This window comes from Aquarana catesbeiana, linkage group LG01, assembly GCF_042186555.1.
Source record: "Aquarana catesbeiana isolate 2022-GZ linkage group LG01, ASM4218655v1, whole genome shotgun sequence".
NCBI classification, from domain to species: Eukaryota; Metazoa; Chordata; class Amphibia; order Anura; family Ranidae; genus Aquarana; species Aquarana catesbeiana.
Window position 1 is genome coordinate 94442354 of NC_133324.1, and position 70054 is coordinate 94512407.

At 44.5% G+C, this 70054-nt stretch overlaps 1 protein-coding gene across 2 annotated transcripts; it reads left to right on the top strand.

The window, feature by feature from the left end:
* Positions 1–24926: 24926 nt before the first annotated feature.
* Positions 24927–58265, top strand: ZNF131 (zinc finger protein 131). 2 transcript variants are annotated; one of them, XM_073621859.1, is made up of 8 exons: positions 24927–25059; positions 32758–32883; positions 39988–40089; positions 42418–42562; positions 44121–44475; positions 44578–44800; positions 55033–55163; positions 57386–58265. In XM_073621859.1, exons 2-8 carry the CDS (start codon positions 32760–32762, stop codon positions 58031–58033), a joined length of 1728 nt encoding a protein of 575 aa, XP_073477960.1. In that variant the 5' UTR covers positions 24927–25059; positions 32758–32759; the 3' UTR covers positions 58034–58265. The 2 variants fall into 2 exon arrangements, with proteins under 2 accessions (XP_073477960.1, XP_073477952.1); XM_073621851.1 differs by having other exon boundaries at positions 44121–44800.
* Positions 58266–70054: the final 11789 nt, after the last annotated feature.

Below are 70054 nucleotides of genomic sequence, written 5' to 3' on the forward strand. Positions count from 1 at the left end.
TGACAGACTGGGACAGAGGCTTTTGGAGGGGACTGAATGCTAGCCTCTTGCCTACCGACTATGGGCCCTGGCATTTGAGGTACAAGCATTTAGGAAGATATTCTGTTATGTAATGCAAAAGGACATTATTAAGGAGGCCATGATGGTCTCTGCCAGCTTTGGACTCAGTGGACAGATGTCAGTGAAAGGAATGCTGATTAATGAGATCTGGAAAGCCCGGGTCTTTCACCCAATAGTTTATTATGCTCATTAACACACCTTTGTCTCCTAACAAACTATTGGGGGATGTGTTTCTACTTATGTGTATTGTAAGTTGGGAGTGAAGAGACGGCAAGTCTACCCTGAAAGGTCATATCTCTGAGTCACCAAGTCTGGGTAAATGATTAGATAATTAGCTCATGTTAATTAGGTTTCTGGTTACAGGTATATTGTTAGAGTAATATGAGCAGGAGGGAGGAATCTCCTCTTCAACTGTATATAAGACTTATTCTCGTTCTAATAAACAGTCCATGTTCAGCAATCAAACGAGTATTGTCTTGTTTTGTGGTTGGAATATCTGATATCTATATTCAGACTGGGAGGAAGCGGTATATGATGAAAGCACTCAAGCGGAGTGTGGGACGTTTCGTTACATTACCAGAGTCAAGCTCAACAGGGTCTTCTTTCCCAGCTGATTCCGCCAAGCCCATTCCCTTGGCTGTGGTTTCGCTAGATAGTGGGTAGGGACAGTGGGAATCTCATTCATCCATTCATGCGTGTCACTAATTAGATGATGAGGCATTTGGCTACCTTATTAATGTCATTTTGCATTTCATAACAGAATATCTTCCTAAATGCTTGTAGCTCCCTCAAATGCCAGGGCCCATAGTCGGTAGCCAAGAGGCTAGCATTCAGTTCCCTCCAAAAGCCTCTGTCCCGGGTGAGTCTGTCACAACGTCTATGGAAGACAGTGGCAGATGATTGCAGGATCCTCTCTATGGTAAAGAAAAACCCATCCACAACATCCAGACAAGTGAAGGACACTCTCCAGGAGGTGGGCGTATCATTGTTAAAGTCTACAATCAAGAGAAGACCTCACAAGAGCAAATACAGAGGGTTCACCACAAGGTGCAAACTATTCATAAGCCGGAAGAATAGAAAAACTAGATAAGACTTTGCCAAAAAACATCTAAAAAAGTCAAGCCAGGCCAGTTTTGGGAAAGCATTCTTGGGACAGATGAAACTTATGCCCTGTACACACGGTTGGACATTGATTGGACATTGATCGGACATTCCGGCAACAAAATCCATGGATTTTTTCAGATGGATGTTGGCTCAAACCTGTCTTGCATACACATGGTCGCACAAAGTTGTCGGAAAATCCGATCGTTCTGAACGCGGTGACGTAAAACACGTATGTCGGGACTATAAACAGGGCAGTAGCCACTAGCTTTCGTCTCTTAATTTATTCTGAGCATGCGTGGCACTTTGTGCGTCAGATTTGTGTACACACGATCGGAATTCCCGATCAGATTTTGTTGTCGGAAAATTTTATAGCCTACTCTCAAACTTTGTGTGTCGGAAATTCCGACGGAAAAAGTCCGATGGAGCCCACACACGATCGGAATTTCCGACAACACGCTCCGATCGCACTTTTCCCGTCGGAAGATCCGACCGTGTGTACAGGGCATAAGATTAATCTGTACCAGAAGGACAAGAAGAAAATAGTGTGGAGAGGGCTTGGAACAGCTCATGATCCAAAGCACACAACGTCATCTGTAAAACATGGTGGAGGCAGTGTGATGGCATGGGCATGCATGGCTTCCAGTGGCACTGGGTCATTGGTGTTTATTGATGATGTGACAGAAGACAGAAGCAACCAGATGAATTCTGCAGAGTTTAGATATATACTGTCAGCCCAGATTCAGCCAAATGCAGTTGAAGTTGATTGGACGGCCCTTTACAGTACAGATGGACAATGATCCAAAACACACTGCAAAAGCAACCCTGGAACTTTTGAAGGAAAAGAAGTGGAATTTTCTGCAATAATTATCTGACCTTAACCCAATTGAGCATGCATTTCACTTGCTGAAGGCAAAACTAAAGGCAGAAAGACCCACAAAGAACAACTGAAGACAGCTGCAGTTAGAGCCTGGCAAAGCATCAGAAAGGAGGAAACCCAGTCTTTGGTAATGTCCATGGGTTACATCCAGACTTCAGGCAGTCATTGCCAGTAAAGGATTCTCAACAAAATATTAAAAATGAACATTTTATTTAGGTTTATATTCATTAGTCCAATTACATTTGAGCCCTGAAAATGGGGGGTGTATAAAAATGGTTGCTGTTCCTAAAATTTTTATGATATTTATGCTCAACCCCTTGAATTAAAGCGGAAAGTCTGCACTTCAAATTCATTTGGATTGTTTTGTTTAATTTATTCTGGTGGCATACAGAGCCAAAAGTATGAAAATTGTGCCTGTGTCCAAATATATTTGGACCTAACTGTATTTTATATAGATTCATTACACACAGAGTGATATATTTCAAGCATTTCTTTCTTTTAATTTTGATGATTATGGCTTGCAGCTAGTGAAAATCCAAAATTCAGAATCTCTGAAAATTAGATTATTACACAAGACCAATAAAAAAAGGATTTTTAATACAGAAATGTTGGCTTACTGAAAAGTATATCCATGTACTGTATAGTATGCACTCAAAACTTGGTCAGGGCTCCTTTTGAATGAATTACTGCATCAATGCTGCGTGGCATGGAGGCGATCAGCCTGTGGCAAGGTGATGTGTTATGGAAGCCCAGGTTGCTTTGATAGTGGCCTTCAGCTCATCTGCATTGTTGGGTCTGGTGTCTCTCATCTTCCTCTTGACAATACCCCACAGATTCTCTATGGAGTTTAGGTCAGGCGAGTCTGCTGGTCAATCAAGCACAGTGATACCATGGTCATTAAACGAGGTATTGGTACTTTTGGCCGTGTGGACAGGTGCCAAGTCCTGCTGGAAAATGAAACCAGCATCTCCATAAAGCTGGTCAGCAAAGGGAAGCGTGAAGTGCTCTAGAATTTCCTGGTAGAGGGCTGCGTTGACTTTGAACTTGATAAAACACAGTGGACCAACACCAGCAGATGACATGATTCCCCAAATAATTACTGACCGTGGAAACACTGGACCTCATGCCACTTGGATTCCGTGCCTCTCCACTCTTCCTCCAGACTCTGGGACCTTGATTTCCAAATTAAATGTAAAATATATTTTTATCCGAAAGGACGACTTTGGACCACTGAGCAACAGTCCAGTCCTTTTTTTCCTTAGCCAAGGTAAGAAACTTCTGACGTTGTCTCTGGTTCAGGAGTGGCTTGACACAAGGAATGCGACAGTTGTAGCCCATGTCCTGCATATTTCTGTGTGTGGTGGTTCTTGGAGCACTGACACCAGCCGTAGTCCATTCCTTGAGAATCTTCCCCAAATTCTTGAATGGCCTTTGCTTCACAATCCTCTCAAGGCTGCGGTTATCCCTGATGCTTGTGTACCTTTTTCTACCACACTTTTTCCTCCCACTTAACTTTCCATTTATATGCTTGGATACAGCACTCTGTGAACAGCCAGCCTTTTTAGCAAAGACCCTTTGTGACTTACCCTCCTTGTGGAGGCTGTCAATGACTGGACAACTGCTAAGTGAGCAGTCTTCCCTGTGATTGTGTAAATGACTGAACCAGACTGAGAGACCATTTAAAGCAGGGGTCTCAAACTGGTGGCCCTCCAGCTGTTGTGGAACTACAAGTCCCATCATGCCTCTGCCTGAGGGAGTCATGCTTGTAACTGTCAGCCTTGCAATGCCTCATGGGACTTGAGTTTTGCAACAGCTGAAGGGCCGCCAGTTTGAGACCCTTGATTTAAAGGCACAGGAAACCTTTACAGATGTTTTGAGTTAATGAACTGATTATAGTGTGACACCATGAATCTACATTATTGAACTTTTTCACAATATTCTAATTTTCCGAGATACTGAGTTTTAGGTTTTCACTAGCTGTAAGCCATAATCATCAAAATTAAAAGAAAGAAATGCTTGAAATATATCACTCTGTGTGTAATTAATCTATATAATATATGAGTTTTACTTTTTGAATCGAAATTACTTAAATATTTTACGTTTTTGATGGTATTCAAATTTTTTGAGATGCACCTGTATGTTATGCCTTTAAAATACGCAACAAATCATAATATTCTTTTTATGTATTATTTTTTTTTTTTTTTTAAAGAAATACATATGACATGTTTCTGTTTATGTGAACGTGGGCCGTTGTACACGACCCAGATCTGGCTCCTCTGTTCTCGATCAGCAATGACAGAATGGGCCCAGTATCTTCCTGTCCTCCTCCTCTTTCTCTCTTCTTCTTCCATTAGGAAATAGGACGTTGTAGCGGCTGCCGCCATGAAACACACCATTTCATCCGCCATTGTTTGGAGAGCAGAAAGCATCACAGAACATAGACAACTCCAGGAAGGAGATGAGAATAACCCAGGGAGCAGAAACGCACAGCGACAAATGATGTCATAGAGGATATTTTTCCTTTTGGTTAATACAAAAAACGCCAGAGCTCCAAAACGCTGTACAAAATTGCGCATACAAACTCGTGTAAAGTGTGTAAAAAGTGTGTGAATCTAGCCTGAAAGGGATGAGACAAACCATTTGCCACTGACAGGGATCCTTACAATGTTCAGCTTTTATTTACTGTAATTGCCTATAAAGTGTGAGCTGGAGTTTGGCTTCAATTTGTTTAATGTAGTTAAATCTGTTAGTCCATATAACACTCCCGTCCCCCCAGACTGACAATACTGCTGTCCAAATATGCCCCCCCGTGAGCCTTCATCCAGAGTGGAGGCACGCTAATACAGGAGGTGTGTTACTGGCCAGATCACCAGTTGAAAACAAAGGGGGAAAAGGCCTTAAAGAAAGAAAACTAATGCAGCCACCACAGCTAAGGATTGGTAAACTGCAATATATTATATTTTTGATTTTGGGTTTAATACGGCTTTAAACTGAGGACAAAGAAGCTGGAACTACAGCATGTTGTGGGGGAGGAGATATTTGACACACCCAGAAGTGTCAGATACAAGCAGCAGCCGGAGATCTGCAACACAGCTGAGATCAAAGACAAGGGCCAACTGGAAAGTGAGCCCACATCATTTTTTTACCAGCCCAGGGTTATGACTTGGTGCAGTTACTTGACAGGGCCTCTTTAATATTGGATTTTATGTTATTTCATGCTAGAGTATTCCCACAGCTAAATGGTACTGTCAAAAGTTCTTGCATCAGTTTACATTTTGCTCCAGAGCCCTGCCCTCCCTTGTTGTTACTAGCATGCCTTTAGCTAAGAAGATCATCTGCTGCCCCCTAGTGGAAATACATCATTATGCCGCATAGCTAAAATAAGTGGAAGGCATATGGCGAGAAAAACATATATAATTAACAAAGTGGGTGAACTGTTTAATAGTAATTAAAAAGCCAAAGACAACCAGCTGCATTAGCAATAAACGCACATTGAACAGGATGTGTTACACTATTCCTAATAGACTTATATTTTAGGTGGTTCTTATAGTTAGGAGAACATAGGGTGTGTTCTGTGGGTTTTAGTGAGTGTAGCATAATACTCCATGGCTAAAAGTAGAACCAAGAACAAGCAAACTCCATCTAGATATTGTCCTGGACAGAATTTGAAACAAGGACCCCAGCACTGAAAGGAACAAATGCTAAACACTAAGCCACTGTGCTGCCCAATTTACAGTACACTCCTTGAAGCCCAGATGACATCTTGTAATTATGTTGGGTTACATTGAGGGTGCAGTAACACATATAATCCAAAAAAGTCTCATTCTGTGTTCAATGGATTTCAGCCCCAGTGGCAGCATAACATCTACAGCCCTGGGCAATGGGCAGCAGAGAAGCAGAGGTCAGACATGCCCCTCACTGAGTCAGAGCTAGAGCCCTGTCCCATCAGGGGGTGTGTCTAATTGCTGCAGAAAGACCACTGCTTCCACCCAGAGAACAATGGTCATTCTCTGCAATTTTTTTTTCAAAATTGTCGCTCTTTTTTTTTGTTTATAGCGCAAAAAATAAAAAACGCACAGGTGATCAGATACCACCAAGAGAAAGCTCTATTTGTGGGGGAAAAAAAGGATGTCAATGTTGTTTGTTTGGGTACAGCATCGCACGCAATTGTCAGTTAAAGTGACGCAGTGCCGTATTGCAAAAAATGGCCTGGTCATTAAGGGGAAAAATCTTCCGGTCCTTAAGTGGTTAAGCTATTAGACCGTCACGAGAGCTGAATCCATCACACACAACAATTGGCCCCCATTCATGCTTCAGCATTGTTCAGCTTGTTCCCCAAGTCTGTTCAGGCTTGTATGCTCAGTCGCCCTATGCCCAAATATGTACATGAACTTTTTTAGAGTGTAGCACTACCCCCCGCAGGGGCTGCTGGTAACTGGCTCCCCTATTCCTGCACAGCCAGGCAACACGAATTTTCCACTTGCATCCGGACACAAGAAATCAGTCCCTGGGCTTGTTTTTTTAGGGATATCAACTTGGATGGGGTAGAGGGACTATGGGATGCCAAACTTGACTAAAACAACAGATGGGGACAACTTCTTTCCTTTGTACAAAGAAAAGATCCTGGACCGTTCTCCTTCCTGGACACAATCTTTAAGAATCGGTGGCAAAAGTTCCTTTCGGTCTAGGAGCTCTTAGTCCACTTTGGAAAATAGCATCTCTTTTCCTCAGTAAAACTGCTCCCAACTCCACTGCCTGCAGGTACTACCAGCCTCGTTGTCTACCAGTCCACCTGGCTGCTCCAAAGATCTCCCAGAACAAGGAATAAAAGGGTTAAGAACAGCGCTGTCCTTTGAAAGCTTGCTACATGTGGCAGTCTCTATCCTTGTGAATTCCTGGGTGTGCCAATGTGCTCACTCTGTCCTCCTTGCTCCCTGCTGCTCTTAGGCAAGATTCCTTCTCAAACCGGATGCTGAAAGGATTCTTCCCAGCCAGCCCGGAGACAAAGCCCCCCTAGACCTAGGGCGCCCCCCTCCTAGGCCACCAACGGCCTCCTCAGTAACTCAATATCCACCCGGCTCCCCTGCTTGCATGGCCTTCACCATATTTAAGGGCTGACCTAGCCACCCTGCTAGGACATTCTGCCTGGGAAATAGCCAAGTTCCCTCAAGTATACAGATCAGAACCTCCTGGCCTTCGCCCACTAACTTTCAGAAGCTACAAGCTTCTAGATCCAGGGGGAGGTACCAGAGACCTGCATCTGTAGAGCCATCCAGCCTGACCTGCAGTAACTCGACCCAATTACAGACTCACATATCTTACTATGAGTCATAAGCTTAACCACTTCCTGCTCGCCATATAGCAGAGAGATGGCTGGAAAGTGGTTGTATTATCCTGACTGGGCATATGATGTCCAGCAGGGTGAGTCGCTAGTGCGCGCGCGGGGGCATGCAGCGCGGCGATCGGTGGTGTGGTATGTCAGTCTGACAGACTAAATCTCTGATCCCGGTAAAGAGACTAAGACATAGGCTCTTTACCATGTGATCAGCTGTGTCCAATCACAGCTCATCTTAGTGTAGCACCCTCTAATGTGCTAGGAGAGTATAGTATTTTTTCTCTTAGGACAGGTAGCCAAGCCTGAGTGTGTTTTGTGATCTGGGTTGGGAGTGGCTCAGAGTAGTGCTGGGTGACTCACAGGTGGCATCACTAAGACCTCCCACTTCTTTCTAGAATCTTCTGATACTTTCTAGAAAGAGAGGCGTGGAGGGTAGGGGGAGCCACCTGGGGTATTCTAAGGAGCCCTGACCAATCCTGAACTTAAGGCCTCCTTAAATACCCAGGGTCAGCCCAGCTAGGGAGGAGCTGATCGGGTGGAATTATGGAGATGGAGTGTTAGGCTGTTGGGGCCATTGGGGGAGCTCCCCAGTCTGAGGGGGTTGACCTTGGGCCTGGGCTTGAAGAAAATGTGAAGGTGTCCTGGACAGGGGGCACAGGAAGAGTAAGAGAGGACAGCGGGAGAACACTGCCGGGCAAGTCTCCAAGACTTCCACAGAGGCAGCCAGGAGGGCTGGTGAGTGAGCACACCATTAGGAGGTTTGGGAGACATGCCTGAGAGGACTAAGGAGCAGTCTGGGATGGGTGCAGAGCCAGTCTGGTGGATGGTGGTGTCATGGGCAGTGGAGCAAGGCAGTTGCAGCTATAAGGGCTGGCGGTGCCTGGGGGTGTGCTGGGAGCAGTGGCCACAGGGATGGCTAGCACCTGGACTTTTCTATTTGCTGCACCATAGGGGCCCGTGGTCCCTGCCTGTAAGGTAAGGTGACCAGATTTTTAAAATGAAATCCGGGGACATATTTTTTTTTTTTACTAGTAATGGCAGCAATCGACAACTCTTTGCCTGTCTCCGCCGCTGCCCGCCTCACAGCCTTTTGGGGAGCAGAGGAAGATCACTCCACCAGGGAAGGCAAGGAGATAAGCAGGCAGGTGGCTGGCCGGGACTTGAGCCAAGGCAGAAGAACATGCGAGCGGAGCTGAATGGGCATGCGCCCGAAACTGAAGAAATAGTCCCTGACCAGCACATGATCATCAGAAAGGGGCACAGATAATCGCTAATCTGTAGTGACAAATCTCATATCTAACATCACCAGATATGGTTCAGTAGTGCCTTGTCCTGAATTATTTTAACCCCTTCAGATCCGCGCTATAGCCAAATGACAACTACAGCGTGGATCCGCTTTGCTGTGAGGGCGTCAATAGACGTCCTCCCCTTTGCAAGCTGGCCACGCCCCCCTGAAGGGTGCACGCTGTGATCACCCGAGTCAATGAGATCCCGACCCCATACCACCTGATCAACTGTCAGCCAATGACAGCTGATCATGTGATGTAAACAGAAGATCGGTAATCGTTTTTTCTTCTTCTCACGCCGACAGCGTGAGGAGAAAAAAAAGCCGATCACCGGCTTCTGTTGAAGGGACATCGGTCCAGAAGAGGAAGAGGAAGCCGCCTCATATGTGCCCACCAGTACCGCCTGCCAGTGCCACAAATCAGTGCCCACCAGTACATAAGTGAAAGCAATCAGTGCCACCTATCAATGCCCACGAGTGCCACCTATCAATGTCCACCAGTGGTGCCAATCAGTGCCACTTAGAAGTGCTACCTATCAGAGTCACCTACCAGTACCCATCACTGCCACCCATCAGTGCCAGCTATCAGTGCCACCTATTAGTGCCCTTCAGTGCCACCTATCAATGCCCATCATTGCCGCCCATCAGTGGCACCTCTCAATGCCCACCAATGCCACCTATCAGTGCCCACCAGTGCCGCCTATTAGTGGCCATCAGTGTCGCCTTATCGGTGCCCATCAGTGCAGCCTCAAACATGTACATCAACGAAGGAGAAAAATGACCTGTTTGCAAAATTTATTAACAAAATATAAAACGGTTTTGTATTTTTTTTTTTTTTTTTTTAGAAAACTCAGTCTTTTTTAATTTGTTTAACAAAAAATAAAAAACCCAGAGGTGATCAAATACCACCAAAAGAAAGCTCTATTTGTGGGGAAAAAATGATAAAAATTTTATTTGGGTACAGTGTTGTATGACCGCGCAATTGTCATTCAAAAAGTGACAGCGTTAAAAGCTGAAAATTGGTTCGGGCAGCAGGGGGGGTTTAGGTGCCCAGTAAGCAAGTGGTTAATGGAGGTCATGACTCGACCAATGTGGAAGGTCCGGATCATATGGTCGAGGAACGACGAGTAGCTATATGTTCATTTTTGGTCAAATCATGGGTCCATCCCAGCTTATAAGAAACAAATGTATTCATATTCATGTTTAGGAAGTCAAATTAGTTAAAGGATGGGGGTATTCCCAAACTTATAGGTGGCCAATCGCCCAGTATATATTTCAAGAAGCACCGGAAATCCGGGGCCTGACCAGCATGTGAGGTTAGTGTTCTCTCAGAGTTGGGGAGTTTCAGGTTCTGGTCTTCTCTGGGTTAAAGTAATCACATGTCATTCCAACTTTTGCCACAAGATGGTGCCCAAGGATAAAGAATCACTGTGTGGGAGAAAAGTTATTCTGTAGAAATAATGCCGTGTACACACGACCAGACTTTCCGGCAGAAAAGGTCAGACGTAATCATTCCGTCGGACGTTCCAATCGTTGGTGGGCTTCATCGGACTTTTTCTTTCTAAAATTCTGACGGACCTAGATATAGAACATGTTTCAAATCTTGCCGACGGAATCAATTCCTTTAGGGAAAAACGCTCGTCGGTAGCCAAGGGCAGCTATTGGCTACTAGCTATTGAACTTCCTTTTTCTAGTCCCGTCGTACGTCATCGTGCTCTAAACGATCAGACTTTGGTGTGATCATGTGTAGGCAAGTCCGTTTCAGCGGAAAAGACCATCGGGGTCTATTCTGACGGAAAGTCTGGTCGTGTGTACGCGGCATTAGAATCTGTGAAGGACATGGTATCTCAGGGAAATAGGAATGTCCATCTTATCAAAGAGGGCGGTGTGGAGGGGGGGGGTTGAGATCAGTTACCAAGCCTTTAAAGTTAATGGCTGTGTAACCTTAACAGCGTGGGTCATCTCTCAGGGTGACAAAAGGGCAGTTTAATCAATGTATTAATTGTGACATATAATCAAAAAATAGCCTGTCTTTGCAGTCCTAGAAAGAAAACACAAGTGTAGAAAGGTATTGGTCGAGACTCAGGTGTTATCTTGGGATCTAGATACTTTGGCAGAGTAAGGTGACTTGCCCAAGCCGGGACCCAAATATTTGTTGAGTTTGGCTCTCTTGGTGGAGGGAGGTTTGGAAGGAGATGTTTGCGGCGTGTGGGGGGGAGACTCTCCCTGCAGAGCAGTGGCGGCTGGTGATCAAAATTTTTTGGGGGGGGCGCAAACAAACTGAAAAATAGTGAACCCCCATCAATTGCAGCCTCACTGTGTCCATCAAATGCAGCCACTTGTGCCCATCATATGCAGCCACTTGTGCACATCATATGCAGCCACTTGTGCCCGTCATATGCAGCCATTGTGCCCATCATATGCAGCCTCCGTGCAAGTGCTTTCTTTTTGTCTGCCTACAAGGTGCAATCTGCCCATAATTAAAGAATCAACCGGCTGGTAAAGAAGAACATAGTAATTTCCAGTGGCAGCTAACAAACCCCCCCCCCCCCCTCTTGCACGGTCCGCGGTGCAGGACAGAGAAGACCCCCCCTCCCATCAGGCAGCCAGCAGTAAAGCATCTACCTGATCCAGGGCTGAGGCTGGGGCTGTGGTCTCCTCTCCTCCGGTGCAGGCAGCGGCTCCGGTGTCCACTCCTCCTCTCTAATCTCCAAAACGCTAGGCAGCCAATAGGATAGCCCAGTGCTTTGGCCAATTGGGAAACAGGTCTCACAGACCTGCCTTTGATTGGCGGGGAGGAACGTTAATATGAAAATAGCAAAAATTTATTTGCTGTCCTCACACAACATAGGTGGGATCAGGACGCAGTGCTCTACACCCCCGATCCCACCCTATTTTTAAGCCTATTAGAGCCTCTGACTCTAATCACGTGCTTCAAAATACACACACCCCGCCTATCCCCGCCATAGTAATTCATATGTCCGGCGTCCTGAAAGGGGTTGGGCAAATGGATAGGGAGGGCGGCAGAGGAATTGGGGGGGGGGGGGGGGCGGCGCCCATGTGCCCACAATGCACAGGCCACCACTGCTGCAGAGGAATACAAAATTCCCTGTACCATTCCGGCAGATCAATCAGGGGGAGTTGCAGTTGCTCGCAGAAGGCCTGAATGTCCTCTGGCATCCTCAGGTAATATTGTTTGCCAAAAACGTGGCATTTAAAGCAAAAGGGAAACACCAGTGATATGGTATTCCTTTTTCTCTCAGAGCAGCAATCATGGGGGGCATGGCTTGCCTGTTCTGCAGAGTAATGTGTGAGAGATCCTGGAACAGGGAGATGTTATGTTCATTAAAGAAGATTTGCTCATTCTGTCTGGCTTTATTTAAGATCTCCTTTTTCAGTGGGAAACTGTGTAGGCAGCATACAATAACCCTTGGAGGTGCTGTGTCTGTGGGACGCGGAGCCAGAGCCCTGTGTGCCCGTACAAAGTCAATGTCAGTGTCCTTAGGGTGCTCAAGTAGCTCATTAAACACTGCCTGGAGAGCTTGTTTAATTTGGGCAGGCTCTATCTTTTCGGGAATCCCTCTCACCCTGATATTCTGTCTTCGCCCTCTATTATCCAGATCCTCCAGGTGTCTATTGATGAGGATTAAGTGTGTGGCATGGGAAGAGACTGTGCTTGTCAGTCTTTCAACTGCTCTGTCTCGTTTGGCTCCTGCCTTCTCTGTGTGGGATAAACATTCAGATAGGGCCAGGAGGTCTTGCTTTGAGATCAGTAATGGCAGATAAAAAGGTGTTTTTTATGTCAGCAGCGATCTTAGTCATCTCTGATAACTGTAATGGGTGATCTGTGCACTCCGAATCCCTTACCGTGTCTTCTGAGGCCGACAGGGAGTCCTTGCTGTGCTCTGCCTCATGTCCCGTCAGCGCTATCTCCGGTATGCTGCAGGTTACGGGTGTGGAAAGCGATCAATGTTTTCGGGGACAAGGAGGTAATCTATCTCGCTTGCCCATTGCCGTTATTGTGAGGCTGGAAGGGGATGTTTAAGCCGCGGGTATGCAGAGCTTAGTTAGGCAGCGTCCATTCCTGTCAAGCTCCAAGCCACGCCCCAAAGTCCCAATTGTTGATGTTTTGATTACCTGGGCATCTCATAAGTCCCCATCCCTATCCAAAGTGCAAGGACTGCTTTCCTGTCTCTGGATGAATGACAAGTGTGTGCCTGCCTGGGGCAGGGCTATAGACGGACCACAATACTCAGCTCCTACGGGGGTATCGCTATATCATGGTAACCAGAAAGTGCTGTTTATCGGCTTTTGCTTTACTCATGCTGACAAGGTGGGAGTAGAGGAGAGCCGATCAGATGCTCTCCTGACGGGGGTCTGCACTGATAATCAGTGCATTGATTATCAGTACAGACCCATTGAGGGTGCCCACTAGAGCCCACCAGGGATGCCCACTAGGGATGCCCAGAAAAGCCCACCAAGGATGCCAATCAGTGCTCATTAGAAATGCCAATATGTGCCCATCAGTGATGCCTGTCAGTACCTCCTAATCATTGCTGCCTATCAGTGCCCATCAGAGCTGCCCAATAAGTGCCCACCAGTGCCATCTATCAGTGCCACCTATGACTGCTCATCAGTGCTGCCTATGAGTAAGCTAAGTGGGTAGAGATCAGTATTTCCAAAGATTTTTTTATGTATGTACCATCATCCCTAAAGTAGTAAACCAAAAAATATGTGAGAAATGGGATTTTAAAGGTACCCCTGATATAGGAAAAAACACTATCAACTAAAAATATACCAAATATTTATTAATGCAGTTTTACAAAAACATGCGGTAAAATGTGAGAACAGTTTTACATTCACAGTCAAAGGTATACATCCTCAACCTAATATTGACAATGAAAGAACTGTGGTCACAAAGGGTTCAGGACATAACCACGTCCACAAATTTTCAACATGTTTCACCCGGAAGGCTTCATCAGGAAAATGGGCGAGGCTTTTCAATTATTCAACAACAATATTCACGATAAAAACAACCTTGGATGTTCAAAAAAGAAAAAAAAAAGGAAGTAAATACACAGAGAAAATACATGAAACATTCACATTTATACAACTTGAAAGCTCTTTAGCTTGTGCAACCATAACTCCACCAAAGCCCCCCTCCAAAAACAAAAACAGAAACAAAACAACCCCACCCCCCATTCCACTCCCCCCCCCCCACACCACCAACCCCCATCACACAGGCTCGCACCCACCCCCCTCCCAATACTCCCACCCAACACAACCCCCGCGTCAACTCCATACCTCTGTATAGAGTTCTGGGGAAGTCGCAGGATACGAGGCGTCAACTGAGAGAAGAGGGGAGGAGGGGTGCCCCCTAGAAATGACTCCCCCCCTGTAGTCCAGATGGATGCCTGATCACCCGTAGGGAGGGATGTATATTCTTATGGATGAAGACTATCACAGGCAAAAAAGATGATTACAGTATCTGTAACATATATCATAGATAGTAAAATTTCACACATATTGCGGGTGAGGAGAGAGGTAGTCCACAAGAAAAACTAAACAGTGGACACTACTCACCAACCCCCCGAAGAGTAGAAGAGTATTTATATTGGGAGCTCATGAGGACTGAATGGCACAATATCAATTGTGAAAGAGCACCTGTGCAAGAGAAGACAGAGCTGCTCCACAGTTTCTGAAAAAGTATATAAAAATGCATGTAGCTATATTAAACTTGGATGCAACAAAGAACATATGTACACTGCGATTTTAAATCTTCAAGAGCACCTGCTCACCTTGAAAAAGTATCATGTCGTTATGTAAAAAGCTACATCACGTTTCTATTGGTGCTGCTGAAGCACTTCCTATATTTGGAAAAAAGGAGATAGAGCACCAAAAGTGGTGCTTGGTTTACAATTGAGCATATTGCAGAGTGCTGGACCGACTAACGGTCAATGTTTGGTTTTACCTGGTGCCGGCGTCCATGTTTAGCATGAGCTCCCAGACTGCTAACAAGCATCTGAATGTGTGGGGTTTAAATATCCCTCCCCATGGCGCCAAAATGCTGCGTGTGTCATCACACTGCACCGGCGCCAAGCGGACGCAAAGGGGAAGTTCCTGGTCCAAGGACTGATTACCCGGAACTGACAGACCGGAAGTAAAACTACTTCCGGTATACCCAAAACAGCACTAGGACTTCCATTGGAGACAGTGCTGAGCCAAGAGAGTGAACTTGGACAATTGGTATAATGGCTGTAGGATACGGTTGTAGCGGGGTGCCAAGGGCTATGAGGAGACCTCAAGGTGGGCATATGTCGGGTTGGCACCCCCCCAAGAAAGAAAAGCCCGAGGAGGATGTGTGTCCAACCTAGTACACACCCTTGGGCGTCCATACGGGGATCAAATGGCACTGGACTGGGGAGGTAAAAACGAGGGAAAATGGAGCCTGGGGAGGGGTAAAAAGATTTTTTAAAAAAAGGGGGTTTACAACATTGTACCACTAATCTGCATCCACATATGGAAAGCTGTATCGGTATGAACATCATTATAACTGACTCCATATATGTTAGTATCCCTTTTCTGAATGATGTATTGTTTCTAATAGAGGCAACCCTGGCCTAAACAACCAATCCGGAATTAGTTGCAAGAGAAATAATAAATGTCTGGTGATCCCATGGTATTCAAACGCAGTAAATTTGACCCCAGATCTCATATTTAAGAGGTCCTGTCATGCTTTTTTCTATTACAAGGGATGTTTACATTCCTTGTAATAGGAATAAAAGTGACACCATTTTTTATTTTTTTAAAAACAGTGTAAAAATAAATAAAATAATGTAAAATAAATAATAAAAATTAAAAAAATGTAAAAAAAAAAAAAAACCCCGTCCCGACGAGCTCGCGCGCAGAAGAGAACGCATAGTCGAGTAGCGCCCGCATATGAAAACGGTGGTCAAACCACACATGTGAGGTATCGCCGCGACTGGTAGAGCGAGAGTAGTAATTCTAGCCCTAGACCTCCTCTGTAAAAAATATGCAACCTGTAGAATTTTTTAAACGTCGCCTATGGAGATTTTTGAGGGTAAAAGTTTGACGCCATTCCATGAGCGGGTGCAATTTTGAAGCGTGACATGTTGAGTATCAATTTACTTGGCGTAACATTATATTTCACAATATAAAAAAAAATTGGGCTAACTTTACTGTTGTCTTATTTTTTTATTCAAAAAAGTGATTTTTTTTCCAAAAAAAGTGCGCTTTTAAGACCGCTGCGCAAATACAGTGCAAAAAAAAGTTTTGCAACAACCACCATTGTATTCTCTAGGGTGTTAGAAGAAAAACCATATATATAATGTTTGGGGGTTCTAAGTAATTTTCTAGCAAAAAAAACAGTTTTAAACATGTAAACACCTAAAATCCAAAACGAGGCTGGTCCTTAAGTGGTTAAAATGAGAAGAAAAGAGGTTTAACCTTAAACTACGTAGAGGGTTCTTTACTGTAAGAGCGGCAAGGATGTGGAATTCCCTTCCTTACAAGACCCTGCTAGGGGTCAAACATGCCTTGCACTCTGTGCAACACTCCCTTCAGGAAATCTTAACTGGTCCTTGGTAATCTCTCTCGGACTCTCAATAAACAAGTAACAATCTATATCTGATAGGGGCTCGTTCCACTGTGTTACTTCAGACTAGAATCCAGTGTAATCCACATTAGCTTCCGGTAATTTCAACAATACATGGTAAAAACAGAAAGTGCCTCCAATAGTGCAGTATCCGAGGGATTAAAAAATGAAACTCTCCACCCCAGCTAATATACCACTCACATTTATTAGGAAAATTAAAAGCATTGATAATACATCAGAAAGGTCTCACTCAGTTGTGACAAGATTCCACCGCTAGGCTCCACCTCTACTAGTTTTGCCACCTCACACGTGGCTTCATCTGGAGGAATGAGCCAAGCGGTTATGGTGGGGTCAATTTATAGTATGCAAAATAAAAGATTAGTTACCATGAATGTAATCAGCTGCGGCGTTCCTGAGACGCCCGCGCATTTGTAACACATCGTGTCAACATGACACAGTGTGCTTTGTTGGCATGCTAGGATGACAAACTTCCGGGATGAAACCGGAAGTCGGTGTTTTGTGACCACTTCTGGTCACGGCCTAAATAAACAAAGGACTTAAAAAATATGGCCAACAAATGGAGTCTTATTAGAATAAAGCAGAGGTAAACCATAGTGGAAACGATATCTTGCCAAATATCTAATCATACGGCATAAAAACATTAAGAGATCTCACTAGAAATTATCAATAATAGAATAATAATTTCTAGTGAGATCCCTTAATGTTTTTATGCTGTATGATTAGATATCTGGAGAGATATCTTTTCCACTATGGTTCTACCTCTGCTTTATGGTAATATGTCTCTGTTTTTTTGAAGTCCTTTGTTTATTTAGGCCGTGACCGGAAGTGTGCTACATGACATGTCTGCATTTTTATACAAAGCACTACAGCAGCAGTCCGTGGTCTATTTGCAGCCAGGCTGCGAAGACTGCACTGTAATGCCCCGTACACACGATCGGAAATGCCGCCAGCAAAACTCCGATGAGAGGTTTTGGTTGGAAAATGCGACCGTGTGTATGCTCCATCAGACTTTTGCTGGCAGAATTCCAGCCAGCAAAAGATTAAGAGCGGGTTCTCTATTTTTCGGTCAGAAAAAGTTCCTATCCAAAAATGCGATCGTCTGCTCAGAATCAAGTACGAGACGTATACCTGGCTCCAGCTGTGCTCCTCCACTTCTTCCAGGATGGAAGGCCCAGGGTGGTCCTCGGAAGCCTCAGCTGGGGTTGAGTGAAGGCTGGATGGAAGTGTAGAAAGTTATTCCCTGGCTTCCATCCGGTCTTCCAGAAACCGCATCCTGTTGTAGTACCACAGACTGGGTACATACACATCCTCTGCTGCTGCTCCTGATTTCATGGAAGCCTGGACCTTATTAAGCTCCTTCCAACACGTGCTTCTCAAGCTACCAATTTTCTTCTCCACAAACACGATGTCTGCGGTGGGGACCTGCGTCTTCACAAATTGCAGCAGTTTCTCCAGCGATGGCTTCCTAGCTGGTTTATTTCTATATAAGGGGTTTTTAACCTCCCACAAATTTCTCATATCCCTGTATTTGTCTATGAACTGGCCCATGAATTCAGGGTCTTTGAATTTGTTTCATATTTGCTGCAAGACAAAACACCAGACAAAAACACTAATATCAGGCTAAACTCTCCTAATCTTAGCCCAATATAGGCCTCAATCTAGAATCAGTATAGGCCACTGATGTCCCAAGTTAAAATGTTACCTTCGTTATAATGTTTGGCGCTTCCGGTCCTCCTTCCACCACACACAGAACGTAGCATGTTACGCGTGTTAGCTTTATATACACTGCGCATGCGTGAAACTCCACCCGGCCCTGACGTTCTTTCTAGAATATTCCCTGCCCCTTCTCTTTCGGTGCAGTGGGAGATGAACATGGCGGAGACACAGCAGGTGCGTAATAGCAGTAACGAGGAGGAGGAAAGCCCGGAGCCCGAAATGTCCTGATCCTGGAGGAGAAAATTTAAGGCCTAAAATATGCCCTTTGTAGAGATGGTGGACATCTTGAAGAGGGCCAACTATGATGGGAAGTATGGACTGTAACCAAACCCAAAATGTGAGAAAGGCCAAGATCATGACTAAAGTTGTGAAGAGTCTGCACAGGAATTTTGGGGTACGACGATCCAAGGAGCAATTTAGGAAACGCTGGTCAGACCTGAAATTAAGGGAGCAGGATTAGTACAGAAGGATCAAGAAAGTGCTTCTAAAACGTAAGTAGTTGTCGTGTGTTCCGATTATTATTATTACTTGCAAGCTGCTCCATGTGCTTTTCTTTACTGTTGTACAGTTTAAAATGGCCACCTTTAGGCTCGTGGGCACAGTAATCGTTCGCAGTAAACATCGTTCGTTCACCAACTAAATACGATGTTTTTGGCAGATACAGGGTTAACTACATTTGGTCATGCTAATATGTATTAAAAGAAGTTTAGGACATCGTTGTCTAGATGTGTTTGTAACTAGAATGAAATGCAAACTTGATTCAGTGTAATATGAGGTGAGGACACTCAGCAGCTGTTTACACATCTGGACTCAGGAGCACTAGTGTGGTACACAAGAACAAACTTTTTAGGGTGTCCCACACAGGTCCAAAAATGTGTGTATTGCGGCGCTAAATTCAGTAACTAAAAAACAGTCCAAGGAAGGTCTGAAGAATGGGAGAAATCCAATCACCAGGTATAGTGCAGATGTAAAGGGGCACTCCTCACCACGTGATAATGTAGTGTGCTTACCAGAAGGCTGTAAATATTAGGCATGTATAGATTTTCTCAATAACATCCAGCAAATCCAGCTCTCTGGAACCCCTCATCAATACAGACAACAACATCCAGATGACTTCCTTCACAGATCAACATCTCCCAGAAATCACATCAGAAGTGGGACTTTCAAATATGCAGTCATCAAATACCCAGGAAGAGAAATAAGGGACCCATAGTGAAGCCCGTAAGAATAATAAAAACAATTTATTGTAGTAACTTACAGTTTAAGTTCATAATTGCATGCATCAAATAGGACAATCAGCTGCAGCGTTCAGCGTGCTGGTGTCAACCTGCCTACACACAGGTGCTCCAGTGGATACTTGGGGTGTCTCCATGTGTGAAACTTGTCTAAAAAAGGTAATTATTCCAGCTTTGTTAAGGGGATACATCATGTCTTCAGCTTGGAATTCTGCTAAAACAGACAATTGTATCCCGCTTCGAAGCAATGTTTCACATTCATATTTCTGGCCACAAATATCGGTGTGCTAAGTATACCTTTTGTTTCATTCTCATAGGAGAGAAAAGACTCGGGACGTCTGAGGACACCAGAGACCCCCTCCTACTAAAGAAGGGGAACTCAACACACAACCAGAGGATGTGGAGGAAGGACACCACAGATTCAGGTAATAGATGTATGCCTGCATATTTATAATACATGGTGTGTATTTTTCTTTTAGGTGATGTGCATGTTGTTGAAGAACAATCTACTCATTTCACCACTGACCGTGCACAAAGGCTAATCCAGGACATCGTGTTTTGTATTCGGGATTTAGACTTCATAAAGGAAAAAACCAAGGAGATTGAACAAAGAATTGAAGAACATGATTGATGTATTAGGGAGAATCTAAATCTAAAAAATTACACCTTTTTTTTAAAGAAAATTTAACTAAAGTTTTAATACAGTTTAAAAGCCAAATTTGGAAGATGCACACAGTGTGTCAACATGTGCTATCTGCCATCAGGGGATATCAATGTACGCGTTTCGTGGCTGCAACCCCTTCCTCGCAACACTAGTAGGTGAGAGAAAGGGGTTACACCCCGAAAACACATCCATTGATCCCCCATGATGGGAGATAGCACATGTTGACATTAGGCATGGGATCAGGAGGGAATCCCCATTTTGACTCCCAATTTGTGTGCATCTTCTAAATTTGACTTTTACAGGGGTGACATCACCCCATCTGATGAAGGCAATATCAACACATTTTTAACACTATAATGTCTGATATTGCCTTCAGTTTTTCAATGTTGAACTTTGTAAGTTCCTGAGTTGTGTATGTTATGTTTTGAAACATGCCTGTTTATGTCCAAAAAAAACAAATTTTCAAGGTAAAACTTTATAAAACCAAGATGTTATTTTTTCTTTTACCAAAAAAGGTTTTACAACGCACATGTGCATGTGCACAGAGTAAAAGGCTTTCTACTCAACAATGTGTGGCTTCTTCTTTCAATGCTCAATACCACTTTTTGTATTAAGTTGGTGTTTACAGTGACAATGGGTGTTATTTAAATAATGTAAAAAAACACTTGGCACTACAAGTGCACTAGGAGAACCTAGGAGACAGCTAAAAGAAACACAAGTAGTAAATCAAATTCAAGATGTTATCATATCAATTTTTTTTATTTTAAAAATATTTAAAAATTTGCTGGCGTAGCAATGGCCCCCCCACCCGTAAAATAATAGACTTTTTTTGACGCACTTCATGGGCACTTTGGGGGGGGCAAGCCAGGACAGCCAGCTTCCAGGGCCGTCAGTGTTGGTTCATGAAGTCTGGCCTCAGGCCCAATTGAGGCTACATAATTAGGAGCTTTTCTCTTGAAAAAGTTGTGCAGTATACAGCATAACAAGATGTGGTTACATTTGTACTCCGCCATATTTATTGCCGTTAGAAATAGGCGGAACCGGCTGGCCATTATCCCAAAGGTATTCTCCATGACTCTTCTGGCTCTGGCCAGCCGGAAATTAAAAACCTTCTTCTCCGGGGTGAGGGTCCTCTGGGGGAATGGCCTCATCATGTGATCACCCAGATCAAATGCTTCAACAGCAATAAAAACAAATGGGAGTCCTTCGACGTTCTCTTCCGCAGGTGGCAATCCCAAGCCACCACTCTGGAGACATCAGTAGAACTCTGTCTGGGCAAAGACTCCACCATCTGACTATTCTTCCCCACGTCCACATATAAAAACTTGTATGTCGCCGACACCACCGCCATCAACACGATACTATTGAAACCCTTATAATTAAAATAGTATGACCCCGAGTGGGGTGGTGGGACGATGTGGATTCCCATCGACTGCCCCTCCACAGTTGGGAAAGTCCCAACGTTCGGCAAACTGGGAGGCCACAGTCTGCCATTCCTGCGGTGTTGAAGGAAACTGTGGAGTCAAACCAGAAAAAAAAACAAATTAGTACTTTTGCACATAACATTGTAAGCAGATTAGACACAAACATTCTTGGCCAACATCAGTATAACATTTATTTTAAGGAGTATTTAAATACAAAAGATAAGGTCCATTCCTCACTCTGATGGCCCATTGGAAAAAGTTTGGGGGGGTGGGGGTTCTAATGAGTTTGGGAGCCAAAAAAAGCACTACAATGGAGCTGACAAAATACATTGTTAAGTGATTAGGCTAGGTGTGTATGGGCCCAGGATAGCATACTGGGTAGGTTAGTGAAGGCAAATATGCATGAAGGACAAAAAAGGAGCATTAAAAGCTTCCAGCATGCATGAGGACAAAGGGGACATTCACAGCATATTACAATCATGATAATTAGGAAATGATGAAATAAATACAACACATTAGCATACATTAAATACACATAATGTGATGTTAAAGAAGAACACTTACCCTAATATAGTCCTTCTGCAGGACCTGTATGATGGCAGAACAGGTCTCTGGGATAATGATCCCCAGAGCCTGGGGGGAGATACCTGTAGAGAACTTGAGGTCCTGCAGACTTCCCCCCGTCACCAAGTACCACAACGTGGTGACTAGCCTCTGCTCCAAAGTGATGGCTTGCCGCATGCAGGTGTCCTGCTTCTTAATATAAGGGGACAGCAAAGCCAACAGATGGTGAAAAACAGGGTCCGTCATCCTGAGAAGATTCCTGAAATCATCAGGGTTATTCTCCTTGATCTCACGGAGCAAAGGCATATGAGAGAATTGGTCATGCTGGAGTAACCAAATTCTTGGTCCATGATCTCCTCCCCACCCTGTTCATGGACTGGACTTGGGTCAAAGCAAGAACCCCAACACCAAGCCCCCGCATAGCATGAACTCTACGACGAGCATGTACCCGCAACGTGGCTTTAAAATGGTCAGCTGGTCAGAACAAACTAACAGAACGCACTGAAGAACAGCAAGGCCTGTGAAGAGCGAGCTGAAAATCAGAAACAAGCAGACAAGAACGCACTGAATAACAGATACGAACTGACTACACCAGATACAAACACACAAGCACAAACTGAACAGCAGTAACGGTCTGAAAAGCACGAAAGCTGAAAAGCGCGAATTGTCTCTCACCAAACTTCTACTAACACGAGATTAGCAGAAGGAGCCCAAAGGGTGGCGCACTGGCTATTGAACTTCCTTTTTCTAGTCCCATCGTACGTATCGTACGTCACCGCGTTCTTGACGGTCGGAATTTGGTGTGACCGTGTGTATGCAAGACAAGCTTGAGCGGAATCCCGTCGGAAAAGCCATCATACCTTTTTCCGACCAAAATTCATATTGTGTGTACGCAGCATTAGAGGTGCGGTGGCAAGCAGAGAGATGACATCATCACAGTATCACTGTTGTTCCACCCCCACTAGTAGGGATGAGCCGAACACCCCCCGGGTCAGTTGGCACCACCGGAGCATCATCGAATCACCACCAAATCATCATGGAAGCATCAACTTAGCATTACCGAAGCACCACCAAAGCATCAAAAACACATCAAAAAACATGTTGAAGCGGTAGGTGCTTTAATGTGTGTTGAAGTTGAAGCAAGTGTAAATGAGCCCTAAGTGTCAGACTGTCCACCATACTATCCCAGTCCCGCTATAAGTCACTGATCGCCAACATTACTAGTATATACAAAAAAACCCACCAGTATATGTCCCAATATTGTCAGTTCAAGTAACGTTGTGCTGTATCGCAAAAAATGGCCTGGTCATGGGGGAGGGGGTTAAATCTTCTGGAGGTGAAGTGGTTAAATTACTGCAGTGTAGGTGAGCATGGGTAGGTGAACATCAACTGCATCATACATGTAAGGTATCATCGCAACCGTCAGAGTGTGAGCAATAAATCTGGGACCACGGTTCACGATTAAAGTGTAACTAAAGGGAAAAGTTTTTTTTTTTAGGTTTGGATAGAGTGGAGATGGATTAGAACCCCTGCCAATGTTTTATTGCTGTCTGTGTGCCTATTGGGAAGATTTGTCCTCTCTGTTTAGCATTACCACCAAATGTGCAAGTAAAAGTAAATCATAAATTTGGGGTTGTCACCAGAACAGGAACAGAGGGGGAAATCTTCAAATGGAGGCACAAGTTCTGGCGACAACCAAGGATTTCCCTAGTTTACAGGGATTTCCCTTCACTTCCTGTTTTGATTATGGGACAAGAAGTGAAGGGAAATCTCCCCAATGGGTACACAGATGGTTAAAAAAAAATAAATAAACCTTATAGGGGTATAACCCTCTATATTCTATCCAAAATCAAGAGAAAAAAAGTTATTAATTTGGTTCTCCTTTAAGCACTTCCTGCCCGGCCTATAGCAGAATGATGGCTGGGAAGTGGTTCAGTTATCCTGACTGGGCATCATATGAGGTCCAGCAGGATAACATGCTGGCGTCCGCGGCGATTGGTGTTGTGGTGTGTCACCGATCTAGGTAAAGAGCCTCTGACGTCGGCTCTTTACCACGTGATCAACTGTATCCAATCACATCTGATCACAGTAAATCGAAAGAGCCGTGTATCAGGTTTTCCTCTATTGCGTCTGACAGACCAGAGTAGAGGAGAGCCTATCGGCTGCTCTCCTGACAAGGGGGTCAGTACGGATTATCAGTGCAGCCCCCCCCCCCCCCCCCAGGATGCCCACCCATGACCATCAGGGATGCCAATCACTGCCCATAAATGATGCCAATTAGTGCCTCATCAGCAATGCCTATCAGTGCCAATAGTGCCACCCCTAAGTACCCATCAGTGCAGCCTTTCAGTGCCCAGTGTTGCCTATCAATGCCACTTATGAGTTCCCACCAGTGCCGCCTATCAATGCCCGTCAGTGCTGCATACCAGTGCCCATAATCAGTGCCACCTCATCAGTGCCCGTCAGTGAAGGAGAAAACGTACTTATTTACAAAATTTTATAACGGAAACAAAGAAAAAAAAAAAATTTTTTTTCCAAAATTGTCAGTATTTTTTTTGGTAAAAAATAAAAACCTGAGGTGATCAAATACCACCAAAAGAAAGCTCTATTTGTGGGGAAAAAATGATAAAAATGTGTTTGGGTACAGTGTAGCATGACCGCGCAATTGTCATTCAAAGTGCGACAGCGCTGAAAGCTGAAAATTGGCCTGGGCAGGAAGGGGGGAAGTGCCCTGTATTGAGGTAGTTAAAGGAGGGAGAGAGGTGTGTGGGGGGAGCCCGTCAGGAGAATGGCGGAGGTCAGCCTCCAGGGTCCGCTCATGAATGGGAATGGCTGGCATACGGAAGGCTCGGAACCTCCTCACTCCATAAGGGGATGTGTGTCCAGAACGGTGTATGGAGTGAGGAGGTTCCGAGCCTTCCGTATGCCAGCCATTCCCATTCATGAGCGGACCCTGGAGGCTGACCTCCGCCATTCTCCTGATGGGCACCCCACACGCCTCTCAGCTCCGCATTTTAGCGGCTCTTCCGGCAGGTCAGAGGCTGTCGTGACGTCACTTCCGGCGCGGGGGCCGCCGGGAAGCCGAGTCGCCCGCCCTTTCCCCACAGCCATCCATAGACGGGAGGAGGAGGCCGCGGGCTGCCAGTCTCGCCGGGGCCGGTGAGTAGCGGGCCGGTTCCGCTCCGGAGAGGTCCGGGCGGGAGGGATGGTCGCTGCGCGCTCACGCACCGGCCGGGCGGGAGACCAGGGGGGGATTTTTTAATGCGCGATTTGATGACGTAATAATGGCTGGCGCTGCTGCTGACAGAGCTCCAATGAGCCGGGCGCGCTGGGGCGGCCTGAGGGGAGCGGGCAACGTGGTTTGGGGGCTACGAAGGAGGAGGGAGGGACGGGGCCGCCGACTACATCTGGCGGCTTGCCGGTTCCTCGTTTGGGACCTGGGGGGGCGGATGATGATGAGGGCAGGGAGAGTAGGCCTTCCGGTTCTCAGTGCTGATGTGTGATTGGACAGAATCCGAGGCCGACAGCGAATGAGGGATGAGAGGGGGCGGGGACGGAAAGAAGAGCAGTGACAGCTGATTGAAGTGTACACACGTGTGGGATAGACACTGGGGCCCCAGGCTTCCAGGGACGGTTCCTGTACGGGGATGGACACTGGGGCCCCAGGGACACGTCCTGTACGGGGATGGACACTGGGGGCCCCAGGGACACGTCCTGTACAGGGATGGACACTGGGGGCCCCGGGCTTTCAGGGACGCTTCCTGTACGGGGATGGACACTGGGGCCCCGGGCTTCCAGGGACGCTTCCTGTACGGGGATGGACACTGGGGCCCCAGGGACACGTCCTGTACAGGGATGGACACTGGGGGCCCCGGGCTTTCAGGGACGCTTCCTGTACGGGGATGGACACTGGGGCCCCGGGCTTCCAGGGACGCTTCCTGTACGGGGATGGACACTGGGGGCCCCCGGGCTTTCAGGGACGCTTCCTGTACGGGGATGGACACTGGGGGCCCCGGGCTTTCAGGGACGCTTCCTGTACGGGGATGGACACTGGGGCCCCGGGCTTCCAGGGACGCTTCCTGTACGGGGATGGACACTGGGGCCCCAGGGACACGTCCTGTACAGGGATGGACACTGGGGGCCCCGGGCTTTCAGGGACGCTTCCTGTACGGGGATGGACACTGGGGCCCCGGGCTTCCAGGGACGCTTCCTGTACGGGGATGGACACTGGGGGCCCCCGGGCTTTCAGGGACGCTTCCTGTACGGGGATGGACACTGGGGGCCCCGGGCTTTCAGGGACGCTTCCTGTACGGGGATGGACACTGGGGGCCCCGGGCTTTCAGGGACGCTTCCTGTACGGGGATGGACACTGGGGGCCCCGGGCTTTCAGGGACGCTTCCTGTACGGGGATGGACACTGGGGGCCCCGGGCTTTCAGGGACGCTTCCTGTACGGGGATGGACACTGGGGGCCCCGGGCTTTCAGGGACGCTTCCTGTACGGGGATGGACACTGGGGGCCCCGGGCTTTCAGGGACGCTTCCTGTACGGGGATGGACACTGGGGGCCCCGGGCTTTCAGGGACGCTTCCTGTACGGGGATGGACACTGGGGGCCCCGGGCTTTCAGGGTCGCTTCCTGTACGGGGATGGACACTGGGGGCCCCGGGCTTTCAGGGACGCTTCCTGTACGGGGATGGACACTGGGGCTAGAGTTGCCACCTCATCCCTTTAAATCCGAACACCTCTGAATTACACAGGTTCTGAGACCAATTTAATGCAGATAAGGCACCAAGTGAGTTTAATTACCACCTTAATCGGCCACAGAACCTGTGTAATTAATATGTGTTCGGGTTTAAAGGGATGAGGTGGCAACCATAACTGGGGCCCCGGGCTTCCAGGGACGCTTCCTGTACGGGGATGGACACTGGGGGCCCCGGGCTTTCAGGGACGCTTCCTGTACGGGGATGGACACTGGGGGCCCCGGGCTTTCAGGGACGCTTCCTGTACGGGGATGGACACTGGGGGCCCCGGGCTTTCAGGGACGCTTCCTGTACAGGGATGGACACGGGGGGGCCCCGGGTTTCCAGGGACACTTCCTGTACGGGGATGGACACTGGGGCCCCGTTATCTAACCATGTACAGGAAGCCCAGGGCCCCAGTGTCCACCCCTGTACAGGAAGTGTCAGGGCCCCACTTCACTGGGTATATGTAAAGGTGAACAACCACTTTATTGTACAGGTCACATACATTGGGTTTAGATCAGGACTCTGGGCTGGCCATTTCATTATTTCAATGTTTTCTGCTTCAAGGAACTGCTTTACCTGTTTTGCTGTTTTGGGTGATTGGGTGATGAACGCAGGGAAAGAACCGCATGTTGTTGAAGGCTCTGATAGACATTTGCATTCACTCTGCCATGTATCTGTATAAGAGGCTCAACTCCTGCTGCAGAAAACATCCCCCAAACCATGACACTGCCCCCCTCCACCTTTCACTGACTTCATTACACACTTTGACCCCTTTCACACTCAGGTGCTATAGCGCTAAAATTAGCACCTGTAAAGTGTCTCCTCTTTCACACTGGAGCGGTGCGCTGGCGGGACGCTCAAAAACAGTCCTGCAAGCAGCATCTTTGAGACGCTGTAAGATTGGTGTATACACCGCTCCTAAAGTGCCCTTGCCCATTGAAATCAATGGGCAGCAGCGGTGCTTTGGGGGTGCTTTTAACCCTTTTTTGCCCGTTAGCGGGGGTTAAAAGCGACCCGCTATCAGCGAAAAGCGCCGCAAAAACGACAGTAAAACGCCGCTAAATCACCGAAGCCAGGGCTCTGCCAGTGTGAAAGGTCTCCTAGGGTCCAGTCTTTCCCAGTCTGACAAAGATCATAATGTTTCCCATTGGATCCAAATAAATTAACCACTTCAGCTCCAGAAGGTTTAACCCCCCCCCCCCAATGACCTGGCCATTTTTTTTGTGATACGGCACTGCATTCATTTAATTGACAATTACATGGTCCTGTGGCACTGTACCAAAAATAAAATCCATGTCCTTTTTTTTTTCCCCGCAAATAGAGCTTTGTTTTGGTGGTATTTGATCACCTCTGCGTTTTTTTATTTTTTGCAATATAAACCAAAAAAAGAGTGACAATTTGGGGGAGAGAGACAATATTTTTTACTTTCTGCTATAAAACACATCCAGTAAAAAATCTAATTTCTTCATCAATTTAGGCCAATTTGTATTTTGCTACATATTTTTGGTAAAAAAAATTCTCAAAAGTTATCGTGTCTACAAACTGACATATATTTTTGGACTTTTATTAATTATTTTTACTGGTGATGGCGGCGATCTGCGATTTTTAGTGGGACTTCGACATTGCGGCGGACAAATCTGACCCTAAATGACACTTTTTGTGGACCAGTGACATTATTACATTGATTAGTGCTATAAAAATGCACTGATTACTGTATAAATGACACTGACAGGGAAGAGGGTTAATACTAGGGGCCGATCAAGGGATTAACTGTGTTCCCTGGGTGTATTCTAACTGTAGGGGGGGGCTGCCTGGTACATGACAGAGGCCAATATATATATTCTGCTACGTATTTTTGGTAACAAAATTCTCAATAAGTCTACATTGATTGGTTTGCGCAAAAGTTATAGCGTCTACAAACTATGGAATATATTTATGGAATGTTTATTTTTTATTTTTTTAACTAGTAATGGTGGTAATTAGCAATTTTTTGTGGAATTGCGGCAGACAAATCTGACGCTAAGTGACACTTTTTGGGCACCAGACCCGGCAATCGAAATCGCGTACAGGTACGTGATTTCGCGCTGAAGGGCCACCCTGCTGCAGTAAATGGGTGGTCCGGAACTTCGCTTTCATCACTTAAGTGAACTTTGGCCCTGTTCTCCTCTGTCCTTACAATATGCTCCTCAGTAAACGTTAGTCTAGTCTTTTGATTCTTTCTGCTAATGAGGTTTGGTCAGTGCAGAATTAGCTTTCAGACCAAATTCTCAAACGACGAGACATTATGACGAGACAGATCCTTACTCTGTTTAGCGCTGAACTGGCGAGCAATTGCAGCTGCAGTATTGAACCGATTGCACATTGAGATTCTCCGCAATATCCTGTCCTCTCTTGCATTTGTCTTTCGTGGACGACCTGCCTTCTTGGGGGACTTAAATGAGTTTGTGATGTTGTAAAGATGCAATATTCTAGAAATCACAGATTTGGAACGACCAGCTTTTCTTGCTATGGCTGAAAGGGTCATCCCTTTGGCCTTCATCTGGACAACCTGCTGCCGGTGGGTTTCAGTCACTTTAGAGTGGCTCGCCATCATGCAAACTCAGTGAAAACTGGAAAGTTAGGCTGCCAGTTACGTAGGGGTTTGTCAGATGATTAAAGAGGTTGTAAACCTCTAGGGAAAAAAAACCAAACCCTGCAAGACAGTCATAATGAGCTAGTATGCATCGCATACTAGCTCATTATGAAATATTTACCTCAGAACTATGCCCTAAATCGGCGTCGGCACTCCAAGTACACGGCCGACATCTTCCACCGGAGTTACTTCCGGGTTTCGCGGCTCCGGCACTGTGATTGGCTGGAGCTGCAAAAATGTCACTCATGCGCATGGTAGCCGCGGTCATGGCGCGAGTTCTAAAGAAACGGCACCAGTGACCCATAACTTTAGTGCGCATGCGCTGATGAGGTCGACAGCAGTGCATATACTGAATATCTCCTAAACTGTGCAAGTTTAGGAGATCTTCAAGGTATCTACAGGTAAGCCTTATTATAGGCTTACCTGTAGGTAAAAGTGGTATAACAGAGTTTACAACCACTTTAAAGAAATTGGCACAAGGTGCCAGATTAACACCAATAACTTGGAGGAATCTTAAAGTGTTCTCTAATTTTCCAAATCTCATTGAAGCTTTTAATTCTTTGCTTCAAATCATATGTAACTCCTGAAATATACTTAACAAGAACTGCTCTTTTACTCCTATTTAGATCATTTCAAATGGGACTAATCATTGACCTTGAAATTTTAGGTTGTCCTCTAATTTTGATCTCAATTGTAAGTTTTCCCACTTACAAAGAAATGAAGGGTCTATAATTGTTATGGTGGGTGGTTTTTTAAATGATAGAGACAGAATATCAACCAAAAATCCAGAAACAAAACACATAATACAAATGTTATAAATTAAGTTGCAGTTCAGGGAGTAAAGGTATTTCCTAACAACCAACAATAATTATGTCTCCCATAGACTGGCTACAGTATGTGCTCATGTGGTACACAGATTAGTACTGTCAATTTAAGAATGTGTGCTCCTGACAACTCATGTGTATAAAAGACACCGGTCCACAGAATCTTTCTTCCATTTAAACCTCACCATCATGGACAAGACCAAAGAACTGTCAAAGAATTTTAGGGACACGATTTTAGACCTGCACAAGGCTGGATTTAGCTTGGTGAGAAGGAGACAACTGTTGAAGCAATTATTCTCAAATTGAAGAAATACAAATTGACCATCAATCACCCTCGATCTGGAGCTTCATGCAGGATTTTGCCTCATGGGGTAAGGATGATCATGAGAAAAGTGAGGGATTAGCCCAGAACTACTTTTCAAGAAGGCACATGTACAGGCCCATCTGAAGTTTGCCAATGGTTCAGAGAACGGTTGGGAGAAAGTGCTGCGGTCAGATGAGACCAAAATTTAGCTCTTTGGCATTAACTCAACTCGCTGTGTTTGGAGGAAGAAAAATGCTGATTATGACCCTAAGAACACCATTCCTACAGTCAAGCATAGAGGTGGAAATATTATGCTTTGTTACTGTTTCTCTGCTAAAGGTACAGGCTGACTTTGCCGCATTGAGGGGCCAATGGAATGGGCATGTATTGTAAAATCTTGGATGAGAACCTTCTTCCCTCAGCCAGAACACTGAAGATGGGTTGTAGATGGATCTTCCAGCATGACAATGACCCAACACATACTGCCAAGACAGCAAAGGAGTGGCTCAAGAAGAAGCACAATAAGGTCATGGGATGGCCTAGCCAGTCTCCATATCTTAATCCTATAGAAAACCTATGGAGGGAGCTGAAATTTTGAGTTACCAAGCAACAGCCAAGAAACTTTAAAGTGGATGTAAACCCTCTCCTATACCCAGTGAAATGAACAGCCTCAGATGATGCACAGAGATGAAACAAATCTCCCTACGTAAGTTTTACATGTATAGCTGCTGTCTTTCCCTTTCCACATTCTTTAGACAGTGCACATCATGTTAGAAATCTTTCTTCCTCATTCAGCAGTGAGTGGGGATACTGGGCATATGCTGTGTGTGAGCTGATTGGAGGAAAGGCACATACACCCCCTCCACATAGGCAGAGGAACGAAGAAACTTGCAGAGCTGCTGTGTGAATAGACACGCTCTCTGCTTGTCTATCTCTAAGTTGCCTCCCCGACACAAATTTCCAGCTGCTTTTATCTCGGTTGTCGTAGAATTTATCAGACGTTATCATGCTGAAAACAGAGCAATGGAGCAGCAGAAAGACACGTGACTCAGAGCTTTGGAGAGAGATAAGTAAACACTAGAGATATATATGTGCCCAGGTCAGATTTCTTGAATAGGGTTTACAACCACTTTAAGGATTTAGCGAAGATCTGTAAAGAAGAGTGGACCAAAATCCCTCCTGAGATGTGTGCAAACCTGGTCACCAACTACAAGAAACGTCTTACCTCTGTTTTCTAACAAGGGTTTCTCCACCAACTACTAAGTCATGTTTTGCTTGGGGATCAAATACTAATTTTACTCACTGAACTGCAACTTAATTTATAACATTTGTATCGTGTTTTCTCTGGATTTTTGGTTGATATTCTGTCTTTATCATTTAAAATACAGCTATGATAAAAAATGATAGACCCTTCATTTCTTTGCGGGCAAACTTACAAAATCTGCAAGGGATCAAATAATTTCCCCACTGTAGTTTGGGGTAAACCACTTCAAAACCGCAACGTGTATATAAACACGTATTGCAGTCTTAAAGTGGCTAATTTTATACACTAGTGTGTTTAAATTTGTGATTGGTCATCACAGCAAGCTACTCGGATCGGCTCTGTATACTGCGTCTGTGAACTGAGAAGGCCAATAACAGCTTGAACCTATGCCCAATGGTCTTTCTGCACTGCTGCTGATCAACGTAAGTGCAGCAAAAGATCAACTACCACTTTACCAGTTTTAAAAGGAACTGCAGCAGTAAAGTAGTTAAAGCGGAGTTCCACCCAAAAATGGAACTTCCACTAAGTGTTGGTGACCCCCTGACATTTCACATTTGACATGTCATTTATTTTGGGGGAGGAGCGGGTACCCTGTTTTTACAGGCTCCTCCCTGGTGGCACTGGAAGGAAGATCACCTCTCCCCCTCCCTGCAATCTTTGTCACAGGTCCCAGAAGATTGCCCGGCCAATCACAGCGCCTTGCTCGTGCATGCGCACTCGGCTGTGAAGCCACAGCCGGGCGTCCACAGTTAGAATGCCGGCGCCGTGGAGAGGAGGGGTAGAGGAGCGGGGCTTTGTATGCCCGCATTGCTGGACTGTGGGACAGGTGAGTGTCTGATTTTTAGAAGTCAGCAGCTACACTTTTTGTAGCTGCTGACTTTTAAATGGGTGGAACTCCGCTTTAAGCTGGTCACACATGCAGCTATGAGTTTACATAAGGTTTCAATGAATGATGCAGGAGTCGGAGAGTCCATTGTAGGAGATTTCTGGTGCTTCACGAGAAGTTATCAAATTTTTTTTTTTTTCATTAACTATTATGCTATAGAATAGTTTCGTTTTCTCTAATTCATTGTTCTGTCCAACTGTTCAGGTATGGAAGCTGAAGAAACGATGGGCTGTATCCAGGAATTTCCAGATCACTATAAAGTAATGATGGACAGGCTAAATGAGCAGCGGGAGCATGACCAGTTTACTGACATCACTCTAATTGTGGATGGTAAGGTTCAGTTCTGTCCCCCTAACTTATTCATTTATTATCCGGGTGTGACTGTGTTGCAGTATTTCACACTTTCGTTAGATTAACTCCACTTTTGTTGAGAGAAAAAACAATTCCCCTCTGGGTGATCTATGTACATTGCACAATCACAAAATGCCACAAGAGCAAAGGGAGCTGGGAATTCACAAAGTTCATTGTCACCAATAATTTGGTGAGGGGTGTGTGTAGCTAAATAGACTAATACCAAAAATGAGTCCGCTGCATAGGACAGACTGATAGAGTAGGTAATAAAGACACTCTTGCAGTCTAGCTAATAAAAATGTAGAAAACGATATTAATTACAAATTTTGGTAAAAACCTTTTTAGGAAGAATACGTATAATCAAACCTTCCAACAGCGGGGTAACAATATTGTTAGCCCTTATATTGAATCCAGATAACATGTACATTGCAAGGATTTTAACAAACTTTGTTGCAGATTCCTACCTTTTTGTTTTTCAGAATTTGCTGTTTGTCTGTGTCCATATTCTGTATGGGAGTGGTTTTATAATTCTCAATCGGCTGCTGCACCTGTAGGGCTCTGAGGAAAGTGGCATGGTTTGCATCCCTTTAACCACTTGCTTACTACCCCCTTCCTGCCCAGGCCAATTTTCAGCTTTCAGCGCTGTCACACTTTGAATGACAATTGCCCAGTCATGCAATGCTGTACGCAAACTACATTTTTCTTTTTTTTTTTTTTTTTTCCTCTCACAAAGCTTTCTTTTGGTGGTATTTAATCACCACTGGGGTTTTTATGTTTTGCTAAAGAAACAAAGACCGAAAATTTGTGGGGTGGGGGAGAAACATTTTCCATAGTTTGTTATAAAAGTTTGCAAACAGGTAACTTTTCTCCTTCACTGATGTGTGCTGATGAGGCTGCACTAATGAAGCGGCACTGATTGGCAGCACTGTTTGATGACACTGATTATGAGGCACTGATTAGCAGCACTGGCGAGCACAGATTGGGACCAATGTCCCTGTAACAGAAGTCGGTTACCGGCTTTCTTCTATTCTCCTCACACTGATCGTGAGGAGAAAAAAAAGTAGGTAACCGGCTTCTGTTTACTTCCATGATCAGCCCTTTACCCTGTTCTGTGAGCAGCCAAGTCTAAAGGACTCAACGATCACATGATGATGTCTATTGATGCCCTCACGGCACTGGAAGCCTGAGCTGTAGCCGTCTTTCAGCTATAGCACAGGCGGAAAGTGGTTAAACCTGATTTCCCTTTGAGAGTATAACGCATGACATTTTGCGAAACATCTGACTTGTATCTCAGTGCAGACTTCTGGGAAAATCCGTAAGCCAATCACACAAGTAGGATGTTCTGTACACCATCTGTGTACAGAACATCTCCAGGTAGCCATATTGTATTGCAGTTTACAGATGATTACAGTGCTGCAGATTGTAAAGGTAATTTTCCCATGTCCTCTTCCAGGACGGCTTAACCACTTCTGGACCACCGCACAACGATGTACGTCCAAACTTTGAAGGGGGATACCGTTGTTATGGCAGCAGCTAGCTGCCATAACCCCGGTATCCCCGTTTTCGTGCGGCAGCCGGCTTTCTGATAAAAGTGGTCCCTGCGGCGGATTCGGCGCAAGATCACTTTTATCGGTGGCGGGAGAGGGGGGCCCCCCCTCCCACCGCGATCCGGTGCCCTCCGCCGCGATCCGGAGCCGTCGGTAGCGGCGGAGGCGATCGCGTCCGTCTCCCTCCTGTGCCTGGAGACGAGTGAGGCTAAGATGGCGCCCACTCATCTCCATGACACTGCTGGGCGGAAGCAACGTCCCTTCAGCCCACGCTTCTTAAAGGCATATTTTTTTCAATGTCATTTTTTTAAATGACTTTTTTTTTTTTATTATTATTGCATTTTAGTGTAAATATGAGATCTGAGGTCTTTTTGACCCCAGATCTCATATTTAAGAGGTCCTGTCATGCTTTTTTCTATTACAAGTGATGTTTACATTCCTTGTAATAGGAATAAAAGTGACAAAATTTTTTTTCTTTTTTTTTTTTAAACAGTGTAAAAAAAAAAAAAAAAAAAAAAAAAAGTAAAATAAATAAAATTTTAAAAGCAACCCGTCCCGACGAGCTCGCGCGCAAAAGCGAACGCATACGCGAATAGCGCCCGCATATGAAAATGGTGGTCAAACCAAACATGTGAGGTATCGCTGCGACCGGTAGACCGAGAGCAATTAATTCTAGCCCTGGACCTCCTCTGTAACGCAAAACATGCAACCTGTAGAATTTTTTTAAACGTCGCCTATGGAGATTTTTGAGGGTAAAAGTTTGACGCCATTCCACGAGCGGGCGCAATTTTGAAGCGTGAAATGTTGGATATCAATTTACTACGCGTGACATTATATTTCACAATATAAAAAAAAATTGGGCTAACTTTACTGTTTGTCTTATTTTTTTATTCAAAAAAGTAATTTTTTTCCAAAAAAAGTGCGCTTATAAGACCGCTGCGCAAATACGGTGCAAGAAAAAGTATTGCAATGACCGCCATTTTATTCTCTAGGGTGTTAGAAAAAAAAAAACATATATAATGTTTGGGGGTTCTAAGTAATTTTCTAGCAAAAAACCTGTTTTAGGCTGGGTTCACACTATACTACCCAACAGTAGTACGACTTGTCCTACATTGATCCTACATTGGTCCTACATCCATCCGACTTTCATGAACAGGATACTACTTTGATCCGACTTTTCAGATAGTACACTTGTCTTTTGACCAATCAAAACTAACACACAATGGGAGGGGCTACAGCAGGGGGCAGGAAATAACACAATGTCGGATGCCAAAGTTGGATGATTAGGACAAGGATCCGACTTTGATCCTACTTCAATGATAGTCAATGGGCTGAAGTAGGATCAAAGTCCGACCAAAGTAGTACAGGGAGCATTTTCAAAGTCGGACCAGTTAAGACGGCTCCCATAGGGAAACGTTGATTTTCACACGTCATGCGACATGAGCTCCCAGGCAGGGTTCACACTGGTCCGACAAACGCTCCGACATTGGGAGCTCATGTCGCATGACGTGTGAAATCCAATGTTTCCCTATGGGAGCCGTCCTAACTGGTCCGACACAAGTCGTTCCGACTTTAGAAATGCTCCCTGTACTACTTTGGTCCGACTTTGATTCTACTTCAGCCTATTGACTATCATTGAAGTCGGATCGCTGTCTCTCATGATCCGACTTCGGCACGCAACTTGTGCTCAGATGATCTTGAGGGGGAACTCCGCGCCAAATTTTAAATAAAAAACCGGCATGGGTTCCCCCCCCCAAGAGCATACCAGGCCCTTAGGTCTGGTATGGACCTTGAGGGGAACCCCCTACGCCGAAAAAACGGCGTGGGGGTCCCCCCCAATCCATACCAGACCCTTATCCGAGCACGCGGCCCGTCTGGTCAGATATGGGGGTGGGGACGAGCGAGCGCCCCCCCCCCCCCCCAACCGTACCAGGCCGCATGCCCTCAACATGGGGGTGTTGGTGCTTTGGGGGAGGGGGGTGCGCTATGGATACCCCCCCCACCCCAAAGCACCTTGTCCCCATGTTGATGAGGACAAGGGCCTCTTCCCGACAACCCTGGCCGTTGGTTGTCGGGGTCTGCGGGCGGGGGGGGGGCTTATCGGAATCCCGGAGCCCCCTTTAATAAGCCCTCAGATCCCGGCCCCCCACCCTATGTGAATGAGTATGGGGTACATCGTACCCCTACCCGTTCACCTAGGAAAAAAGTGTCAATTAAAAAAAAAACACTACACAGATTTTTAAAGTAATTTATTAGACAGCTCCAGGGGTCTTCTTCCGACTTCGGGGGTCTCTCCGGTTCTTCTCCGCGCTCTCCGGGTCTTCTGCCGGGCTCCTCCGCTATCTTCTGCTCTTTTGCCGCTCTTTTGCTATAGCGGAGGAGCCCGGTCTTCAGTCTTCTGCCTTCTGCCCTCTTCTCTTCTTCTGATGTTGACACAACGCTCTCTTCGGCTGGAATGCACTCTGGGCGCTCTGCTCTGACTTATATAGGCGGTGACCACGCCCCCTTATGCCGTCACAGTCCCAGCATGCCCAGGGACTGTCACGGCATAAGGGGGTGGGGTCACCGCCTATATAAGCCATAGCAGAGCGCACAGAGAGCATTCCAGCCGGAGAGAGCGTCGTGTCAACATTGGAAGAAAAGAAGAAGGCAGAAGTCCGGGCCACCGCTAGCAATAGAGCTGTAGAAGATAGCGGAGGAGCCGGCAGAAGATCAGGACACCGGGAGGAGACGCCGGAGAGACCCCGAAGTCAGAAGAAGACCCCGCAGCTGTCTAATAAATTACTTTAAAAACCTGTGTACTGTGTTTTTTTTATTGACACTTTTTTCCCTAGGTGAATGGGTAGGGGTACGATGTACCCCATGCTCATTCACAAAGGGTGGAGGGCCAGGATCTGGGGGCCCCCTTATTAAAGGGGGCTCCCGGATTCCAATAAGCCCCCCGCCCGCAGACCCCGACAACCAATGGCCAGGGTTGTCAGGAAGAGGCCCTTGTCCTCATCAACATGGGGACAAGGTGCTTTGGGGTGGGGGGGGGGGGCCTGCAGCACACCCCCCTCCACCAAGGCACCAACCCCTCCCCCCATGTTGAGGGCATGCGGCCTGGTACGGTTCAGGAGGGTGGGGGCGCTCGCTCGTCCATACCCCCATTCCTGACTGGCCGGGCTGCGTGCTCGGATAAGGGTCTGGTATGGATTGGGGGGACCCCCACGCCGTTCTTTCGGCGTAGGGGGTTCCTCTCAAGGTTCATACCAGACCTAAGGGCCTGGTGTGCTCCTGGGGGGGGAACCCATGCCGGTTTTTTATTTAAAATTTGGCGCAGAGTTCCCCCTCAAGATTCACACCAAGACATCCGGCATTGCGTTATTTCCTGCCCCCTGCTGTAGCCCCTCCCATTGTGTGTTAGTATACTTGTCCTTTGACCAATTAAAACTATCTGAAAAGTCGGATCAAAGTAGTATATTGTTCATGAAAGTCGGATGGATGTAGGACCAATGTAGGATCAATGTAGGACCAATGTAACACTCATGTCGCAGAGCAAAGTAGGATGAAAGTAGTACTACTGTCGTGTAGTATAGTGTGAACCCAGCCCCAATGTCGGAGCGTTTTTTGGACCAGTGTGAACCCAGCCTTAAACATGTAAACACCTAAAATCCAAAACGAGGCTGTGGTTAAAGAGAACTGACGCCGTCCTGGAAGGTTAATGGAAAAGCAAGTCAACGGGTAATAACACTGTTTTTCCAAGTCATCTTCCAGGACGACGTTAATATCTCTCTGTAAGCCGTCCTGGAAAAGTGAGTCAACAGGTAATAACAATGTTTTTAATCAAATACAATTAAAATTTGATGTGTTGCACTATATCAGTGTATCTGTTTTCTCCTACGGGATGTACAGGCACACAGATACACTGACAGATCTGCAGGATCCTGCACGTCAGCAGCGATCTACTGATTGTGGGTGCAATGCTTTACAGGCTCCAAAATACAGTAAATGCAATTTGCACATTTTTTTTGCAGGTAAAAAAAAAAAAGCATTTATTTTTTTTTAGAAAAAGTTAACTTATCATTTTTAAAGCGGAGTTCCAGTCCACTTTTTTAAAACGCTCCTCCGTACTTGTCAAAACATATACAGCAACATTTAGAAGATGTCATATGTGTGGTCCTTGTAGTTTATATTAAAATATTTGAATACTAACCAGATCTCGGAAGCAGGCAGGTTTCATGTCAGCTGTGGGCATCTAACGCCCTCTTTTCATTTCCGGGATTCGGTGCAGCTGGCTACCCAGCATGCACCTCCCCATCTCACGCCTGCGCAGTAATGCCGGTCTGGAAAGGCGATTCGCATGGACTCCAGGGATACATGATGCCGCTATCCCAGGAGTCCTTGTGAATCACCTAGTGACAATATCGCCTAGGCGGGCACAGACGGTAGTCCTGCTGAAAGCGCATAAAGATATTTACCTAATAAAATAAAAAAATGCCATTGGTAAGGGCATTCTCAATGGCCATAAGGTACATTGCACATGTAAAAAATGGATGGAACTCCGCTTTAAACAGATCTGGATGCAGCTTATGGTCTTCTATGCACGTTTGTACACTTGCTGTTTTAGAAGCCTTTACAAGCTAAATTTTAAATGCAGCTAACAAATCAAGAAAAACTTACGTTCATGGTCCACTTAGGGCCCTTTCACACTGCTGTCTTTCACACTGCTGTCCCTCCTGTCTCTCCAGTGTGAAAGCCCCGAGGGCTTTCACACTGGAGCGGTGCGCTAGCAGGACGGGAAAAAAAGTCCTGCTAGCAGCATCTTCGGAGCAGTGATGGAGCGGAGTGTATACCGCTCCTTCACCGTTCCTGCCCATTGAAATCAATGGGACAGCGCGGCTATACCGCCGGCAAAGCGCCTCTCTGCAGAGGCGCTTTGCGGTGGTTTTTAACCCTTTCTCTTTTTCGTAAAACCGCCCCGCTTGCGGCCGAATACCAACGGTAAAACGCCGCTTACAATAGCGGCGTTTTACTGCTGACGTTGCCCCGCCCCAGTGTGAAAGGGCCCTTAGAGTTGGTGTTGCGTAGTTAAATCTAAAGGCATCTAATCCTGGTTTAAAGCACAAACATTAAAATATCTGGGAAGCAAAAACCTTGTTTATACCTTCCAGATAATTTTGGAAAAAGCTAAAGGCATCAGTTGTCCACTGTGTCCATGGTGCAGCCAACAGGATATCATTCCAGCCTTGTGGGCTGTGGTGTTTGTTCTTGTAGCACATTTGCCACTGAATGAGACAACTGACTATTAGAGAATTCCCAAATTGAAAAAGAAGTTCTTTTCTATTCATCATGGTACGCAGCTGACAAAGATGTGATCCCGTTTGCTTTTACTTATGGAATTCGCATGGGAGGGTAACCTTTGAAAAGCTCATTGTTTGTTTTCCTACAAGAGCTACAACTGATAATCACCCCAAAAAAACTGAAATAAAAAAAGATGTGGTGTTTATCAATTGATACAACTTACCAATGTTCTTTTCTCCACTCTTATGTGTAGGGCACCAGTTTAAAGCCCACAAAGCCGTCCTTGCTGCCTGCAGCCATTTCTTCTACAAATTTTTTCAGGATTATACTGAAGAACCCTTGGTGGAGATAGAAGGTATTTGAGTTTGTGTTCTGTATAGGCTAGCAAACTTTCTGCCTGAATATTTGCCTGCTGTTTTTGGTTTGTGTCTGATGCAGAAGCCACAAAGAAATTGTTTAAAATACTTCTTAAAGTTTCCAGATGCATTTTTTGCATGTAGGCACATAAGGGAGGCCTTATTTGTATATTGGCCTGTTAATACCGTCTCATACATTATTCACTGCTGTACTTGTGCAAACTAAAATGTGAGAACTGTCATCGTTTTTTAAAAGCTGCATGACTATCTTCCTCATCGTGGCTTCACTGCCTAACGCAGTGTTGAATTGGACAAGCGTACAGTCACTGAGGTCTCAGAAGTCTGAACTTTTGTTCCAGGTCAGGGATTTGCTAGGTAAAGTGTAACTTCACTCAAAAGGAGAAGTTCCACTCTTCCGCCTCCCTTCTTTGCCATGTGTGGATTTATTTATTTTGGGTGGGGGGGGGGGGGGGGTGTAATGGGGTAACTAGCTTCGACAGGTGCCTGCTCCAACTTTGCTCAGGTTGCCTTGGTGATCTGAGCGGAAGTTCACCTCCATCCCCCATCCACCCCCCAACCCAAACCCCCCCCCCCCCCCCCCCGGCCACAACCTTCTGGGACACGTCAAAGGTCCCATGAGGCTACAGGACCATTCACAATGTGCAGCGCGGCTTTCACAGTGGGCAGCCGCCTGTGAAGTCATAAGGAGTCACAGGCGACTACCCACAGTTAAGATACCTGCACTGAGAACCGAGCACTGGTGAAGAACCTGGGTTGGGTGAGGACAGCATTGGATCCCTGGACAGGTGAGTGGATGTTATCACACACACATGGCTGAAACTCCTCTTTAAGCCAGGATCAGGATAACAGCCATTTTTAAAACAAGTCTAGCTACTCCCACAATATTATCCCCACAGGTTCCGATTAAAGGGATTAACTGCAAAGATTGGGATAGAGCTCTTTAGACCAGCCATACTTGGTTCCTGCTGAACCCGCTGAGATTCGAACCGTTAATGGGCAGGCTGAATGTACGTTGAATGTAAGTTGATCCATCAACTTGGGTAACACCAACCTGCTGGATTCTCTTGTGATTATCACAAGTGGCTGTTATAGCTGCTAGCGATAATCACGGTCTAATCCCAGCAGGGACAGCTTCCCCTGCTCGTAGAAGACAATTGCTAATTCCCCCTGTCAGCACTGTCTGTATTGATGGGGCAATCGTGCAAATTTCTTTCCTGCAACCCATGGTTGCAGGAAAGAAATTTGCACCGTGTATGGCCGGCCTTGGTCCGTCTTCTCTATCTGCCCTGGTCCAGTGACCTGTACACCTGCAAAGTCCCAAAATAAATATTTCCTCCAGGACATTTCTCTTCAACAGAACTATGTTTTGTTTTTGTTTTGTTTTTTTTGTTTTGTTTTTTTAGGATAAATTTAGTGTTTACTGAGGACAGTTTAATTCCAGACTATAGCACTTTTGTACCCTGCATTATACTTACAAGTGAAATTTGTTGAAAATGTTCTACCAAAGAAAGCAGCCATAATGAATCTCAAAAGGGAGTTGCCAAAATTTAAGAAATGGAACTAACTTTTTTAAAGGGATTCTAAAGGCTCTTGTTTTATTTAAAAAAAAAAAAAAATGTCATGGTTTTGCACAGAGCAGCCCCAATCCTCTTCTGAGGTCTCGCCCTGCTGGCACTCCTGGCTCCTCCCCTCCACTGAGTGCCCCCATAGCAAGCCAGTTGCTATTGGGGCAGTCCTGTTCTCTTGCTCCCAAGCTGCACTTAGAGTGTACATAAGAAACATGGAGTGGAGCTTGACCTTGCAACCCGTTCCCTCCTCGCTGTATCTGAGCCAATGAAAAGGAAGAGAGCCGAAAGAGCCTCTGCTCTCGTACACGTCGCCGGATCGAGATCAGGCTCAGGTAAGGATTTAGAGGGGAGCTGCTAGCAGAAGGTTCTACCTATAGAACCGATTTAAATGTAAATTAGCTGGTGCATCGTTCATTTTAAATTTAGTCCACTGAGATTTGTATGCAGCACACAAACAATGCTGGTCTGAAACGCCTGCGGTAGTGTAAGCACAATTTTGTAAAGTTTAAAACGTTTACATTTAGAAAAAACTTTCAAATAAGGCAGTAAACCAGTTACTATAGTCATAGCAGGAGAACCATATTGGCTCCTGTGTGGTACATAACTAAGACTTTTAGGTGCTAGTTCAATTGCTCAAGTGTAAAGGGGGGAGACTAGAGTATCATTTACTAATTTTTGTCTGTTTATGCATAAATACTCTTACACTTATGATTTTTTTTTTTTTTTTTTTAAAAACAGGTGTGGGCAATATAGCATTCAAGCACCTGATAGAGTTTACATACACAGCTAAACTGATGTTACAAGGTGAAGAGGAGGCCAGTGACATCTACAAAGCAGCTGAATACTTACAGATGCATGAAGCCATCAAAGCACTTGAGATCAGGTATTGCAGATTTTCTTTTTTGTGTGTGTCACTGTATTGTTTACATTATTTATTCTAAACCTTGGGTTGCTGGTGTACTGCAAACAGTGCTGATATTCCTCATCCCCTTCAACCTTTCCTGGAAGCTCTGTGTTCCATCCCAATGACTCCACTCCCCCTCTCTGGTCCTGACATCCATCATATTCCTGGCAGCGACTGTGGAAGCCTTGCATGACCTGCATGGATTGTCTTTGAAGATTCCTCTAACCTCCCAACAGAGACTATACTAACCCCAGAGTAAACTCCTGCAATAGAAGGCAGTGTATATTAAGCTCTGTTGTGGCTTATTTCTCCTACTGCTACAACCTCGTAAAGTCTCTTCGTTATTTGATACTTCAGGAGTGTGCCATGCAAGTTTCAGCGCCACATGCCAGTTCCTTTCTTCAAACCCCCATGTCGCAGGACACAGCAGTGGCGCAGTGGTTGGAGGAAGGAACTACAGGACGCTGTTGGTGGGGGGGGGGGGGGACACGAGCATTAAACACTCCTGGAGGTGTCAAGCAATTAGGAGGCTTTCTGGGGCTGCAGAGTTAAAAGAAACAGACTGCTGAAGATTATGTACACTCAACTTTGATTGCAGATGAGTGGGAGTTATAAATCTTTAGAGACCCGAGAAGCTCTCTTTAAAGAGGAGCTCCACCTTAAAAAAAAAAAAAAAAAAAAAAAAAATTTATTAAAAGCCAGCAGCTACAAATACTGCAGCTGCTGACTTTTAATAAATGGACACTTACCTGTCCAGGGTGCCCGCAATGTCGGCAGCAGATGACGAGCAATCGCTCGGTTCTCGGCTGCCCCCGCCGCCATCCTCGGTCAGGGAATCTGGAAGTGAAGCGTTGCGGCTTCACTGCCCGGTTCCCTACTGCGCATGCGCGAGTCGCGCTGCGCGTCTTCACTGGTCCCCGTTGTGTTGTGGCATCTGCGGCTAGCTATTCCCAAAAGTGGGTGCAAATACCTGTATTATACAGGTATCTGCACCCCCCTCCCCCCTGAAAGGTGCCAATTATGGCACCGGAGGAGGGGAGGAATCCGATGAGTGGAAGTTCCACTTTAGGGTAGAGCTCCGCTTTAACCACTTCAGCCCCGGAATGACCAGGCCACTTTTTGCGATACGGCACTGCGTCGATTTAACAGCCAACTGTGTGGTCATGTGGCGCTGTACCCAATCAAAATTGCTTCCCCCCCCCCCCCTCAATTAGAGCTTTCTTTTGGTGGTATTTGATCACCTCTGCGTTTTTTGTTTGTTTTTTCTTTATTTTTTGCTCTGTAAACAAAAAGGCCGACAATTTTGAAAATAAAACATGTTTTCTACTTTCTGCTATAATACATATCCAAAAAATATATAAAAATACAAATTCATCAGTTTAGGCTAATATGTATTCTGCTTCAGAACGCGCCAGAAAGCCGCATAAATCACAACAGAGTAGATGTGAACCTAGCCTAAAAAGATACCGATGCCTATGTGCTCACAGGTGCAGTCAATTATCTTGGTGTACCTTCAGTGATTTTACATGTTTTCTAGGAACAAGGAGACTGTTTTAATTGACGGGAAACCCGAGGAAGATGAAAGCCTTAAAAAATGGGATGTGGAGGATTCCTCTGGCGTTCTTTCAGAGACCATGCCATCTCCAGAGGGTGAACCAGTGGAGATTGAAGTTGAAATAGCCGAAGGAACAATTGAGTTAGATGAGAACATTGAGGCTTTGGAAGCAGTGACTTCGTCTGACCAATCTGTCAAATATATCCAGGCTACCAGCACATCGGATGACTCGGCTCTGGCACTCCTGGCAGACATTACAAGCAAGTACCGCCAGGGGGAGAGAAAAAGGCAGCTTCAGGAAGACATTGCCAATGAAAATGATGCTGCTGGCAAACAGGTAGAAGGCATTGAAATTATGGAAGTTCATCTGTCAAATGTCAACAACATGTTCCATTGTCAGAAATGTAATCGTTCATTTAAATTGTTTTACCATTTCAAGGAACACATGAAAACGCACACCGCGGACAATTTTAAGTGTGAAATATGCAATAAAAGTTACGTACGGGAGGTTGCCTGGAAGCAGCACCTAACCTGCTACCATCTGGAAGAAAGCGGGTCCGCCAAGAGGCCAAAGCCAGGCAAAAAAATCCACGTTTGCCAGTACTGTGATAAACAGTTTGATCATTTTGGCCATTTTAAGGAACATCTGCGGAAACATACAGGTAACAGCCAGCCTTGTCATGGTGTAGTTCAGTAGAAGGCATTATTCATCAACTGTAGGTTAAGCTGCATAGCACCGTGCTAACTGCTTACAGTGACTTTTGCTAAAATAAAATGGATACAGTAAAGGACTCCCTGCAAATGAGAAATGAAATATTCCGTTCATGCTGCTGACCTCTGCAGTAGTAAAAAGAAAACGCCAGCTGAAGTTCCTGCAGAATTTAATGCTTTTGGATGTGTTGGTAGCTTGGTCCCCCACGGAGTTCAGTAGACCAATCCACCCAATGTTGGTGTATACTGTACACTGTAGGGGCCAGTGGGGACCAGCAAATTGACACTCCGGATTCTATAGGATCTTCAGCTCTTTATTGTACAGTTTTATTTTTGCAACAGAGTTGCTTTAATGTGTTGGCAGATATTGGGGTTGCAAGGGTTTCCAGTGGGTGTCCTCATCTGTACTGGCCTGCTGGGTAAATACTTTTAATTTGGTAATTTTTGTTGGCTATTCATGATTTTGTCTTAATTTTTGCATAGGGAAAATGCCATTGTACAAACTTCCAGTAAAACTTTTTGGTTTGGATCTTTCTTACATTTATTACGTGGAAGTGGAAAGCAAAGTAGAATTTTTAAGCAAGTAAAGTATGCAGCAATTTTTTTTTTTTTTTTTTTTTTTTTTGTTTTCAGTTGCTATGCAAATGGGAACATGTAACAAACCTAAAGGTTATCCCATTATAAAGTGTTATACAATTTGGCTGCAAAACTGGAAATCTAGTTTAAAGTGGTATTTAAAGGTTCGGCTTTTTTAAAAACAAACCTGTCAAACTTACCTGCTTTGTGTAATGTTTTTGCACAGAGCAGCCCCGATCCTCTTCTTCTCTAGTCCCCCGCTGGTGTTCCTGGCTCCTACTCCTTGACCAGTGCCCCCAAAAGCAAGTCACTTGCTATGGGGGTACTGGTCTTGGGACAGCAGAGGTTCTTGTACACATTGTTGGATCGCGAGGGAGCTCAGGTGAGTATTAGGGAGACTGTGGGGGGAGCAGCACACAGAAGTTTTTCTACCTTCATACGTAGAATGCATGAGGGTGAAAAACCTTCAGCCTTTACAACCACTTTAAAGCTCAGATTTGGGAAAACTAAAAGTCCTCCCTTGCCTTGGGGCTACGCAAACACTCTGCAAGGGTTAACTGCTCGTATCTAGGGGATGGGAAAAGCACTTATTCATAACGTTGTAAAGCGCTGTGCAAACTGTTTGGTGCTATATAATTCCTGTATTATAATAATAATTGAGCATCTGCTTCACCAGCAGCCAGTGCTCTCTTCTCCCCTACACTCCAGCAGTGGGCTGTCTCCCTGCGTCAGAGCATAGAGGAGAGAAGAGGTTGAGAGGACTGGTCTAGAAGAGCGGAGGATTGGGTAAGTAAAACGGTTGTACTCCATTCCCCTAGACATAAACATGCAGTTAAAGTGGTTCTAAAGGCAGAAGGTTTTTTTTTTTTTATATTAATGTAGTCTATGCATCAAGATAAAAAGCCTTCTGTGTGCAGCAGTCCCCCTCAGCCCCCCCTCCTAATACTTACCTGAGGTCCATCTCTGTCCAGTGATGTCCACAAGTGTCTCAGCCATCTGCGATTCTCTTCCCTAATTGGCTGAGACACAGCAGCAGCGCCATTGGCTCCCGCTGTTAATCAGAGTCAGCTAGCCAATCAGGAGAGAGGGAGGTCCATGTCTGAATGGCCACAGGGAGCTGTGACTCAGCTCGGGTACCCCCATAGCAAACTGTTTGCTGTGGGGGCACTCGACAGGAGAGTGGGGCAAGGATCACAGAAGAGGGACCCCGGAAGAGGAGGATCCAGGCTGCTCTGTGCAAATCCACTACACCAGAGCAGGTAAGTATAACATGTTTGTATGGAAAAAAAACGAGACTTTACAATCACTTTAACCTTTGCAGTGCAGGCACAGCCCCATTTTCCCAGAGTTCAGTTTTAGAGAGAAGCAGTCACCAATTTGTACTAATCTGAACTTTTCACTTTTGGATTGTTATAATAGTTTAGTCCTAACTGCCGGGGATTATTTGTCCTCTATTCTCTCCCTCTGTTTGTTAAAATGTCTCCCCCCCCCCCCCCCCAGCATGGGGCTGGCAGGCTACCCTATCTTCCTCCTTGGTGCACTGGTAACAGAATGTCTTAAAATTGTCAAATGGCAAAGGTGCTGTCAAGAGTACATTAACCACTTCAATACCGGCACTTTCCTTCCCTCTCTGCCCAGGCCAATTTTCAGCTTTCAGCACTGTCACACTTTGAATGACCATTGCACGGTCATGCAACACTGTACCCATATTTTTTTTTTTTTTTTTTTCACTCAAATCGAGCTTTCTTTTGGTGGTATTTAATCACCACTTTTTTTTTCCTTTTCGTTTATTTACGGGGAAAAAAAATTGGGGGAAAAAAATGATTTTTCTTCATTATCGTTATAAAATTTTGCAAATAAATCTTTCTTCATATATTTAGGCCAAAATGTATTCTGCTACATTTCTTTTGTGAAAATAACCCCATTCAGTGTATGTTATTTAGTGTGTAGGAAAGCTTTTTTACAGTCCACAAACTATGGCATATATTTGAAAATTGGTTCTGAAGTATTGATGGCTCATCTCATTTCCTGAGACCTGAAAACACCAGAATAGTACAAATAATCCCCCAAATGACCCCTTTTTGGAAAGTAAACAGTCTGAGGTATTTAGTAAGAGGCATGGCAGGTTTTTGGAGTTGTAATTTTGTTATCACAATTTTTTGGAAAATAAAGAAAAAAGCTTTTTATTTTTTTTTTATTTATTTTTTACTATCACCAGTGCAGTACAGCATCAATCCTATAACTGGTATGGTGGTGACAAGGAATACTGACTGGTGACGGTATGTAAAAAAAAAAAAAGAATATTTTTTTTTCAGAATATTTATATATAATTTACATACTGTGACCAGAGCAATACTGTTGCCATAGTAACACTGTACCACTTTGGGGAGTTGATCAGTGTGTGTGTGTGTGTGTGTGTGTGTGTGTATATAATCTATCTCTCTATATCTCTTATAGCCGTGAATTTCACTGCTATAAGCAAACATTTTTACTGAATGTGTGTATTGTTGTGATTTACTGTGATTGGCCATAGCTAATCACCTGATACAAATCGGTTATGATTGGTCTGTACTATGTGATCACTGTGACTAATCACAGCTTGCAACACAATTGTATACAATGAATGGCATGAAAGGAAGCCATTCATGATTTACAACTGTCATGTGATCTGCTGTGTTTGGTCATAGTGATCACGTGTTACTGGCAGCGGGCGGGTGACAGATCGTGTCGGAGTGCAGCCCGTTCTCGGAGGACATCATATAACGTCCTCCCAGAACAATAGGTTTCCCGCCCAAACCTCATTTTACAATGACCGACAGGAAGCAGTTAAAGCGGTTGTTAACCTCAGACATGGAATATTAAAAAACATCTTTCTCTATAGTATATACTTGTCCCAATCCAGAGCACAAAGTGTCATTTCTGTCTGCTGCTTCGTTCCTTGGCTATAAGTGTGAGTCACTTCTTCTGACAAGTTTTCCTGACACCAAAACAAAAACGGTGACCGGAGAGGGACCTCCAGCTGATAGCCTCAGCTCTGTTCCTGTGAGCTGTGTGAAGGGTGGAGGTGGAGCTCCAATCAGCTCTCCTCACTGAGCTCTGCAGAGTGTAACTTCAGCTCTCCGCCCCCTTTTTTTCTGAAGTCTCAGACAAGCTTTATAAATTCAGCGCTTTGAACAGATGTAGAAAAGAGAAGACGCCCTTTATTGGCTACCCTCTCTGCTGATTTAGAGAAATGGAAATACCTGGTAGTCTCCTGGTTTGGCAGATGTAATGTCTTGAAAATGAACGTCATGCCACGTCTGTTATACCTTTTAGAAGCTTTGCAGATCACACTGCCACAAGGGTTTTTTCGGAAAATCTGAATGGCCTCTAGCCGATATGTTTGGCAAGGTAAACCTTCCCGCCTCAAGCAAGCACTCTTACAAAGCTCCAAGCTCAGAGGTGGTGTTGGCCTCCCTGACCCTGCCTTATACTGTTCAGCGGTACATATGGCCAGAGTGGTTGATTGGTGTAGACACGCCTCTCACAAACTTTGGGTGTCTTTGGAACAGGAATCGGTAGCTGCCTCCCTAGCCGGCCTTTCATAAACAGGAGTCCAACACTCGACTGGCACCTCCCCACTCCCTGATTGAAGCCACCCTGATAGAGCTCTCTAGATACTACAGATTGGCAGCGACTTCTAGCTTCCCCTCACCACTGACTCCTATCGCCAGCAACCCGGACTTCGTTCCGGGTCTGACAAATCAAGCCTTTAAACTCCAACATGATCTAATCGAAGCGTCTTCTTTCCTTGATCCATCTGCATGGGTCCGTCCATCGGGATGGTTTGGCTTCTTTAACTGTTCAGCACTGGTCCAATGGAAATTGTTGCAGTTGACCTACTTCCTCCGCTCCCTTCCCGATTATTCCAGGTTTCAAAGAAAACCCACCTCATTTGAAGACCTTTGTTTGGGAGGGGGGCCAATTTGGAAATCTCTGTCTGTTTCTTATATGCAGCCACGTCTCGGCATGACCCACCATATTTGTTCAAATGGGAACGAGACCTAAATACTTCGTTCTTGGATAATCAGAAGAGCCGAATATTTTTTGCTCACAAATCTTCCCTTTTGTAGCAAATATCAAGAGACCTCTTACAAAATCTTAACGCGTTGGTATCGAACCCCTTCTGTGTTAGCGGCCTTCTTCCCTGGACACGGCCCATTATGTGGGCGTTGTGACATCCAGACTGGCACATTATTTCACATTTTCTGGGACTGTCCAAAGATTCGCCCCTTCTGGAATTAGGTACTACAAATCGTACACAAACTCGGGGATCACTCTTTTCGACAACCGTGCTGCTTAATTTTACCCCTGTCGAGTAAGATACCGTAACTCCCTTTAGAAGCATCTGCTGAATGCCGCTAGGGCATGTATTCCCAGTATGTGGAAACAACAAGCACCACCCCTATATCACAGTGGTTTGCCAGGGTGAACAATGTCCAGCAGATAAAACACCTCACTGCAGTCCCCAGGGACAAGACGGAGGAACACAATTACTCAGATGAATACTTAACATATCCTTAACTAACTGAGGGTATTCAGCCCCGAGAGCTCAGTTCACTGTCAACCCCACAGAGCTCCTCTTCCTCTCTCGTACTACCCCCCCCCCCCCCTTTCTTTTTTTTTTTTTTCTTCTTTCTTCTCTCCAAACCCACCCCCCCCCCCCCCCCGGCCCTCTCTCCATTGTCCTTATGTCTCTTCTCATCTTTTCCTCCTCTCTTTTTAGGCACCTAGTGTGTCCAATTTTCTTTAAAAAAAAAAAAAATTAAAATACACCCGACAATGCCTTTCGGTATCCACCGATATGGTACAATGTGGCGTGTGGGTTTTTTTTTTTTTTTTTTTGAGCTTACCCCCTTTTATGAAGGGTGTCTTCGCTTGCTTTTTCATTGCCAATACTGCGTGACTGTAAGTGATCTGATCCTCTCAGCATGTACATTCGAGTTATGATCCTACAGTTACTTTGTTACTTATGGTTGTACGAATTGACATGAGGTATATGGACTGGTTAATAATAACCTATTTTATTTTCATTTCTGTCATATCACTGCTAATATTCCTTATCAGAACTGTGCTGACATGTCATAATGTGTTATTTTGCATACCTTTTAAATAAAGAATTAAAAAAAAAAAAAAAAGAGAAGACTACAGATACAGACAGGTACAACTTGTATAGAAGGATTTGTTTCATCTCTGTATCACCCAAGGCCAGTCCCTTCACTGGCCCAGTTCACAACCCTCCTCTAGCAACCCAAATGAGAATTTTTGTCTTTAGCACTGGCTTCGGGCAGGAGAGAGGACAGCTCTTATGGGGTCCTACAGCTCCAAACTGAGCCACGTACACTGCTCTAGGAATAAAAAAAAATGCAACTTATCAGTAACTGCCCGAATGGTACCCCTTTCATAGTGTCTTCACCTTTCATATGTGTGACATTTAAAAATTATCATTACAATACCTTATTTTTATAAACACACAAATCCTCATTCTGACGGCAGTAGAGACAGATCTGCTGTTTAAAGTAATTGCGAACAGCGATATGTCTCCTCCCCCAGTCAGTCTCATCCCCACCCACAGTTAGAAATACTAACGAGGGAACACATTTAACCCCTTGATCGCCCCCTAGTGTTAACCTCTCCCCTGCCAATGACATTTACACAGTAATCATTTGGTAGTGCCTTAAAAGTCCAACCCTTAGGGGTTTCCTCCTTTTTACACAGTAATCCGTGCATTTTTATAGCACTGATCGCTATATCAATGGTCCCAAAAAAAGTGTCCGATCCGTCCGCCGCAATGTCACAGTCCGGCTAAAAATCCCAAATCACCGCCATTGCTGGTTAAAAAAAAATAATAATAAAAATGCCATAAATCTATCCCCTATTTTGTAGATGCAAATAACGTTTGCGCAAACCAATCAATATACGCTTATTGTATTTTTTTTTTTTTTACCAAAAATATGTAGAAGAATATATATTGGCCTAAACTGATGAAGAAATCTTTGTTTTTTAAAATGGTGTTTTTTATTGTTTTTTTTTTTTTTGGCTATTTATTATAGTAAAAATATTTTATTAATTTTAATTTTTTTTATAGCGCAAAAAATAACTGCAGAGATGAGCAAATACCACCAAAAGAAAGCTCTTTTTGTGGGGGAAAAAAGGACATCAAATTTTGTTTGGGTACAGCCTCGCATGACCGCACAATTGTCAGTTAAAGCGACACAGTGCTGTATCGCAAAAAATGGCCTGGTCATTAATGGGGTAAAACCTACCTGGCTGAAGTGGTTAAAGGATATGTAAAGGTTTAAAAAAACAAAAAAAGTCATACTTTCCTCCTCCGTGTGGTTTTTGCACAGAGTGACCCTGATCCTCCTCTTCTGGGGTCCCTCAGCGGTGCTCCTGGCTCCTCCTCTTTTCGAGTGCCCTGATAGAGAGCCGCTCTCCCTTGGGGCACTCGTGCGGGCGTGCTCCTGTGTCCTGCTGCGTCCATTGGCACAGACAGCAGAGCTCTGCCCCACCCCCGGCTCCCACATTATCAGATTTGTTTGATGGCAGTGGGAGCCAATGGCTTCGCTGCTAACAAGCTATTCAGTCAGGATCAGAGACACCGGCTGGAGCTTTACTGATACAGGGGGCGACAGCTGTGTGCTGGACTGTGTGTGTGTGTGTGTATGTGTATATTATATATATGTGTGTGTGTGTGTGTGTGTGTGTGTGTGTGTGTGTGTATATATATATATATATATATATATATATAATCGCGCGGTGGCCGGGTGCCGCCCATTGCATGGTATCATTCTGGCTCAAGGTCCTGTCCTCCCCTCCCTCCTCCTCTCCTTGCAGAGTGGCGATCTCCCTGTGTCAGGAAGCCGAATTGTCCTGCAGTAATAACAATGTTCAGCCTCCTGTGATTGACAGCACACTGATACAGTGCTAGGACATTGAATCAGCTTGACATGTTAACAGGAGGTGGGACATTTTTACTGCGGCCAGGGCAATTCAAATGACACATGGAGATCTCTGATCTGAGCACAGGCAAGCTGCATCCACTGGCACTGGTGAGAGGCTGCATGATGGGCACAGGCAAGCTGCATACACTGGTGAGAGGCTGCATGATGGGCACAGGCAAGCTGCATACACTGGCACTGGTGAGAGGCTGCATGATGGGCACAGGCAAGCTGCATGCACTGGTGAGAGGCTGCATGATGGGCACAGGCAAGCTGCATACACTGGCACTGGTGAGAGGCTGCATCCACAGGCACTGGTGAGGCTGCATTTGATGGACACTGGTAAGGCTGCATTGATCTCTTGTATTATGTCTGCAGTCTCTGACCATCTCCTGTACCATATCTGCTAGAGGTGCACCGAATGAAAATTTTGCTAATACTATTAGCAGTGTATTTAAGTTTTTAAGTAAGAGATTGCAGACATGATACAAGAGATGGTCAGAGACTGCAGACTGCATTTTTCTTGAACTTCCTTAAAGGTGCCAATAATGGTGAACAATAAATTAATATTAATTTAAATTGGTGATATTATGTATAAAAATGTATGCTATAATACAATTTATATATAAAATATATATATATATATATTATAGAAACTGTCATTTTCGGGATTGGTTTCGGCACCAAAAAACCCATTCAGTGCACCCCTAATCTCTCTCTCGATCTCTCTCTCTCTCGATCTGGCTCTTCGAGGTAGGGTACGCGCCACCAGCGGCGGGTACCGTAGACTCGGTGTTCGCCGGCACCCGCCGATTGTATAGTACACAGACAGAATAGCGATCTGTCTATGTAAACAAGGCAGATTGCCGTTCTGTCAATAGGGAAGGCATGGATCTTGTGTTCCTGCAAAGCAGGGACACAGATCTATGCCTTCTCTTGGTAAAAGCACCTCCCCACAGTACACAGGCACTGGTTAAGCACACGGTGAACCCTTTGATCGCTCCTGATGTTAACCCCTTCCCAGCCAGTCTTAGTACAGTGACAGTACATATTTTTAGCACTGATCACTGTTGGTGTCACTGATCCCCAAAAAGTGTCAAAAGTGTTATGCCCCGTACACACGATCAGACATTCCGACAACAAAATCCATGGATTTTTTCCGACGGATGTTGGCTCAAACTTGTCTTGCATACACACGGTCACACAAAGTTGTCGGAAAATCCAATCGTTCTGAACGCGGTGACGTAAAACACGTACGTCGAGACTATAAACGGGGCAGTAGCCAATAGCTTTCGTCTCTTAATTTATTCTGCGCATGCGTGGCACTTTGTCCATCGGATTTGTGTACACACGATCGGAATTTCCAACAAGAGATTTTGTTGTCGGAAAATTTTATAGCAAGCTCTCAAACTTTGTGTGTCGGAAATTCCGCTGGAAAATGTGTGACGGAATCCACACATGGTCGGAATTTCCGACAACAAGGTCCTATCACATTTTCAGTCTGAAAATCCGACCGTGTGTACGGGGCATTAGTGTCCAAATTGTCTGCCGCAATATTGCAGTCCCACTTTTGGTCCCTGAGTGCCGCCGTTACTAGTAAAAATAGATAAAAACATCCCATAGCTTGTAGATGCTATAACTTTTGTGTAAACCAATCATACGCTTATTGGGATTTTTACCAAAAATATTTAGCAGAATACATATTGGCCTAAATTAATCAAGACATTTGGGCGGGGGGGGGGTTCATTTTTTTTTTTTTTTTTTTTTTTTAATTGGATTTGTTTAGTAGCAGAAACTACTGCTACTATCACTAAAAGAAAGCTATTTGTGGGGTTAAAAAAAGACATATGTTTTATTTGGGTAGAGCATCGCATGGCCGTGCAATTACCAGTTAAAGTAACAGTGCCGTGCTGTAAAAAAATGGCCTGGTCAGGAAGGAGTAAATCTTCCGGAGGTCAAGTGGATAATTTGGAGATTCAGGTTATTTCAGATGCTTGTTGACTAGTTTTGTCTCAATCCATATATTGGCAAAGGAGCATCACCGATGCTTCTCTTCCTGAAAATTCGACACGCTGACGCCCTGACCTCAATACTTTAATCACTGAACCAGGATAAGCATGCAGCAAGTGACATTGTCTTTAATACATTCTGAATCGCTAATCCAAGAATACAGACCTGAGGCTAAATTTACGTGCTACATGCTTTCCAGCAAGGGTCTCAAACCAGCGGCCCTCCAGCTGTTGGGGAAACTACAAGTCCCATCATGCCCCTGCCTGTGGGAGTCATGCTTGTAATGTCTCCTGGGCTGTCAGCCTTGCAATGCCTCATGGGACTTGTAGTTTTGCAACAGCTGGAGGGCCACCAGTTTGAGACCCCTGCTTTACAGGGTCAATGACTTGAAGTCCGAGGGGGTGAGCATTCTAACCAGGCAACTAGAATATTTAGGAGGATGTCAGCATTGGCAATATTATGTGTTCAATTTTCTTCTTGGATTAAAATTTTTATTTTGACATGAAATTAGGTGGCAATGATTACCACAAATGATTGATGAAGCTTCGGGCATTGAATTCTTACTTTCCAGTTCCTATGATCGCATTGTTTCATGTATGCATTTCTTTTCTGACCAGGAGAAAAACCATTTGAATGTCCAAACTGTCATGAGCACTTTGCCAGGAACAGTACTCTTAAATGTCACTTATCGGCTTGTCAGTACGGAGTTGGTGCTAAGAAGGGAAGGAAGAAGCTCTATGAATGTCAGGTGAGTTTTCACTGTAATAGAAACTAAAAAAGGGTTCAAGTTTTCCAGTGTTCCTTTTAAAGAGGGCCTGTCTCCTTTTAGAAAATTTTCTATTGGGGCTTGTCTCTTATGCAGCAATGAATAAGTGATGATGAGATTCAAGGGAAGAAGTAGAGAGGTAGAGCAGAGCATGCCCTTTAAAAAAAAAAGCACCAAAAGCGCTCCATTAACGCATAGGCATTTTACTGGTAGTTTTGAAGCGAACTCGTGCTAAAGTGCCCTTATGCCGCGTACACATGAGCGGACCTTCCGTCAGAGTAGATTCTGACGGTCTTTCCGACGGAATTCCGCTGAAAGGGACTTGCCTACACTTGATCACACCAAAGTCCGATCGTTTCGAATGTGATGATATACGACGGGACTAGAAAAAGGAAGTTCAATAGCCAATAGCTGCCCTTGCGTCATTTTTGGTCCGTCGGACTAGCATGCAGACGAACAGTTTTCTTGATAGGGATTGAGTCTGTCGGAAAGATTTGAAACATGTTCTATTTTTAGGTCTGTCTGAATTTTCAGAAAAAAAGGTCCGATGAACCTCACAAATGACCGGAATGTCCAACGGAATGATTCCATCTGACCTTTTCTGCCGGAAAGTCCGGTTGTGTGTACGCTGCATTAGAGTGTGTGTGTGTGTGTGTGTGTGTGTTTATATTTTTATGCTTTTATTTGAAGAATCAGCACAACTTTTCAAAATACATATCGCAACATAGGATACAAAAGGCGAGACACTGCATGACACCTATTTTAAGCATGAATATGACGAGTGCAAACACAAGTTAGGTGGCCATACGGATTCTCCCTTTTTATTGGGCATGGGGGGATGGTAAATATCAAACCCCAAGTCGATAGGAGAAGAGGACGAAAGTAGGGGGGGGGGGTTAAATAGGTGGAAGGGGGTACTGAAAGGGAGGTTAGCTAGTCCCTCCCATTCCCCCTGCTCTATCTGCCTATTGCTGTTGAGAAGGAAGAGGTGTTTGGTCTTTTATAGAAAAAGTATGAAGTCCAGATTTTCCAATACTTCTCTTCCTTTGTTCCTTTTAGTGTCATAGTTAGATTCTCCATTTGCTGAATTTCGAGTGACACTGCGAATTGTCAGATGGGTTAGGGCTTATCCACGGTGCAGGAATGCAAGCTTTTGCTGCATTGAGGAGATGCTTGAGTAGTGAAAGTTGGTATAGCTTTTTAGAAAGTGGGTGTCTTGTTTTTCACTGTCACTTTCACTTGTGTGGAGGTGGACATCTTGGTAGAGGCAAGGCTTTGCTTCCTCATGTCAAAGCATCCAGCAAGGAAAACAGTGGTCAGAACAGCCAAATCTCACTCCAAATCTCCTGAGCCTAGTAGTCAGATGCAGCATTGCACTCTTTGAAGCTTTAGGCAAAGCTGTACCTAGACACTCTCCCACACCAGGCAGTGCACTGTTCTTTTCCAGAAGGAATTTAAAGAGGAGCTTCACCCATTTATACTTATTCCTCGGATCACAATGCCCATCCGCAGTACAGTGCTAATTGGATCTTCGCAATTTGTTAAATTATTTATAAAGACCTTTTCTAATGTAATTTGGCGGGCTAATAGTGTAATCTCATAGTAATTCGCCGCCGTTGCTATATCAAAATGTGCACTGGGCACTGTCACTTGGTTGTGTATATATTTGCCAGCACACCTTGGATTTTTAAGTTGTCCAAACAGCTTTTTAGAAGTAGGATCACATCACAAACAGGAGAGCGCAATGTTTCAGAGTCACGCAGGACCCCTTCGTCGGGCATGTGATGCGCGGGGGGGGAGATCGGGCGGTGCATGCTGGGTAAACCAGCTGCACTACATCCAGAGACTCACTGGTGCCAGCTTCAGATGGCTGCCGCCAGCATGTTATTAGGGGCAACTAACCCGGACATATGGCACATAAGCAATTTACTTACAATATCCAAATAACATTTTAAAAAGTGTTTGGTTTTTTTTTTTAAGGATCACAGAGATGTTTTTATTGCATTTTGGAGTAGGAGACTGTAGCTCCTCTTTAAGGAAGAAAAATGTTAATCTTTCAGGGTTTTGCTTGGGCACAATCGTTATCTCTAAGCACGATAATATAACAAATCTTCCCCTTTTTATGTACAAGTTATGTGGTCATTTTCACTCTGCAAAGCGCATTCAGTGAATTTCTTAATTAACAGAAATGTGCTTGTTTTCAGGTTTGCAACAGCGTCTTCAATTGCTGGGACCAGTTCAAAGACCACCTGGTTCTTCACACAGGAGACAAGCCCAATCACTGTACACTGTGTGATTTGTGGTTTATGCAAGGCAGTGAGCTGAGGAAACACCTTCGTGAAATACATAACATCTCAGAAAGAATAGTGACAGAAGTCATGCTTCCTTCTGACTCGGCAGAAATGGACACTGTGCCTTCAATGACCTTTGTGGAGCAGGTGGAACAAGTCCATGTGGTGCCAGTAGATCAAGTTATCCAAGTGCAAGTGGATCCTCCTCAGCTGACGGTAGGTCAGTTGCACCAAGATCTTCTGGAAGTAAATCAAGTAAAAGGCGCCCACATACTAGACCTACAGACACAGGTACATATGGGTCACATAGAGGTGGAACATCTTCAGATAGACCCTGGTACAGAGGTTCATGTTGAGGAAGTACATGTAAACCAGATACACATGGAGGAAGTTGAGGCTGAACTTTTGGATGAAACCAATATTCATCACATTGAACATACTATTGAAGAACATGCCTGCCACACAGAGGAAGCAGAACTTCACCAAATTGTCCACACAGGAGCTGAAAACTTACAAATCAGGCAGATGGAGATAACACATTTGGAAGCTGCTGCTGAGTAGAACATTGCACTGAGAAAACGGAGGGACAGACATGTGTTGATTAGGGTTGGCTTTGTTTCTTGATAACTTGTATTTTGAGTTAGAGAAGTGATATATTTGGCAGACAGCCATTGGATATTCCCTAATTTTTTATAAGCTGTGGACTTTCTGTGGAAAGTATGTGAGCACCAAGAATTAAATTGCCTTGAGAGGAAATTCTTTGGATTGAATAAACCAACCAGATTCTACCTGTCACTTTTACCATCCATGCCCCCTGACAGCATCCGCTCCCAATTCAAACCTACTTCTTAGGAAAGGATATTGTGTTCCAACATCTGTGCCATAACCCAGTTTATTACCTTTTTTGTCCTCTCCCAAGGTGCAGATTGAGGTAATATCTGTCCATTTTGGGACAGTTTTGTCCATAGTTAAGACCAGAATATCTAAGAGCTTCCACGCCTATACAGATACTTTATTTATGGCAGGAGCAAAGTTCTCACCCAGCATTTTCTGTGTTAAATCTTTGTTGAAGTGCACATGTGCTCAGTCTATGAACAATAAAGTATTTTATATATACCCGGTCTCTCTGCAGAGGCCTAATATACTCCCCTGTTGATTCAGACCTGTAGCTGCGCAATCAGAAAAGCTTATGCTCTCTGCTGATTGGAAAGTTCTTCGCTCTGACTCAGTAAGGATGTGTCCAACCTCTGCAGACAGACAACAGCTTTACAAGAAGAGTAAAGTTGGCTACACATTTTACATTTTTTTTTTTTTTTTTTTTTTCAATTTACCAAAACCATACAATATGAGGTCAAACTTAAACATTTTCAAATTGTATGCAATCAGGCAGGCCTTTGCACTATATTTAACAAGAATAATAGTGAAGTGCTACCTCACCCAACTGCTCCTTGTTGAGTTCAACTCGGTGAACAAATCTTTGTGTACAAAAAAAAAAAAAAAAAAATATGTAGTAACCCATAAAAATCACAATTGCTAAAAAAAAGTCCATATGTATATAACAGTTGATATAGATGATAAACTCAAAGCAGTCATTCAACAATTCCCACAATAAAATTGCTTTCTTCTTAGTGCAAGTGTCTATGTATCCAATAGTGACAGTCCAAATATTAGTGACTATGCACACCACAGTGTCCTCCACCGGTCTCTATGCGATCACCTCGCAAGAAGACCCACCATAGGGTCTAATGGCACCTTCCCCTTAGGGATAATAATCCAGCAATCTGCCATCCCTCTATCTCAATATGGACTCCCAATCACTTCGATAGCGTTCCTCATAAGTAGATGTCATGAGGGTAGGAAAGAACTCAACATAGTGTTTTACCGTTTACGGTTTTATTAAAAGATAGTTTTAAACAACTCACATTTGCAGATGCACTTTTCCTGGTGCACACAGGTGAATCACTTATATGGTTAGGGTAGGTAATCCCTGGATCACTAAAAACAGCCGCAGATCTTTGGCCCTGTGCCCCCAGCAGCTCGTTTTCTGTTTCCTGACTGTGCGATGACATCACAGGCTATGCCTTGACGCGTTTCGTCACTACCCTCGTGACTATATCAAGAGGTATGAGTCTCAATCTAGTGTCATCGCATTGGTTACTTATAGTCAGTACAGCCAATGAGAAATGATTCCCATCGGCTATTTTATTATAGCCTATCATGGTGGCCATTTTGTTGTGGTCAGTTTATAGGTAATACAGCCTATGAGAAATTCATCTTGTCGGCCATTTTTATTGTAGCCCGTCACAGGGGCCATCTTACTATAGTCCATCGCTGAATGTGAGATAATCTGAAATGTTGATATAAAACTACGTGAACAAATGGCAATGATTAAAATTTACTGGCCATCCTGCTGGATCATGACCAATAAACAATGGCTATTTTAAATTAAAATTCCTACTTTTATCTTAGGGTGAACACCGTTTGTGGTAATAAATGTAAAAACCATTGCGGGCACAGTCCCACATAATCCACTCAGAGACTTCTACTAAAAAGAGCACTTTCATTGTGATATTGATGAACTACCACTTCAAGTTCATCATCTATATCAACTGTTATTTATACATGTACTTATTTTTTGCACAGCAATTGTGATTTTTATGGGTTACTGTATATTGGTTTTTACGCTGATTTATTTGTTCACGGAGTTGAACCCAACAGGGAGCAGTTTGGTGCGGTAGCGCTTCACTATTATTTTTGTTATATCTGTTTTCATGTGGGAACACATTCTGTGTTGAGCAGCACCTCTTTTACCTTCACACATGTTTTAATATATTACACATAGTAGCGCAGAAGTAGTTTTATTTTTACTTTGCACTATATAGTTGAAGGTAAATCCTAAAGGAAATTGGACAAAATAAATTGTATAATGTGTAGCCAGCTTAGATTTACCAAAACCATATGAGGTCAAACCTAAACACTTTCAATTCATAGTTGAAGGTAAATCTAAAGGAAATTGAATAAGAAAATTGTTTTAATGTATGGTCAGCTTAAAGTAGAATTTAAAGGCAAAACTTTTTTTTTTTTCTTTTTGGATAGAGTAATGGAGGGTTATAACCCCTGTCAGTTTATTTTTTTCAAACCTGCGTCCCATCTGTGATATTTTCCTTCACTTCCTGTCCCAAAGCCAAAACAGGAAGTGAGATAAAATTCCTGCAAGGTAAGGGAATTCCTTGGGACCCCCAGGTCACCAGAACTAGTGTCCCCATTAGAAGATTACCTCTCTTACTTTTCTGGGGACAGCCCAAACATTCGTGTTTTTACTTTTACTTTCACTTTCAATAATAATGGTAAACAGGACAAATAGAGAGGGTGAATCTCCCTAATGGGGGCACAGACAGCAATAAAAACCTAATAGGTCTTCTAATCCATCTCCTCTATCCTAAACCAGTAAAAAACAAGTTTTGACTTTTTAGTTCTACTTTAAGGGTCCCACTCTGCAGCATTCTTGCAGGGGTCAGGCCTTGCTACTACTGCTGTGGCCACTTCAGAAAGACGGCAAACTGTACGACATTTTGCTTTGATGCACCTGGAATGTATGTAGCTGATTTAAGCTGAAGGTTCAGTTGGGCTTTATTACAAGTCCTCAGTGGCCTCTGTGGCTGCAGGTACTATGGAGTAATTCATCCTCAGATCACAACTGTCTGGCTTCAGTTTTTTTATTTTTTCCTGCTTAGAAACGCCTGCTGTTTTACATTTGAGGGCTTTGTTTACATTAGAGTGTCAGGCGTCAAAATATCTGCTGCCAGAGAAAATAAGAGTCAAGGCGCAGTCATTTTAATGCCTTTTTATTATGAACATTGGCCTGCAACTCCGGAGGTTAGTGAGGGCTTGTTTTTAAAGCTTTTACTGCTTGAAAAAAATATTTAAATACTTTTAAAGCGTTGTTAAAACCAAAACCAAAAATATAAATCTATTTCAGCTTACCAATCCTTACAAGTGGTGGCTGCATTCGACGTTGTCGTTTTTTTTTTTTTTTTTGCTTTTTTTTTTTTCTTCCCCATGAATATCTCTTTATAAGACTCTGAAGAAGTGTTTGGGCAGGACTTTCTTGTATTCCCTGCTCTCTGTCCAGCTAGTAGGTGGGAATAACTCTCTCATTCGGTGATGTCATGTGACATTCATGGAAAATGGATTACCAAGAAATGTCATGTTTAAGCTTGTAGTGCAGGTTAGAAGATGATTGGTTGCTATGGACAGCAGAAGCTTTCCTCAAGCGTTGTACTTATTAGCCGACGTCTCTTGAATTCCTTTCAATTTCCTTTACTGCAGATTATTGACTACCTATGTAAACTTGTATAGAATACCATTTAAACTGCAGAGAGGTGATATTGGGTGAAGCAGATAATGCAGCTGGGTTCAAAGTAGCATAACAATTCAAATAATACTGTTCAGCTGACTATCTGCACGGCCTCTTATTCATTTTTTTTTTTTTTTTTTTTTGAGGCATGAACAGTAAATATAATAGCTTTTTAGTTCTCATTGTGCCATCTAAGGATTCCAGGACCTGCATGTTAGGAATATCAATGGCTTGCATGCATTATAACAAACCCAACCAACTTTTTTTTTTTTTTCGGATATCCAATCATAATAATATTTAATATAATGTCTCCTACCAAAAGCACAGCCTAATCGATGCTCAGTGTCTTATTCCACCACTCACCATTTTGTTTTAATTTTCATTACTTAAGGGGGTTGTAAACCCTTGTGGGTGTGTGTGTGTTTGTTGTTTTTTTTTTTTTTTTTTTTTTTTAAGTCATATTTGCCTCCACTGTGCAGTTCGTTCTGCACAGAATGGCCCCGGTCCTCCTCTTCTGGGGTCCCTCAGCGGCGCTGGTGGCTCCTCCCCACATCAAGTGTCCACGTTGGAGAAGCGCTCTCCTAAGGTGGACACCCCGTGCGAGCTCGCTTCCGAGTCCCGCATCTGTGTCCTTTTCACACAGAATGCAGGACTCTGCACCGCGTCATTGGATTTGATTGACAGCAGTGGGAGCCAATGGCTGCGCTGCTATCTATCCAATCAGGACACGAGACACTAGGTAGAGCTGGAGTGATCGTTTCCGGCCGGACAAAGATCAGGGTCAGGTAAGTAAAACAGGGGCTCAGGGGGGCTGCAGCACCACAGAATAGAATGCATTAAGGTGAAAACCCATGAGGTTTTACAACCCCTTTTAAGTTATTATTTTCACCTGCTGATCCTTTAAACAACACAATTCCTTTCCCATTGGGTCCTTTCACACGGGGTGGACTCCGCCTGTGATCCACTTGCTCAGCAGGGGATCTGTCCACTGATCCCAGCTGAGCAGGTGGATGGCTGGTCCATGTCCGCTCTGCTTATGCAGAACAGATATGGACACAGCCAGCTTTCCTCTATGGGCAGTCTGATGTAAAAGGACCACCTGTTCGTTTACGCCCAACTGCCATCCAATCTGCTAAAAAAAAACACAGATCGGCCATGCGGATCTAACACCATCTAACATTTGGCTGCTGCCTCAGCGGCTAAAGGGGGTACGGATTGGGGGCCATAAAACCGCAATTAAACTGCAGGGTTTTACCATCCCCAACTTTGTGTGAATGAGTCCTAAGGGTGCTGTTGCTGAATGCAAAAAAGGGCTCATTAGCAGGCACTGCTCCTCTTGAAAAGTGATCCAAGTGCGTTTAGCAGGTGGTGCGGAGGCGATATGTTGCTTCCTCCCCACCTGATTTAAACCCATGATTGCTGTACAATGCACGCAATTGCAACACGTTAAGGCTAGGTTCACACTGCTGCGAATTTTATTGCGAATTTGAGCCGCTGCGATCGCTCAAATTCGCAAGTCATTTTAATAACATTGTTTTCCATGAGTGCTGTTCACATCAATGCGTTGCGAATTTAACCTGCGTAAAAAAAGGGTCCTGTCCGAGTTTGATCCGTGTGCAATGCGAATTCAGCTCCATAGATTGCAAAATTTGCAGTAGAATCGCAAGAACACACAAAGAATTCGCAATGCAAATTTGCAACGCAATCGGATCAAAATCGCGCTAAATTCGCACTGCAGCAGTGTGAACCTAGCCTTATACAGCAATTAAAGGTTTAAATCAGGTGTGAGGAGGCAACACTGTGCCCGGTGATCTTTGACTTCTCCCATATTGTTCAGGTAGATCTCCACCTCTTTAAGGTTGCCTATCCCTGGTCTAATCCTTCTCTAGCCAAAAAAGTTTTACATACACTTTAAAGGATGAGTTCACCTTGTACAAAAAAAATAAATGCACATTTATTTTGCATGTAAACAAATATGCATTTATTTTGTAATGGACCTGTAAAGCATTGCAACCAGGATCATCAGATGGTGGGTGTAATGCCACGGACCTGTAGACTGTGTATCTGTTTGGCTGTACCTCCTGTACGAGCTAGCAGTTACACTGTGACAGGAAGACTTAATGAACTACCATAGTGTTTAACAGCAGCCGACAGCCGCAAAGACTGTTGGACCTTGTAGTTTTCCTATTCACAGAACACTGTGAATGGATGATGTGGCCAGGCAGGCTGCGTTTTTGGCAGATTATGACAGCTAGCGGAGGGGAGAAGGTCCCCTGTTAGCTGTCAGAACATGGGAGTGGGGCTTGGTGCATCTGTATCATGTTACACCCTGAATATGGGTGTAACCTGTTACAAAAGGTGAACTTATCTTTTAAAGAGAACGTTACATTCCTGGTAAGATCAACAGGTTCTGTACTTTGATGAAAATGTTCCTGGGTTGAAAAAGAAAGCTAATGGCAGCCACTACTTCTAAGGACTGGTAATCTTATTTTTGGGTTTATATACCCTGTGACAGGGGAACGTCTCCAAACTGGAGCAACTGTGTATGGCAACCAATAAGCTTTTATGATACATGCTCAAAGCTTAAAGTGGTTGTAAATCCTTAGATATACACAATGAGTTGAAACAAATCCTCCAAAATAAGTTGTATCTTTTTTATTTGCAGTCTTCTCTTCATCCATTTAAAGTCCAGCTTGCCTAAGTGCTCAGAAAATAAGGGGGTGGAGAGCTGAAGTCACACTCTGCAGAGCTCAGTAAGGAGAGCTGATTGGAGGGAAGGAACACAACACAGGAGCAGAGCTGAGGCTGTCAATCAGGTCCCTCCCCTATCACCATTTTTCTCTTGGTGTCAGGAAAAATTGTCAGAGGTGACTCTTGCTGATAAGAGGAAGGAAGCAGCAAACATAAATTACACTTACTGCTCAGGATAGAGAGAAGTTGACCCTATAGTGCAGGGGTAGGCAACCTCAGACATCCAGCTGTGGGTGAAACTACCAATCCCATCATGCCTTTGCTTCGTAATTCTCAGGGTCTTACAATGTCTCATGGGACTTGTAGTTTCAAAACAGCTGGAAGGCCGAGGTTGCCTACTCCTGCTATAGCGAGATGTGCTTTGTTCATATTTCATGTCTGAGATTTACAACTGAAGCTGAAGATAGAAGCTGATAGGATCTAGAGCAGCTGTGCCTAGTATCCAGACTGCTCCAGTTGTAATAAATTCCCTCCCAGAGTGTTTGTTAAGAATGGTCTTAGGTGGTCCTGTTTAGCTCCACAGTAACATGAGTTCGCCCCTATGGTATAGAAGTAGCTTTATGGTTGTGGGTCTGCAATGACTGTCTGAAAATGTTTGTCTGTAAGGCAGCTTAAACGATAAGTTCACCTTTAGGAGGATGTTACACCAGTGTTTAGGGTTTAAGACATAACCTGCTCCTACCGTGTTTCCCCGAAAATAAGCCCGGGTCTTATATTTATTTTGGCAACCAAAAGCACACTAGGGCTTATTTTCGGGGGATGTCTTATTTATTTACGGTATGTACCGGTACAATGATCTTAAAGTGGTTGTCGCCCTAAAAAAAAAAAAAAAAAAAAAAATCCTTTTCCTTTAAAGCATGATCGAATGCTTGTGCTGTGTCCCATCAGATCAGGAGTCAGTATGTTGACATAAACATCTTAAAATACTTATAGAATTATGTAATCCATTTTGTAGGAATTGTGCGGGCATGGGGTGCAGCATGTCTCCCTTTGTAATTGTTTTCAGGGAAATACCTTTTGTTACAGCTCCCCTGGGTGACACATGATCTGCCTGAGCTCTTCTCCGCTCCGAGATTCCCGCTGACATCAGCCCGCTCCGTGCACTGAAGAGGGAGAGGCCGCAGAAGAGGGAAGCGCCGATATCCCTGCTGCAGACGTCAGCCAGGAGAAGAAAAACCTCCGGCGAGTCTGTAAATAAAGTGTTTGCACAATGCAGTTACAAAGGGAGATGCACACACCTTATAGCGGTGTAATCATTCTGCAAGGTGGATTAATTTTTTTTTTTTTTAATGAACTTTACTAGGGCTTATTTTCGGGGTAGGACTTATATTGCAGCCCTTCCCGAAAATCCTGCTAGGTCTTATTGGGGTAGGTCTTATTTTCGGGGAAGCACGGTATTCACATGGCTCCCACTGTCAAAACCCCCCTTCCCTTTGACAGCTGGCAGGGGTTTCTCCTCCCCACATCTGCTGTCACATTTTAAAATCGGCATGGCTGTGTGGGGCTCTGCACACACAGCTGCGTCATTCACAGCAGTCTGTGCCTTCCACTACTGAGGCTGTCAGCTTGTACTTTTCAATGAACTGCAAGAGCACTGATGAGCACCTTCATGGTTCACTCAAAGCCCTGCAGCTTTCAAACTGACAGCCCATATGGAGCTACAGGCAGAAAGCTTGTAGGTCTTGTCTACAGGTGCCTGGCATTGTACCCACATGGCTGTGATCGTGGCTGCAATTCTCTGCATTCTCCTGTGAAAAACAAATGTTTCCCTGCAAAAATATGTGCATTTATTTTATTTTTTTCACAAAGGTGGACTTGGCCTTTAATAGCCAAGGAAAGCAAACGTCAGTTAAAGCTGAGCTCCAGGCAATTTTTTTTTTCCCCATGGAGTTATTTTTTTTTTACCTTCATACATTTTATGCTTGAAGGTAAAAAATGTTCTCTGTGCAGCAACCAAGCCTCTACCCCCACCCCCAATACTTGAGCCCCATCGGGATCGAGTGATGTGCACGAGAGCTCTCTGGGGACTCTCGCTCCTGAATCGTTCCCTAGTTCTGACGTGGCTGGTGGAAGAAAACTCTCTCCACAAGGACAATGCCTTAGAACAGTGGATGCCAACATGTTATGTCACAGCTCTATGGAATTCAGGATCATTGTCAGCCCTCCACATTTACACATCCCACATGAACCCGAGCTTTGCAGTCAAGTTACGGCATATTAAAATTGGCATTTATTAGAAAATATATATGGGGCAATGGGAAGACCATATTTAAAAGTTAGTTTATAGTTTAGCCTTTCCTTATGCTTTTTCTTTATGCATCTTTTTGACCATGTTTCATGTTGCACCCATATTCAGGGTGTAACATGAAGCATGGTCAGAGTCTGCATCTGCCCACACACCGTTGCGTCATTCATTCAATTCAAAAGCATCACCACACCCGTAGTTCATTGACACTTTCTGCTGCCCTGTAAATGAAAGTCCATACCTTGGTACATACCATTGGCTGCAGAAATATTCTCCAGGAGCCTGTGCATTGCACCTGTCATCCACTGACCATGGGTGCAATGTTTCCCAGGCCCCTATTAAAATAAATAAATAAATATATATATATATATATATATATATATATATATATATATATATATATATATATATATATATATATATATATATATATATATATATTTTATTTATTTTTTTTTTTTTTTTAAAGAACATGGGTGTATTTATTATTTATAAGGTGGACTTATTAACCTTCTGCTGAAATGTGAGGATGAATTGCTCCAGGCTTTCTGTAGCTACAAATGCTTGTGAGGGCTCGTTTTGAAGTTCATTAAGTACTTGTCACAAAATTAGGCAATGCAAATTCTGCATATGAAGAAAAAATACTTGTGCGGTTGCTTACCTTAAGTGCAAGCTGCATCTCAAAATGATCAATAGATTCAGTGATATGGCCATCTGACATTATAGGCAATTGTCTACTCTTTTTGTAAATCATGCTTTACTTTTCAGACGGATGTTGGCTCAAACTTGTCTTGCATACACACGGTCACACAAAGTTGTCGGAAAATCCTATCGTTCTATACGCGGTGACGTAAAACACGTACGTCGGGACTATAAACGGGGCAGTGGCCAATAGCTTTCATCTCTTTATTTATTCTGAGCATGCGTGGCACTTTGTCCGTCGGATTTGTGTACACACGATAGGAATTTCCGACAACGGATTTTGTTGTCGGAAAATTTTATCTCCTGCTCTCCAACTTTGTGTGTCGGAAAATCCGATGGAAAATGTCCGATGGAGCCCACACATGGTCGGAATTTCCGACAACACGCTCCGATCGGACATTTTCCATCAGAAAATCCAACCGTGTGTATGGGGCATTAAAGTGATTCTAAAGGTTGTCATTTAAAAAAAAATACCAACAAATTCTACTTACCTGCTCTGTGTAATGGTTTTGCACAGAGCAGCCCGCCCAGATCCTCTTCCTTTTGGGTCCCCCACTGGTGATCCTGGCTCCTCACTCCCCACGCCGCTTGCCCCAAACTGCAAGCCTTTGCTATGTGGGCATTTGAGCAGGCTCGTTTCAGAGTCACCCTCCGGTTACACAGAGTAAGGCTTGGCCCCGACCCCGCTCTCTCCTCCATTGGCTCACTGTCTGTGATTGAAAGCAGCAGGAGCCAATTGCTCCTGCTGTTGTGTGAGCTGAGCCAGTGAGGAGGGAGAGACCCAGGAGGGGCCGCTGCTCTCATGCACATTGCTCGATTGGGGGGGGGGGGGGTGCTGCCGCCAGAAGGTAGTACCCCATGATTGGTATTAATGGAAGGAATGGTGCCCCATTATTGGTGTCAATGGGAGGAATCAGGCCCCAGCATTGGTATTAATGGGAGGAATAGTGCCCCATCATTGGTACTAATGGGAGGAATAGCACGCCATCATTTGTCAATGGGAGGAATGGTGCACAATCATTGGTGTGAATGGGAGGAATAGTGCGCCTTCATTGGTGCGAATGGGAGGAATCGTGCGCCTTCATTGGTGCGAATGGGAGGAATAGTGCGTCTTCATTGTGTCAATGGGAGGAATAGTGCGCCTTCATTGGTGCGAATGGGAGGAATAGTGCGCCTTCATTGGTGTCAATGGGAGGAATAGTGCGCCTTCATTGGTGTCAATGGGAGGAATAGTGCGACTTCATTGGTGTCAATGGGAGGAATAGTGCGACTTCATTGGTGTCAATGGGAGGAATAGTGCGACTTCATTGGTGTCAATGGGAGGAATAGTGCGACTTCATTGGTGTCAATGGGAGGAATAGTGTGTCTTCATTGGTGTGAATGGGAGGAATAGTGCGACTTCATTGGTGTGAATGGGAGGAATAGTGTGTCTTCATTGGTGTCAATGGGAGGAATAGTGCGACTTCATTGGTGTCAATGGAGGAATAGTGTGTCTTCATTGGTGTGAATGGGAGGAATAGTGCGACTTCATTGGTGTCAATGGGAGGAATAGTGTGTCTTCATTGGTGTGAATGGGAGGAATAGTGTGTCTTCATTGGTGTGAATGGGAGGAATAGTGCGTCTTCATTGGTGTCAATGGGAGGAATAGTGCGTCTTCATTGGTGTCAATGGGAGGAATAGTGTGTCTTCATTGGTGTGAATGGGAGGAATAGTGCGACTTCATTGGTGTCAATGGGAGGAATAGTGTGTCTTCATTGGTGTGAATGGGAGGAATAGTGCGACTTCATTGGTGTCAATGGGAGGAATAGTGTGTCTTCATTGGTGTGAATGGGAGGAATAGTGTGTCTTCATTGGTGTGAATGGGAGGAATAGTGCGTCTTCATTGGTGTCAATGGGAGGAATAGTGCGTCTTCATTGGTGTGAATGGGAGGAATAGTGTGTCTTCATTGGTGTGAATGGGAGGAATAGTGCGTCTTCATTGGTGTCAATGGGAGGAATAGTGCGTCTTCATTGGTGTCAATGGGAGGAATAGTGCGCCTTCATTGGTGTCAATGGGAGGAATAGTGTGTCTTCATTGGTGTCAGCAACAATGAGGGAAATAATGCCCCAGGTGACTGATAAAAGCAAGCAAAAGGCCACAGTTTGGAGACAACTGCTCTTGACTATTATTAATATAATTATTATTAATATTATACATTTATATAGCGCCTACAGTTTGCACAGTGCTTTACAATATAAGATAGTGGGTGTTATGAGTCTAAAAGTTATTTTTTACTGGAAAAAACATTTCCCCTTTTTCATCTAATTCTTAGATTGCATTGCCTAGTTTTATGACTGGTTTACTTTAAAATCCGATGCGTCTTGGCAACGCCAGCCTGTATGAGATTGTCTATTCCACTGCAGTTAAGATGCTTCTGAGATTCTGACATTCAGTGCAGTTTAAGGGAAACGTAATTGTCACCTCCGTCGGTCATCATTCCTTCTTACTCACAATGGTGCGACTGTTCACATGCATGTATTCTTCTTA

Bases quoted from the DNA above. Each gene is read 5' to 3' on its own strand.
- ZNF131 (XM_073621851.1), top strand. From the start codon at position 32,760: ATGGAAGCTGAAGAAACGATGGGCTGTATCCAGGAATTTCCAGATCAC. The intron at 42,563-44,120 runs GTATTGCAGATT...CATGTTTTCTAG, and splicing joins ATCAAAGCACTTGAGATCAG to GAACAAGGAGACTGTTTTAA. The intron at 55,164-57,385 runs GTGAGTTTTCAC...GCTTGTTTTCAG, and splicing joins AGAAGCTCTATGAATGTCAG to GTTTGCAACAGCGTCTTCAA.